This window comes from Apteryx rowi, unplaced genomic scaffold (genome assembly GCF_003343035.1).
Source record: "Apteryx rowi isolate R43461 unplaced genomic scaffold, aptRow1 scaffold_31, whole genome shotgun sequence".
Classification (NCBI taxonomy): Eukaryota; Metazoa; Chordata; class Aves; order Apterygiformes; family Apterygidae; genus Apteryx; species Apteryx rowi.
In genome coordinates, this window is record NW_020449530.1 from 4185346 (window position 1) to 4257434 (window position 72089).

At 39.7% G+C, this 72089-nt stretch overlaps 1 protein-coding gene across 9 annotated transcripts; it reads right to left on the minus strand.

Annotated features, from left to right (window-relative positions):
• Positions 1-5640: 5640 nt before the first annotated feature.
• Positions 5641-48455, minus strand: CAPRIN2 (caprin family member 2). Of its 9 annotated transcripts, none has more exons than XM_026070360.1 (20): positions 48439-48455; positions 46836-47095; positions 44805-44867; positions 40978-41064; positions 38370-38608; positions 36894-36976; positions 34654-34818; positions 34105-34148; positions 31869-32714; positions 26433-26564; positions 26140-26227; positions 25377-25432; positions 24633-24743; positions 22913-23023; positions 22063-22215; positions 16895-17078; positions 14449-14631; positions 13084-13184; positions 8834-8900; positions 5641-7380 (listed from the first exon to the last, which is right to left on the minus strand). In XM_026070360.1, the coding sequence occupies exons 2-20, from the start codon at positions 47079-47081 to the stop codon at positions 6812-6814; spliced, it is 3528 nt and encodes a 1175-aa protein (XP_025926145.1). In that variant the 5' UTR covers positions 47082-47095; positions 48439-48455; the 3' UTR covers positions 5641-6811. The 9 variants fall into 9 exon arrangements, with proteins under 9 accessions (XP_025926145.1, XP_025926147.1, XP_025926144.1 ...); XM_026070362.1 differs by lacking the exon at positions 48439-48455 and adding an exon at positions 48276-48310; XM_026070359.1 differs by lacking the exon at positions 48439-48455 and adding an exon at positions 47844-47952.
• Between the last annotated feature and the right edge of the window lie 23634 nt (positions 48456-72089).

Genomic DNA, 72089 nt, shown 5'->3' on the forward strand with positions numbered 1-72089 from the left:
AGGGAAAAAAAAAAATACAATGAAGAGTTAGTGTAGCAAAAAGAGCTGAGAATAGCTGAGCAGAGACTTGCACAAGAAGTAGAAAAATACAGAGACTGGATAAAAAGACAAGGAAAGTCATGACAGAAAATTGTTGAAAGAGAATCTAATCTTCCAGATATATGTCAGTTTTGAGTAGGGTAACTTTAATTTTGCATTTTTTCCCCATCCTTTAATCCACCATGGTCATTTTCTGATTTCTAGAGTCATTCTGTCTTGTTTTTACCTCATATGACTTGATTCTAAGATCAAGCATATGCATAGCGCACAGTCTCTGTTGAAAWGTTGCCAGAGGAGCAAACACTGGAATCACAAGAAGCTCTGATAATGGTGAAAAGGGCTTTGCCTCAGTAAGCACAGCAAAACTGTGTGTGGAAGGGAACTGGAGTCAYCCAGACCGAAGAACAGAGATGGAAAGAGACCTGTAAACCAGCTTCGGGAAGTACAAATTAGGTTAAAAATAAATGGTTAGCTAGGCAAAGACCCTAGTACTGAGGTGGCCAAGGAGTTAAGGCTAGGACCATCTAGCTGGTCCCAACAACATCCCAACAGATGAGAAGCTAGATGTAAAGCAGCAGTCATCCTAGGACAGGTTGAGAGATAGGAAGCAGAAACTCATAACTTTAATTCTCATTCCAGATCCTACAGAGAAATGAATGAGATACCCAAGTTTCAGCATTCCCCTATTGTCAGCAATTGCATACAACCTCATGAGAAAAAAATCTTTTAGTGCTTGTCCATACAAAAGATCTGCTAACCATCACTATCAGTTCCTCTGTGGCCAAACGATTGCCTCCTGAAGTCACGGAGTGAAAGTACAGGTCACAAAAGTAGGCATCATCAACATGCCAGCAATGGAATGCATTTATGCAGTCCACTTTCTTTAACATCCTAGGAAACTGAACTGCATTGAAGTAGTTAAAGCAATTACAATTCTGGAATTTCCCAAACCTAGAATTTATTACCTCTATGCATATAAATTGATTCAGTGCAATTGCTTGACTGCAGTCGAACACCACCCAACTATGATTGCTTTATTCAAAGCACAGAACTGGCTTTCTCCCAGAACAGGTTAGAATAAGTTCTATAAGGCACAAATATAGCCATGTGGTCCCCTCCTCATATGATGTGGAAGATATGAATGGCAAACAAAGCAAGCAGAAGCAAAAAAGTTTCATGATTAAGCTGAACTTCACCCAAAACATCTGTATTTTTTGCCTGAGCCAGAGAGTTCTAATGCAATGCAAGCCATGACATAAAGCCAAACTGAAGGGAATGTTCCTCATCTTTAGAGATCTTAAATTTATATCACTGCTATCTAGCACTGAGATGCAGAGCTAAAATGTTGAGTATAATTAATAATTCATTCCTTGCCTCTGCCAAAGAGATCCAAAATGCTTTAAGTCAGACTAACAAATCTTTTACCTTGATCTCCCTCTTCCTGTGTTCCTCCTGTACATATAACATTGAAGAATAGGACCATAGTTACAACACCTCTGCTAGGATAATGATTCATAGAAAAAGGCAAGACAAATAATATAGAGATAAGAAGAACATAAAAGTGGCCATACTAGGGCAGATCAAGGGTCTACATAGCTCAGTATCAAGTCTCAGCAACAACCCATCAGGCCTTAGGAGGACTAGACACAGGTCAAGTATGACACCCCCTCTCCCAGTACTCTACCAACCTCCAATTATTTTCAGACAAGTAAGATTTCAGTTTCTTTTCCAAGTACTTTCGCAGTCTCCCCTTGAATCCTGATAGCTTTCTTTTAGGGAGCAAAGTTCCAAGGCCGCACAGTAGACAGTAACAGACGGACACCAACCTCACATCTCACATCCTGACTTTGGAATGTTTAACTCTGCAGTCTTCATCCTGCTTTCGAAGTTAAATATTCTGTAATTGTTCCTGTGTTGGATGCCCTCAGCAAGTTCATTCAGATAATAAGGATACCAATTATGGCTGCATGAGAATAATTGATATACCTCTAGTTTTTGGTTGCTAATGCAAACTACCTGCTTACATTTGGGTATGTTGCACATAATCCATAGAGTTGATTGACTAAGCACCAAAGCCCTTGAGTACTTCAAATACAGGTACTTTCAGAAATTCAAAATACATAGCTACTGTAAGAGTTCTACACTTGCCTCTTAAGAACAGTGACTAGTATTAATATCATGGCATAAAAGAACCRTCACGCTATCCAGCCAACCAAGTTCCTTTAGGTAAAGCATCCCATTGTAAATTGTAGCTAAAAAAAAGATGCTCGTAGAAAAAGTATGAGAAAAGACAAAATTACTGCATTGTAGTGAACAAATCACATAAAGTGATACCATCTGTACTTAGTGCAAAGCCTTCATTCCAAATCAACTAYAGTACTTATTCATGAAAGACCTAGACAGTCCAAAAGCTGTGAACTAGTATTTTCCAGCCAAATCAGTATTTCACAATATATTTTTTTCCAGATACAACAAAACCTGGAGACCTTCAGACAGCAGATAAAAATTTATAAGCTTTTTCTTTTTAATAGGATTGTTTATAGTTGGGAGAAAAGACATACAAAAATAAGTTAATCAGGGACTTGTGAAAAAGTGCTTAAATAGAATTAATTCATTTTTATCTTGTTACAGTACATCACAAGACCATTTCTGTAATTAGAATAGACAACCCTCCATGCAACTCTAGTACTTATTTTCTTCAAAAGACATAGATAAATTTGATACAGAGCTAGCAAGGATGATCTGCAGCAGACACACACCAGGCCTACAGCTGCAAAGCTTTGATCAGAGTCAGAATTCAGAAGTAGTCTTCCCCACTGGTCATACTGTCAGAGCAACTGTAGATGATTTATAGCAGGCAAGGAGAAAAATGTAAACAAACTGAATCAGTACAACAAAACAGTGAAATCCTCTGCAGTCCCAGCTTAGCACACAGGATGGGGGTTTCCTTAGCTGCAGAAAGTTAGTTATGAGAGTTCTGGTAGATCATTCATATCTCACACTTCCATAACCTGGGGAAAAGGAAAAAAAAGAAAAACAAAAAAGGCACAAGTCCATTAGCATGTGGAAAGCCTTAAGAAACCCTTCTATTTCAGGGTGGTTCCAGTATATCACTAAACTCGCAAAAGGAAACATTGTAACAAGGTAAATTTTTACTCAGTCCCAATCAAAGCCTAATATTAGCTCCTTATCTTGAATTCTATAAAATTATCTTCTGCAGGCTATACAACTAAACTGGATAGAATTTAGATAGTATCAGATTTCCATAGCAAAGGTAGCAATAGGAAATTAGCAGTACTGGGATACCCCTTTGCGGGTTTTAATCTGATCTGATTATTGTCCTTCCATAGTTAAGACATATTACTAGCACAACAATTCAAGCAAGCTGACTGAAGAACTACAGAGGAAAAAGTATTGGTAGACAGCATTTACATGAAGTCCACAACACACCCAATGTTACCTTAAGTATTTTCAAATTGGGAAACTCACCTTTTTAAATGCTGTTAAATTCTTCTCCCAGAAGTAGAATATGGATCTAAGCTTTTAGTCTGGAGATACTCAGGTAGACTGAAACCATGGCAGATGAAAAATAACGTACTGGAATATTCTAAAGTACTTTGAGAAGTTTTCAAATAAGTACTTAACCTTGGAATATAAAGAATGAGGATAAATGCATTTCTTCCATTATTCAGAATTACATGAAATCATAAGAAGCCATATTTCTATGCATTTTGGACATCAGAATAGCAATTCTTTATCAGTGGATTTTGGCTAGCTATTGAACTGGAGAACTGAATCGTGCTTTCTTCGGTACTATACAGTATTTTTAACAAAGAAACGTAGCCTTAGCATTTAAGATTCAAGTACTAACCTTTTGAGATGCATCTTGTCTGAAAACATATATATTGAATGTTTTTTTCCTTGTTTTTAACAGGTTAACTAGAGCCACGTTTACTGCTCTGACTAGAAACACAGTAAAGAGCAATAGTTTCAGCTAAGGAAGCATAAAAATTCTGTAGTGTAAAACTGATCTTTTCAGTTATTATATATGAAGACAGATTCATTTGAGTTGTATAGGGGTTTTTTTAGATGGCAAATATAGTGGAAAAACAAGAGTTTTATTTTAAAGTAGCTGGTACTGTAGAGATGATGCTCATTTGGGCTGCTAAAGCCTACAAGCCTGCAAACGTTTTAAAGGCATCCATCACATGATTTATAGTCAAGCTTGCTATCAAGGAATGATATGTTAAATTTGTTTCATATCTTCATGCTTCTTGCTGCTAGAGTGTACTCCTGTTTGGAATTTAAACATCCATCTTATACATACAAATGGACAAGCCAGCTTTTTGAACTTGAGATGTTTCCTTTATCTTAAACATATGCAAACTAGAGATACACAAGAGCTTTGCTAGATCCATCAGTAAGAAATAAGATTAAGTCAAACAGATGATCACTGTAAGGGTCAACAAAGCAGTTATCAAGACTGATTAAACTGGAGCAGTACAAAGCAACATGCAAGTCTCATGAAGTCATAGTAACCATATGTTAAAGGCTGTCAAAGGCCAAGCTTATTAACAAAGCTTAGAGGTACTGGTAGTTGCTCTTAAAAAAAAAAAAAAAACCACACACATCAAGAAATCCATAATACTGACACAGGTATAATAAATGGCATCCTAAATGAAGGTCTGATGCTAAATTAGTTTGCAGTGTAAGGGAGACCCTGCTGTATGTGCAATGGGGTTCATTTACTAAATAGTCCCTATACAGATAGCATGGGAGAGAAATGACCAGGTAGTCATCAGTACTTTAAAGGGCTTTAAAAAAAAAAAAAAAAACCACACACCACACACCCCACAACCAAGTTGCAGGTCTGTTAGAGAAGCAATGGAGATGTATAGCCAATGCAAGCTGAACTTCTTTATGCACTTAGTATGAGACTCTACCACATTCACATATTAATATGCAATGAGAGTTGACTTAAGTTTAGGAAAAGGCTCTAATTAAGCACTTAATATACTCCAACCACTTATTCTTTTGAGAATGTTTTAGAAAAAAATTGAATATTTGAAAACTAGCATCTTTAAAAATAGAGTATAGGGTTAGTATATGATGGTTAAGGCTCAACATTGCTGTCTGGGGTGGCAAAAGTCTAGGTACTAAAAGCTTTATCCCAAGCTTCTCATCTCAGAACTTGCCAAAAGAATCAATATGCTTTTTAGTGTGATCACCCTCCAAGCAAGCATCAGTATGAAAAAAATCTAAGCTTGGAATAAAATCAAGAGCTTTATGCTAGCATCTTTACAAAGTCATGCCAGAAAACCTGCTTTGACATCTATATGGTAGCAAGGGTGAACTGTTTCAAGTTGTGAAACCTGTTACCAAGAAACAGCAGCTTTATTCCATGTCAATTTTTACTTTTGTATAAAGTGGGCAGCTAAACTGCTTTTAACTTTGAGTAGTTCTAGTTCATCGTTGGATGTACCAGTCAGGCTTTTCCACTAGCTATCTTAGTAGTGCACTAAAATTATAGAACACTTCCTACATGGCCATCATACTGCTAAAGTTTCTAAAGGCAGAAAGAACTAGTGATCTACAGTCCCCTTACAAATTCAGACTTTTATTTTAAACATGGAAGAGCTTTATAAAAATGATATGTTGCAGCTTAGACAAGGGCATTCATAGTAACAGCTCTTTGGTCATATGATATGGACCAAAAGGTCATGAGATCACTAAAGACTGATCACACTCTTTATCTGTAAGAAAAGGGTTTCATGAATACAAATGCTAGGAAGCACTTAAGTTGGATTTAGAATTTGAGCAGAAGGTTTCAACTAACTACCAGGTTCCTCAGCAGTTCTGATCAGAAGAAAGGATCAGGTTGTAATGCAAGTTGTATGGCTTCCCCCCACTCCATGAGACTTCATGACATCTGTGATTCACAGATGTCAGTTTTACCTTTGAAATATATTACATCAGAATGAAATCTGCATATTGAACACAATATAAGCAAGCCCTACAGCAATTGTTTGGAAGCTTAAGAATTTCAACCAGTTACATTACTGAAGGGAAGTCAGTGTGACAACCAAGAATTAGATTTCCAAGAGTTAGATTTAAGTTTCACAGGATATGTATTTAAAATCAGTACTCCTAATCAAGTGTACAGTGTTCCACTTCTAATTTCTTGACTAGCAGATAAAAATGAAGTAGGTAACAGTGGAATTCATTTTGATGAAGAAAGGAACACTTAAACTGCAAACAAGTACCAAAAGAGTAGTCTCATTTCAATTATACAATTTACCCTGAAGTACTGAAACCTATGACTAGGTTCTGTAAAGACATGCATGTATGCCCCACAACAGAAGTTAATAAGCTCAGTTTGATATATTTTGAGAATAAAGACAACTAGCAGGATTAATACTAAAATGCATATTAACTTGTTTTATTGAGGCACAACAAGGCATTGTGAATAGCCCATACTTGAGGCAATCAATAGTGTAGTAAGCTGGACATTAATACAGTTTAGGGTAAGTGCAAACAATATACATTCACAGCTTTACTAGCAAGGCTACATCACAACTGATAAAGTGCCAAATTAGTGCTGATTCAGTACCCCAACTCCATGATTTCACCTTGCACAACAGAACCATCATTTCCCCCAATAATGGAACCACATATCTTCTATAAAGTCAGTAGTAAGTGCATAGCTAGTCCCACCCCCCCCCCTCCACCAAGGTGTTTGGAGCAGCTTTTTTTGTAAACATTGCACTGGATTTCAGTCCTGATAAAGGAGGTATCCTGAAAAGGTAGAATATTTCCAGCTACTTCCATAGATGGCTCCCCGATGCAGACGTAACCAGATCTGGTCTCCCTGGAACAACTGCAGGACTGCATGGTTACTAGCTGTTTCATGATCAGGAGCCCCATCGTTTGCATATGCTGACACTAGGACCTCTTCATTCTTCATGAGATTCACATATAGGGGAACATTTACAGCCAGCTTCAGCATGTGGAAGATGAAGACATAAGTACCATTCACTGGACAATTGAACCTACCAAGCTGGATATCAAAAGTTTCTCCAAGGTTGTTCAGCAGCAGATCAAACACAATAGGCTGGTCTAGAGTCCCAGGGGCCAAGTTAGATGTTCTAGCAGCAGAAAAGGCAACTCTCATCTGCTGGGGGAGGGGATAGACGTGCACTGGTAGTATGGTGGCAGCTTGGCTTGTCACTGGCATATCAACAGGGGTGATGCTGCGGGAGTCTCCCTGACCAGAGTCCCCACTGTTAAAGGTTTCATTGTCTCGTTCTGGACTGCTCACCTGAGAAGAATCACTCCACCCTGCTGTTAAAGATCATTAGCAATAGTAAATAATTCTTGTAATAGAAGGATAACCTTAAATCTGCAGGCATATTTTTAAACAGCAACTGTACAGGTATTGCTCTAGCTTAAGAGTCTTGCAACTACAGTAAACTGTCAAAGAACCTTTGAGAACAAAACTTTGAAGTTGATTTACATTCACAGCACTTGCATTCAGCAAGAGGGGCCATAGTTTGACCATGAACAATGACTTCATACTTTTGAGAGGAGAGGACAGTAGCTAGCAACAGTAACTAGCTATGCTAACTTCTGTCATTTCTGACAAACTTTGCAGTACTACCAACAGCCAAGTAGTCAGTCACCTTTAAGACCTGAAGCTGCACTTCAAGTTACTTGAATACTGCCCTTCCAGAGTTATTCTTAACAGGTCATGGCAACTTATGCTAGGACATAAAGTCTGAAAAAACAGAGCTGCTTTTAAGAAGCTTTCTGCACCTCATCACCTACAAAAATGAAGCAGTTTAACTGTTCAAGTGTCAAAGCTAAAAAGATCTAGTTCAGTCTTGGATGAAAACATTAATAGAGCAGAGAAGTTTAAGACAGTCACCCTCATGTTTCAAGCCAGTTATTTCTACTGAAAGGAACCCATTAAGATGCCTGACAAAACTGGAGTTAGGCTTCTAGATACCTTAATGCTAAACAAGTATATGTCTATCAACTATTCACCCACCACAACCTGTTTTTTAGTTCTCTTCCTCTCAAATATACTCTAGTCAGATTCTAACTGAAGTGACTTGCTTTACTTATCTTAAAACAAGACTTCCATGACATGCAATACTAATTTCCCTTAACTCTTCAAATAAATGACCTAGTTATTCCCCCCACTTTTCATCTGTAGCATTATTGGTTTATATCTGTTTACAGCTCTTAAAACAGATACTGTTCATGCTCAGATTGAAACAAATCATCTCACATATTTCCATATCTTTTGTAATCCAGCATGGAATTACAAAGTAAAGCTGTATTTCCAAATAACTTTCTCTATGGAAAATAGCTCATCTTGCAAAGTTTGAGATCCATTTTGATAGCTTACCCAATCAGGAAAGGAGAACCATACAATTAACTACACAACTGGCTTATTAATAAGAAGCCAAATGCAACATTGGTAATACCCTGTAGGTACTTCCTAGTCAACTTATTTTTGAAGAAAATTCAGCAAGGTACCATTTGTCAGAGGACTTTAACCTGTGAAGCACCAGATTGAGAATGGTGAAGTCAAGTTTGCTGCTATGGTATGCTGACATTAAGAACTGTCCTTAAACTTTCATCTAGCTCAGCTAATTCTGTACCAAGCTTGAGCTGTTTGGTAACAGTAATACTACACTGTTTTTATCACTATTCAAAGTAATAGTGAACTTCAGTATCTGCTACACCCAAGCACACACACAAGCTACTGGGAACTTGATGTCAGCCTTACCTCTTGAATTTGCTCGAGGACCACTAGTTATCCCACCTCGTTTATAGCACTGCTGGTAATTAACATCCTAGAACAAAAATATTAGCAGATGGTTATGAGCAAATTGAAAACAAATGGTTACCAAATAAATAGTATGTTCTCATTTCGCACAATTCAAGCTTAAGTCTTGTTCTTTACAACAATGGACACTTACATGATCTGTCTTGTTTCCTACAGAACCTGCCTATCTGGCTACATTAGGTAAGAGATCAAGACATACTCAGGCTTTATGTCAATGATAGATTCAGTACTTTAGACATCAAGATGGCACAGAGTCAGGAATATTCTTGTGCTTCAGGCAAAGATTGATTTAATTAAGGTGATCTTGTCTGCACTGCATTGAAGGGCTTTTCTGAAATACATAAAAACTCAGTGAAATGAGAGCAAGTAAGCTCTTTGTACAGAATGCTGCATCTTTTCAGTAAGAAGGAAGATCACATGTAAAGGAAGATCACATGTAAAGGGAAATACATTGTACAGACAGCCCCCTCACCTATTAGGATCTAGTACATACACCATTTACTTATTAGGTGCTTTTTTAAAAAAAAAAAAAAAAGATGAGCTACAATCAAACTAAAGGCTGGCAGGACAATAACAGTAGCCCTTCATTGCTTGTTACTATTTCCATAGGAAAATTAACTATGAACACTAGTCAACATTAGAAGMACTGCTACATTTTAAGCACAAGTCCAAAAGCACAGATTTCTATCCAAGAATGTGGAATGAATGCTAAAGATACAGTTAGTGGTCAAAATACAGTAAGAAAATCCATCCCATCTGCTCAGATGAAGAAAGAATAGCACATAAGCAGATTTCAATATTTAGAAGACTGAGGATATAGGAGCATATGGTTAAGAAACTTCAGGATATCCTGCAGCCAACCAGGGCTTCTAGAATTTCAGTAGGGTTAGAACCCAGAGCCTGYGGGGCCTAGCATGAAGGTACCTTTTGGATAAATAAGAAATTGCTGGAACAGATGTTCCAGGCTGCCCAGGGGGAAAAAAAAAAAAAAAAACTTCATTCAAGACTTATGTTTACATGTTATGAGTTGTGCATATTACTTCAAAAGGCTATCCTTAAGGAAGGATGTTTAAATAGCCAAGAAGCCATAATTCCAGCATGATTCAGCAATGACAACAGAATCTACACAAGCAGAACAGAAGTTTGACAGTAGTAGTTAGAGGTCAGGAAAACAGCACATTTGTTTTTAGTATACTAAACTTGCTTAAACAGGAGTCAACCTGAACAGTTGAAACTTCAGCACTTTCTAAAAGTGCACTTCACAGGTTCAGATAACATTGCAAGACTAATTCATCCAACAGTGACAGAATTACTTTAAACTGGTTTCCAGTACTCCAGAGATCCCATCTCAAAATAAAGGAAGTCAAAAATCTAAATGTGCCAATGTTTGAAAGGTGGAAGCAAAGTTCCACATCCTCTATGCCAGGTAGCTGGTCTATTCTTAACCAGTAAAAGGGGGTTTGATGGGTAGGACTACAATAAGCTCTCAATTTTTGGTCTTGTGGGAAGTGCCTTGGAAACTCAGGCCTAGTCACGCACATTATCAACACAGCTCTACAGGAGTCCATATGTTACTACCATTTGACATGAAATGCCCATTTATTATTTGTCAGAAACACTAAGTCCCAATATACACTAGCCAACTAATAGYTTGTCACTGATATATGGTGTGCAATACTGATAGTATGACTCTGCAAGAATCCACAAGCCCAGCACCTTCTAAAAACCAATATACAAGACAAGTCAACCAAGCAACTCAAAACATTTTAGAGAACTAGTCTAAGACAGTAACAGAACTAAAGAGACAGGCTGCATCTGTAGAACAGGAGCACAACTAGATATACAACTAGATATAAGGCATTTCCAAAGATCATATCCATCAGGGAAGGGGGCTGAGGTCTCAAATTTATAAACAGTTGTTGGAGCAGTGAACTCTGCCACCTCGAAACAGCCAATTCTACCATTTCAGGCAAGCAAGAGAATTTCTTAATACCTGCAGGAACCTCGTATGTGTTATATGATCAGACAAAATATTGCCAGTCACTTTACTGATGTAAAAATCACGATTTCACTGTTTCCTGAAGGTACTATGGAACCAGCTGGGCCAGTCTCCCACAGGGGTAACAAGCCATATTTGTCAGGAATGAAGAGAAGATTACTGTCCTGAAGAGCTTTGCATCAGCTCTTGAAGTTGAACCCTACAGATTAAAGGACTTAAGATCCTGGAGAAAGTACAGACTCCAGCTTTGTCTTTTGCCGTAAATACTTTCTTAGGATCCCATAAATTCCAAACTATGGAAGACATCCCATGGTGTCACATCCACTCCTTCTAGTTCTTCCCCTCTCCCRCATCCAAACACTCTACACTCCTCCTCCCCCCCCCACCCCAAGAGGGCAGACTACCTCCAAAGCTGAAACATTATCAGGGATTTGCTGGCATAGCCCAAACTCCTATCAGGTGGCTCAGGGTAAGCCAACTAGGCACTATAGGTTTGTTACAACCTCTTATAATTCCTATTGCTGAGRAGTTGCACTTTAACTGACAGGAAACAGCAGCAGTTTAAGCTTCCTAGTTTTAGCTTCTTTTGGAGAAAGATACACACGCTCAAGGGCTAGTAGAGAGGTATAACAAAACTCATTTAAATGTGACACCTCAGATTCAGTCAAGACCTTATGCACAGGGACACATTAAGTCACTGAATTTCACCTTCAAAGTAATCAGGTGTGTTCAAAAGGTAGTTTAGTAGCTAAGGGATAATTTACTCACACAAGAAGCAGCAATCAAGTTCAGGTGGTCTTAGATATGACCAATTTGGAAATTAAGCCATGTCAATCACAATTATTTCTCCACTAAAAGCACACAACTCATTTACCTATTCCAACCAGCTCTTAGACTGCTTGCCTTGCTGTCTTAGCAAGACAAGATTCCTTAATTTGACTTTCAGCATCATACTGCAGCAGAAGTTATTCATCTTCCCACTTGCTTCTGAGTCAGTTGTACAGAAAGCTTTGTCTGATGGTTTAGATATTGACATACTTGTCTCCCTCTGCTCCTTCTTCCCCCCTCATTTTTACAGCTTGGTAACTCTGCATTCTGAGGTAACAAGCAGAAAGCATGGTACAACAGAAAACTGAAGCATCTGCAGAATTCACTGCAGTGACAAGGTATCTTTTCCTTACATTAAAGAAATTCTTCCTCACCCCTCCCACCCCCAAGCTAGTTTAAGGAACACTTCCCCAAAAGCAAGTTTGCTAGTTTGATACCCAAAATGTACACCTCATCTCATATTCCAATGCAAGAATGTAGCAAGAATATAATTCTTATTAGGACCACCTACCCACCTTGATCAAGTAAGACACCACTGACCAAGAGAAAGGCAAGTTGCTAGAACTGATTTAAACCAGGTTAACAGTTGGTTTTTAACTTTACCCCTTTCAGAAACAGAGCAAAGAATGAGATGGGTAAAGCTTCCATTTTGCACTAGCTAACATTTGTCAAAGTCTGTGCATTCAAGAGGAACAAATTCATGTATTCCAGCTATGCTCTACCACCTACTAGTACTACAGATTTAGGTTGCAAAACATGAAAGTCATTCTTGGTTATGATCCACTACATATCTTCAAGATGAGCCAACTCTTAAAGAATCTGCCCTCAAAGTGTCAAGTTTGCTAAAGCAGAACTCTAGGCTTTTTTGTACTCCGCATAAACCTTTAATAGAGATATGAATAACTACTCTTAGTCACAGTGCAAAAAAGTGCTGATAACTAGGGGACTTCATTAAGACGAGGGAAACAAGAATCTTGCCTATTTAACCACATTCTCAGCCAGTCCATTTAAGAGTTCATGTATTTGACACTAAGGAGGAGACACTAATTGAGTCCTAACTTGGAAAACCATAATAAAATGATCTCATTATGCCACATCTTATTTGYCATCTGTTTGCATTTCGGAGATTCACCTTGGACTAAGTTCAACTTATCATGCAACAGAGTTCTGCCTGAACTGATTCCCTATTGCAACTGCTGTCTACTGATCAAAAAAAGTGTTTGTCCAGAAAACAAAGTTAACCTCTAGGCTGTAGGAAGACAATCGTTCACCTGTTGGGTGAATGAAAAGCTATGGTATAAGAAGAGGTATCTTCTGTGCAGTGCTCATTAAGAAGGCTACCAGAAACAAAGTCAATACTTACCCTCTGAGAATATGGCATTCCAGGATAATCTCTACCAGGGAATTGCAGCTGGCCATAGTTGCCATTAGTTATTGAAGGTGAGCCTCTGTAAGCATCAAAACCTGTTCAAATGAAGTGGATTATTCAATATTACTGAATGATCTAGTTTATATTAGAAGCACAGAACACAACTAGAATTCCCTTCTGGGAATTATCTGTGTTAAGTTATTTAACTCCACATCTATTCCTTCTTTCAGAATTCAAAGCAGGGTCCATCACTACTATTAGGAGTGCATTTCAGTAGCTACCCAGAACAACTCACTCTGCATTTATTAGTGTTACATAATTAGAAGTATTAACATCAGACCTTAACAGTTGTCTGTTTGATACTAATGGGATACCCAGAGCAGCTGAAACACTCTCCAGATCCAGAAACACTGATTTTGACAGAATTAATACTTCATTTTGCTATTACAGATGCTTAAGTATAACTTACACATTTAGGTACTATGATATTTAGCCTCTTTATTAGACTAACCACCAAATTGGATCAGAAAGCAACTTAGTACCAGAAACTAAAATCCTTAACTGCTCATAAGTTAGGACTACATAAGCCCATTTTTGGGTACATGTTCCTACAAGATACTAGGCAGTGGCAGCCTAATAGCTGAAGCCACCTCTGCCTCAGTCTGGAAGTGCTCCCCCACTTCAAAGTGGAGTAGGTTGCAGCTACCAACAACTGATGAGAAGTTAGTATCTGTTGAAGTCAACTGAAGCTTTCCAAACTTCTACTAGCAACAGAATGGCAACTGATTTACCAAGACCACACACCTTCTCTTGAAACCCTTCAGTTATTGTTAAACCAGAAAGGCTCTCAACTACTGGGAATCTCTCCCCCCATCCTAGTTTTCTGCTGCTACTATTAAAGCCACTAGTGCTGAGCAAAGAGCATCTTTCTTCAGGCAAAAGCTGACATCTGAAAAGGAAATACCTGCCCAGAATTTAGTGAGTGAAGATAAAGGCCAAGAGAAAGGATAGATGGGGTAAGGAGTTCTGAAGAGTAAACAGACTAGCAAGTAAAACAGTCCATATAACTACGTGATTTACCAGCCTATCAATGAAAATTTCCACTTTCATAATTCAAAAGGCTATGAAGTTGTTTCATCAGTTAACCTCAAACCAAAAGTACAGGGATTATGAATAAAAGTAAGAATGAATTTGCTTAAAGTCCACAAAGGAAAGCCCCATTCTTTGCACATTACTATAAAAATTATTTTAAGGAATCCATGTAGAAAGCCTAAACTCAATACCATGTTGTGTTAAGGCATGTTCTATTGTCACTACATTAGAATTTTCTTTCAAGGTAGTAGTATATAAAGCACATACCTTTGTATCCACCAGGGGAACGATATGAATTGGCCAGTGATCTTCCGCCTCTGGTGGATCCTCTGACAGACCCACGACTGTTAAGGTAAGGCTGAGGCGGTCTGGGAATAACATTAGTCTGTGCTGGATAAAAGGCAAGGCTACCATTGCTAACAGGAACAGCTCCATCAGGTTGATAACTAACTGCTCAAAACAAAAAAGCACAAATTCAGAGTTTAGAGCTGTAATATATTACCACACCTATAAGCTAGGGCAGCATCAGGAATTTAAGAACTGGATAAAGCTGCTCTGTATTTCCARTTCTCATGCCTTTCATACTCTAAGTAAGATCCCTCCCCTTTGCTTGGTATAGTTGTGAATGATTTTTGTTACAAAGTGCACTATAGAGGCAAAACAGCTGAAGCTATCAGTATAAGCCCTTAATGTATTCAACAAGATTTAGTTGCATAGTTCAAAACCACCTTGTGAACAGTATTGAGAAAATAACCAAGATAGAATAAAGTTAAGCAAGAGCTGATTAGGAATTCACTTAGAACCAGTACTGTTCTACCAGCAAGATTTGAATGGTCTATTTCATGAAGTAGATCAGTGTCAATATCCTTCAGCATGAGGAAACAAACTCAATCTTGTTAAGACAAGAGCAATGATAGAACAACTATAGAAAGCTAGGTATAAGTTCAGTCTACTCTGAGGACACATTCCTCCCACGTGTTATTAGACTGTTCAATCCCAAGTAAGGGGTACAGCAGCATTCAGAAATGCTTTCCACTCACAAGGTGGTTATTATGTGGTTAGGTTTAACTATAAACATTGTAACCATAAATGCTTCCACAGAGCCATGCTTTATACCAATCCAAAAGCTTAAAACAGATCCAAAGTGACAGCCTAAACTCTTTCTGAAGTCCGTGCAGAACCATTGCACAAAATGATTAATAAAATCATGGAGTTCCTCATTTAGAAGCTGTAGAAGGCTACTGATCACCTCCTGCAGTCTGATGAAAAGGAGCATTAAGCTAAACAAGTTTCACTGATCTGCTATAGTTGTCTTGTTTTCTGGCACTCTTAACCTTGGAATGTCTCATTGACTTCATACAATATCAATTAATCTCTATAGCAATTGCTATAAAGAGTCCTTTGGTAGAAAAACTGAGTAYATTAGATGACCTTGAGGCAGATATGTCTTAGCTTTGACTAGATGTCTTTATACATCCAGATTCCTACTTGTCAGCTTCTTTTCATCCTGGAACCTGTTTCAGGCAGATTTAGGGGCTAGTTTCATTCAAATTCTTAGAAATCACTGTCAGCTACATAAATTCACCCAGTATCAGTATCTGAATGTCAAGCAGGTCCATTTTGTGTGTTGAATAAGGCAGTTCAGGACCCTACTTATCAGAAGTATTCTTCAGATATACACACAGACTCAATCAGCTAATAAAATAAGTCTCTGTAAGAAGTCCCTAAGCTGTACCTGCTTCGGGTAGGAGTGTATGCACAGTTACTGCAGCTTAGCTGATTCACAGAACCAGAATTACAATAACTTGTGACAGAAGCCTCCTAGTTCAGCAGGTAACAGAAGCAGCAAATGGTATGAGTTTAGGGCTAGATCTCTGCTACAGAGAGCTAGAACTTCAGCATAGTAAGATTCAGTTGTAGTGAAAAGTATTTGTTTTCATGATGGGGTGGCAGATATGATCTGTCTAAGAAAGCTTTAGTAAGGTATGCAATATCCACGTGAAGACTTTAGCAAGTACTAGAGTACAATCCAGATAGCTAGATGCTTTAAGATAATTATATTGCAAACTTATTTTAAGATAATTACATTGTGAATATATTGTGTATTGAGTTCAAAGGAATGAAGATAGCAGCCCATTCTTAAAACGAGAAAATTCTAAATCCTAATCTGCTCTCAAATGGCAAATTTTAGTCTTGCACCAGTAGCACAAACTGCTTATCGCTTTGGGTAATTCACCTAAGCACTGACAGCCTATCACATAACCTTTTCCTGTTCACCATCCACCACTTCTTAGCATCAGAAGCAGCATTAGTGTTTGTTACCAGACACTAAATTAACAGTTCCAAATGAAATATTTCATCACTGCTTCAGTTATCCAAGCCAAACAAGTTTGCTTGGAAAAGTGTCACTGCATGCCTGAATTTCCCTCCTGCTGGGGAATTATCTATATTGGGCTCACAGGCAATACTGTCCATGCAACTAGTATAGAAACTAGCAGTTTTTAAAATTAAGTTCACATACCATACTGTCAACTAGGTTATGAGATGATGTAACCCTAATGTTACCACTGAAGTTATGCTGTGTCTGTTAAGAATTTCACTGAATTAGAGGAACCTCCATATACTCATAGCATAGGTCAATGAATTAATACTACTATAAGCTGAAGGACCTTATTTAAATGCTGTTTGAAATACAGACAAGAACAGTTCTCACCTGAAGACAGAGATTCTTGTGAAAGAGATGTTTGTTCTGCAACATGAGAAGACTGCAACTGGCACTGAGGAGGAGTCTGTGTACTTGCTGTAGAGAAACTCTGATTATATCCTGCAGAATATGAAGAATCCTCTTTAATTTCCTGGTCTTTACGTGGAGGCAGCGGTGCATTCACCTTAAATACCTACAACATATGAGACAAATGCTTAACACACCACCAGCTAAAGTCTCCACCTAATGCCATCACTCTGCTATGCCCTGGTTTAAGTGCATATGCCTMGAGCAGTTTCTAGAAGACCAACTGTTTCTTAGGATGAACTGAGAACTAGATGCAGTAGAAACCATCCTCCTCCCTTTCTATAAGCTTATAAGAGCTTATTCTTGTGTACTTAGCTAATAACCAAGAGACATAGCTCGACTGACCATAGCTATTGTGTTCAATCAACAGAACAGTTACCTTATAGTAAGCAATTTTGTTTCCATGTTAAAGCCACTTAAACCCTCAATGACTACCTGTCCTACAGCTTTTTATCTAAAGCTAGGACAGCTTGTGCCAAGATAAGATATTCAGGTTTGGGAAGAATTTGTTTCCATACACATATTGGATGCTAACCTAACTCTGCCATCCACTGAGATAATTACCAAGACAGCTTTCACCCCCTTGATAAGCTGAGCCTCAACTTTCCTTCTCTTGTTAGCTGAGGTATCTAAAACACGCCAAGTAAGAGGCAGAATCCAGCAATTTAGATGTTAACCTTATAGCCTGGGCAGTAAGTTGGTGTGCAGATATTACTGCTAGCTAAATCTGTGACCTAGAGTTCAATCACTCCAGTGTCTGTATTGCTTTATGGCCAAGTTACCAGAATTGATGCAGTCAGAGGTAACAGCTAGTATCAAGATCAAATAGGAAAGAAGTCTTCCATTTTACGTAAGAGGATCTAAGTTTCAAGTAAAGAGTTGTCAGCAGTATTGATACCAAGTCTAGAGGTAGGCTAGACCATTTTCCAAGACCTCTGCCTGAAGATAGATCAGGGAAAGATTAACTACAGCTAGATACACAGAGCAACTTAGCAGCTTGACAGTGCTTGTTGTGTTCAAGAGTATCTATAATTACAACTGGGAAATGAAGATCTTTCCCACAGTCAAGGAACCAAGTATTGCTTCTAACAGAGATGAAGCACAGAAATCCCTCATGATATTGAAATAAGGAGTACAAGTTTGAACCATTACGAAATACCATAAATTCTGGGTTTGGACTTGGCCAGATGAAGTAATCTGTGATCCCAAAGCTTAACTGACAGTTGTCATGTTTTAGATACCTGGAATTATAACAGATCTTGAAGAATCTGAAACTGGAGTGTTGTCCTTGAATATTCTATGTGGTATCTATCTGTTCAGTCTCAAGGATGCGTAGCAAGACTTCTGTCAATCCAGAAGTCTAGCTGGTCTATAATCCTTTTCAAATAAAGGGGATCCCATAATGGGATAAGATACCCGTGCCTGTCTTACAGCCAAGATTATCAAAGCTGGCACATTATGTGTTCTCAGTAGCACTCAAACTTCTTGTTGAATGCAAGAGTCAGCATTGGATCCTTCATGCTATCAAACAAAGCATGACACATTGACTTAATTCCCACTGTATCAGTGGGTAAAGGCATACCTACATGAAAAGGAGCATAAGACCTTACACAATCAGAAAAGACACCATGCATAGGGAAGTCTGGCTCATAAGCATACAGCAGTACTCACTMCTTTGAATATCACTATTTTGTGCCTCAATTCCTGGTCCAAAAAGTTCTGTACATGCTTCTATGAATCTGTCTAGAGATACTACACTTGCAAGGGTCCAAAAAGTAATATCCACAATATTCTCTGGCAAGAAACTCTACATTTCAACCACATGTCAAGTATGTTCAGAACAAAGAAGGATATATGCGAGACAAGCAGGTGGATGCCCCTTCTCTTAAAGCCTCTGTATGTGCTTTGGGCAATTAAGGCAGAGCTTTCAAGCTTTGAGACTGCTTAGAGCATGAAATACAGAATCAGAARTTCCAGGTTCTTCCACATGCCTCCCCCATCTCTAGACATACTTGATACTTCATAGAGGGAAAATCTGCATGGTGGCAGTCTTGCAGAAACAGAAAAATAGCTTAAAGGAAGTCTTACTAGTGATCAAGAGACCCAAGCAAGGGGAAGTTATTACAGTTTACTGCCACAAATGGATTAAGGTAAAGCCATACTAACAGTTCCCTTATCAAGAAGATATTACCATAATGGAATTTTAAGATGTGTGGCACTGAGATACACCAGGAGAAAAAGCAGTGCAGACTAACTTTTCAGTGATCACTTATTCCTCTCCAGTTGAGCATCAAGCCATTCTTCTAGCCACACTAAAAGACTATAAAAATGAAGTACTATCAAATTCAGTCAAAAATTCCTGTTGTCAAAGCAAATCCACTCAGGAACAGTGCTTTGCTACTACTGTAGCAATCCTCACTAGCAATTGCAGAAGTTAACATTTAGTTTGTTTAGAAAGAATCACTTTGCAGTAAAACTGAAGAATGCAGTAGAGTCAGGCTGGTAATACCCACATCATGGACTATTTGTAGCAAGTGGCCTACTTTTTCCTATCGGTGAAGGTTATAGGTGAAATTCTAATGGAGTTAGGCTACAGGTAGCATCTGCCTTTAAGATTCTGTAAACACAATAGCAGCAACAAGGCAGTCAAGACTTCTGAGGACAAAAAGTAACCRAGACTTCCATTACTGTCATCGCAGTGTCATTGGTATTTGGCAAGGAAGCACCTGACTTCTATCTCCTGAAATCTGATGGTTGTGCTTTCCTGGCAGCAGTGAAAATCTAAACAGTGGAGGTAGGAAGTAAGCCCTACATTGCAAGGTCTGCAAGACTCAAAGCCATCACTTCAAGAGGAATTATCATAGTGATTTAGTTAGATATCCGTTTTATCAGCCTGACCCAACATTCCAGTTGGTGTGCTGTTTTCCAGGAGCCCTGAAACCTTGAACATTTAACATTAACATTTAATAATACAGCATTAATTCAAGTAAACTTACAATGGTACCAATTTGATCCAAAGCACTCTGAGAATAAACATTAGGTTCAGATAGTGATCTGAATGACTGAGACCAAAACCCATATTTAGATCATGACAAATGCTCATCTTATAGACTTGGTCCCCAGAAAGACTCTGGATTCCTTGATCATAGGATGCTGCTCTAGAAACATTACGGAGAAATCCACTTAAGAAAAAAAAAATTTTCACCTGACTTGGTAAGTTAATCAGTACTCCAGGCTTAAGAAGTATATTTTACTTAAGTGCTCTGTATTATCCTAGATAAGAACTGAGGTGTAATGCTAGTCTTTCTCTGTTAAGAGATTTGAACATAATGGTCTTTGGTGTATGCATGCTTGAATAACACTAGGAAGAAGGAACACAAACCTCAAGATGTTTTGCATGACCCACAGTGACTTAATTTGCATAGCATTTAATCAGTTATTCCAGTAATAGCATTATTTAAATGGATCTAACTTAGAACAATCTCCCCACCACCACTAGCCTGAATAAGGTGTATCAAAATCACATGCCTCTGAGGAGGGTTCTACTGGAACTATTTCTACAAATACAGAAAGGCAGGAGTAGGGGCATCATGGTAGTGATTTACTACCAACTACTAGACTAGATGAAGCTTTATGCACACCTAATAGCCTTTCAAAGCATAGGAATTTTAGCTACCTACTGCCACCAAATCCTACTATATGTCTCAATACAGCAAGATGCAGGCTGTCCAGCAAGCTGTGGAACTGCATTAGTACAGTTGTTGAAGTGAAGAGTGCCTTCAGAGAGTCTCAGATGACCTGTTCCTAGCTTTGCTTTCGAGCAGTAGAGAATATGCTACCATATGGTGAGAGTTTGCTGCCCTCAAGGGAAAGAACAAACAAAGATCATTTACTTCACAAAGTCAAACCGGCAACATCACATGGAAGGATACCTATGAAGGGGGTTTACAAGAAAAACCAGCACAATTTTTCAATAATTAAGGATAAAATTGCTAATTATCCCAAATGTAGACAGTGTTAGAAACAGCTACCAGTTGGCCCTGAGAATTTGTGCTTGAGTCAGTGAAGGGCTCATAACTAGAAAACAAACTGCAAAACTCATTGAATTACATTTGTCTTAAAGAAGGACATCCACAAGATTCAACACTCAAAATGGGAAACACATAGCAACTTCAGAAGATATTAATGAAGGTAGTTTTAGACACATTAAATAATCTTTTACTATTTGAAGAACTGATACGGAAATTTTTTCAGCTTTATCTTGTGTACTGTGTCTCAAGGTTATGTAGACAGAAGTGAAACAAAGTTAGTTTCAGCTTTTTAGCTTCTTCTAAAAAAGGGAGCACATAAGCCCAAGGACAGGGAAGGGAGCATAAATAGCTACTACATGGAGACCCTTCCTCTGGGTCCTTCTAGGAAGGGCCTGCACCTCAGATTGCTGGATGGCAGAAGAATGTTAGTAACAATGAACACCCTGAAGACACACTGATATGTGCAAGAGATTGTAGACTTTGTAAACTCTTCCCTAGAGATCTACTACTGACTACTTGTTAGACAGGATAATGAGTTAGATTCTTGCTTATAAAGGACATGTTTTCCATGATTCCAGTAGGCTGAGTTTGAGCCTGTCAATACAAGTGATTTAAACTGCAGCAAGTCAAGGTCAGGCTACAGAAAGCTTTACAGCACTAGTGATAGGGAAGAACTTAAGGATTCCACATTTCTCTGCAGTCTATTACTTGCTATCTATGCATAAGTACAGTCAACTCCACCTTGTGGCATACATATAAATTGGTTGATTTCAGATCTGACTTCTCCCTGTTAGTTCCTTGAGGATACTAAAATTATCTCAGTATTCGGTATTGGAACTAGACAGGGACCAAAGCAGGATCTCTGTTCTTAGAGATGAGCTGTTCTAAGCTCTGAAGGCAATGGAGAAGCAGAGTACTAAATTAGTTTTTTGATATTAAAACATTAAAACATTAAAATTACTTGAAGTTCTGTACTATATTATGGAGAGCCAAGTTCCAAGTATTAGGACTAAGTTACGGACATGCTTATCAATTATTTGTGTCAAGTCACATACTTACAGTCTGCATAGCCTGAAAGGGAGCTGCTGTTATTGTGACAGAACTGCTACTTGCAGGAGGAGACTGAAAGGTTTGTCCTGGTGGTACTGGTGACATGGAGGTGCTTGAAGTAGGCAATGGTGACTGTGGCTCACTTGAGAGGGGAATAGTTGCCTGAGGGAAGAACAAAAATATGTAATGAAAGGTCACCTGATAATTATCAGGCAGTAACAGAAGCAGTTAATTTGCTTTAAAGCCTGGACTGTCAGAAGTCAGCAGTTTCTACAGGATGACATTTGGACATAGCAGAGCCACAAAATAGCTTTTGCTTACAGTTTCAAATCTTGCTGTGCATCCTCAGCAATCAGTACTTCTATTGCAGTCTCTGCTGATTAAGTGAAATGTGCCTATGCACTACTATACATACCACTCATTGTAATAATTTCACCATAGAGACATTAGGATATTTTCCCCACCACTAAGGAAATATGGAGTGCTTTGTCCAATTTATTGGAAGGTAATTCCTTCTGGATAACATTAAGTGACTTCTGCCTCTTTCCAAAGGAACTCAGAAAAGCTTTTCAGGGTTTAATTTTTTTTTTCCTCCTTCCTCCAACTTAGTAAGTTACAGCTCAGATTAGAAACAGGGCTGAGCTGTCCAAACAAAATATTAACCAGCATTAAGACTCATCTATGCAAGTGGCAAAATGAAATGTTTATTTCAGATACAAGTATACTGTAGGAACCGCAGTTCAAAAGGACTAGTAGGGATCTCTACACATTTTAGCAACCAATATATTTACCTTACCTGTATTACTCTATCCCACAGTATCATTAATAACTGGACTGCAAGTTACTTGTGATGGCTCACCTGGGCAATTTCAATCTTTTTGGGCATCAGTGGCTCAGAAATATGTGAGCTTGTCTGATACAGTGGCTGGGAAGTATATTTCTCAGCCTCTTGAGAAAGCGATGCTGATGCCTGAAAGAAGCCGTACATATGCTAGCTATTATAAGAAGCATTGCAGAAAGCACAAGGTTCTGGTAAAGCTATAACATTACCAATGTATGACTTTAAACAGGTGGATTTTGAGAGACCAAAGCAAACAGTAGGTCTAAAGTGAACCAAGCAGTCAGCTTAGCCAAACGCTTCAAGTAATTGGCTTTAGATTACCCTTCCTACACAACAGGTTGTACAACTGGCCTTCTGAAATCAGATAATTCTAAGAACTTTAGATCGCTCCAAACAGTTTAGTGAAGTCTGACAGACCTACCTCACCGAATTAAAATCAAAACATACGTCTGATATTAAGCTTCTGGCAAGTTTTGTTTAACAAGGCTTCAGAGCTAAACTTAGGCAGGCAACCCCTGCAAAACCTACATGTTATGTTGTTTAACTCACACCTGTAATGCTAGGTTTTGAAGAGTTGCTTATACTTAGATACTCAGTCTAGGGCTGAAGACTACCAGTATTATTCTTACCATGTATACCATCACAGGTACTTCAGCCAGACCTGCACTTACATACTAGGGGAGTGCAGTGTCAGTATGGAGTGCATTTCCTGATTGTGCAGGGATCAAGCTATCCTTTTAGTGCTGTCCACAATCCTCCTGCTGTTTGTGGAAGAGAAAGCTATCACCTCAAAGCTAAGGTACCAGAGATGAGCCAGGCACAAGCAACCTGAATTCCAAACACTAAACTAGAAAAAAAATGACATGCTATTAAATCAAGAGTCCTACATTATAGCACAACAGATCTGGATACATATTAAAACAGCAGGTTTAATCCCTGTCAACACAAGAAATCTGATGTCACTGAAAGTGATAGAAACTGTCAAGAATGAGGCCAAAATGCTGATCCAAAGGTAGCAACATAGCAGTCTTGACAGGTGTAGAGTTGAATACATGTAGTATTTACCCCTGTTCCTTTATATAATGTACAGTATACTGGAATGTGTGTATCAACAAGAAACACCAGAAAAATGCATGAACACTTCCCCATTATAACCTACATCCTACACAGTATTAGAGAGTCCAGTGGGAAAGACCACACTGCTTTCCTGAACACAACATACTTCAGCAAGAGTTCTTCAGTAAGACTTTGTTCTGCACAAGCATGAATTGAAACAGTGTTTTCAACCATAATATACCTGAACGCTAACTGCAGTATTTCTTCAACTACTGCTTGAGAGAACAGTCTTATACAGGAGTGTCATTTTATGACACTATCTAAAATATGCAGTCTCTATGTTGTCATTAGAAGGGATATTTTGTGCTAACCAAATCAAGTATGTTGCTCACATGTTCCCACAAGAACACATACACCACTTTCTAGCCTGCATCTTTCATCCCACACCCTTCCCATTTCACAGGGCAAACTGTTCACTTCAGAACATTCATGCACTATCAGGAAGGAAACTTTTCAAACCCATCCTGAAGTATTACAGGACAGAGGACATGCTGTCACTGTTACTTGTGCTCTGTTCCTGTGCATTGTCCAAGTATGGTCATTTAGGAGAAGCCCCACCACAACTTTCAGTGAGGGATGGCTATCTGAAATCTGAGTGCCAGTGAACCCCAAGAAATATTACCTGTGCTGTCTGTGGTGTCACCAAATCTTCAGTTTCAGAGCCGGAGAGTGTCTGATCAGCAGATGCTAGGGAAGTATTTGAACCATGCAATGTCATGGGAGAAGCAGCAGCCTTGCAAGAAGAGRAATCTGAGATAAGGTTTTGAAAGGCTGTCTGGAATATTTCCTTGAGACTCACACTTTGGGAATAAGTGAACAAAGTCTACACCTCAGAATGAAGCAGGAGCCAACACACCTACATGCTTTGGCCAGTTACAGTCTTTACATTTCTTAGGAATTCTTACTAGTGGCAAGTAAACCTATTTAAAACCAGTGTAGCGTGACATGAGCACAATACTTAAGGTTAACTTTCAACTATGGCTGTTGAAGTTTGAGACCTTGTATCTTTGGTACAAGTGAGACATGAACAAAACTGAAGTGGATGTGCATTATCTGGAAAAGCAGCACACCACTATTAGCTATGACTTGAATCTATGGGTTAAATATTAAAACTATTCCAGCACATCTCCTCCAAAGCGTTTTGCTTCAAGAAATTTCAAATATTCACTTCTGCTACAAGAAAATGAAATCAATTCTGTCAGCATTTGAATGATCTTAGACTTGCAAGCTACTAAAATTCAAATTATACAGAATGTTAAAAAACATTGATAATACAAAAAACAATTGAGATATAGAAGTTACTGGTAACAGATGTAGTATTATTTTCTGGCTAACACTTTGCCTTTTCAGAGCAGCCTTAACTTACTTGGAGTGGCTGTTGAAGAAAATCACTTTGACTTGGCAGTTTTTGTTCTTTTGAAGCTATAAAAGAGTAATGAATTAGTCAAGCAATATTTGCTTTTAAGTTCAAAAACACTAAATATAGTTTCAACATGAACTTTGAGAGCAGTGTGTATGAAGATATGTACTATTTTTAGTCTATGCACTGCAGGTGTTTGGACTTTATTCAGCACCACCAAAATACACACATTTGAAAACCAGTTTTTCAAAAAACAGCAGGTATTCAGTGATAGAAGTATTTCTGTTAAGATAGATAACCACTGTCTAGATAAAACAGGAGCAATTAAACATTTAATAAGCTATAAAACAGACTTAACCAGCTTAAGTCCCATATAAGCAGTTTCTTATCATGGCCCATCATAGAAAACTTCAGCTAGATAACTGCTCTTTATCCTGAGCTCATTCATGGCTTGCATCTATTTATGCCACGTCTAGACAGATTTGGCACACAAGTATAGCATGCCCATTCTGCAGCTGGGTACATCAGATGTATATGCCAGTGATTATACAAGAACTACATTTCCAGACAAATGAATCAATTTAAGCCATCTCCAGCAGCACTTTAAACAGGTGAGAGTGTCTCAAGCTGCTCTTTTGTTATGTCAGACACTGGTATTGCTAATTAGACAAGCTGTTTTCCCCCTTTGGCCTACTGATCCACAGTCCAAGCAAAACTTGTTGGTATTCTCAAAAGCTTACATACAGTTTGCACTTATGTTATTACCTACCTACAGGACTACTTGCTGGAGTAACTGAAGTTTGTTGGGATGAACCAATGGCACTTGGTGAAGCTTTATCAAAATCCAGAATGGATTCCTTAAAAAGAAAAGAATCCTCAGCTAGGAAAAACACTAAATTCCAGATATAGATGAAACAGTATCTTGTCAAATGAGGATGTTAACTAAGTACAGGTAGATCCATTTATTCAGTGCACACATGCATTCTCAGCACTATATTTTTCCTGATCTAGTAGGTATCAGAGCTTTGTGCTACAACAGCAGCAGTGGGGGACAACACATACTTGCATGAAGTTATAAGTCCCTTGTATCTGAGTCATCAGATCTTGAAGTTTTTCCCTTCTTAGTACTGGATCTTTTGGAAGAGTTGAAGTAGAGCAAAATTCTGCAGCTGGCTGATGTACAGGTTTAGGCACCTAATAAAGAAAAAGAGGATATTAAAAATACTGGAAGACAGACAAGCTGCCTTATCCAACATAGTTCCAGACCAAGTTAGATATGTCTGACACCACAGACCAAGGAGCTCTGCGCTGTTATTGACATTTCCTGAATCAAGCTTTCGCTTCATAACAACCAGCTTACTATTGCCACAATTAGTTAAAGCCACAGAATTAATTCATTTGTTTTCTGATAGCCAAATAGCATAAGGCAATAAGTTATCTGCATTTAATGTTAGATTAAGCACCTCCATTTAAAGAAACACATTTAAGTTGAGGGCCAGGACAAATTAAAAAACAAACTGCACTACAAGGTTTAACACATACTTCTTCCCAGTAGAGCCTGTGCCAGTAAGTACAGATCTTTTATTGGGATAGCATTTCCAGAGATTCTGAAGAAGCTGCACCTAAGAGATACATTGCAAGCAAGTTACTTGGCATTAGATCCAAGTGCTTGCATTTAGGAGCCAGATACTCTCAATGCACCAGCTCCTGCAAGAAATTACATTAAACTTTTTGAAATTTGGCATGAAACCTACACCTGTGCCCCCTCATGGGAGCCTAACATGGTTGCTAAGCACAGGCTTCTGCTTAAGTGTTTCAGATGGTCCTTAAGAGCTCATCCCAACTGATTCTCACTTCACCTTATTTAAAGGGGGAACATTTCATTAGAGAACAGATGAGTCTAAGGTACCAGAAAGTCAAAACAGACTCCTTAAAAAGAAGCCCTGTTATTTGCAGTGACAATCATGCAAGACTGCTTTCTAGATAGTCTAACATGTATTTTGAGAGTAGCTTGGGGGAAAAGTAGGTTTGTTATTATTTTAAAACTACAAATTAATGATTCTGTAAAGACTCATTGCTTTTCTGTTTGTCTCTGCAGCTAGATGCAAATCAGAAGACAAAGAATAGTTGCATTATTTCAACTGGTCCAAATGCTGATGCACACAAGAACAGGTGTTTGCACTGTATGGAAAGCAAAGGCACATTTGTCTTTCTAATAGGAGGCTGCTACTTTAATACAGTGTATAACAGTATTAAAGTATTTGTACTAAGTCATTACAAAAAATATGGCAGAAGGGTATACATGTCATGCCATTCTGATTATCAAGCTGGATTCAAAACAAGTTGAAATGCTCTACTTTGTCCAGTTTTAGGCTAACTAGCTCAGAAATGCATCACCCCTGCATTTCCTCTTCAACAGTTATCTGAAGCTAATTGCTAGCATTTGCAGAAATTCCTGTAACATGCACAAGAGGCTTGCAGGGTTTAGTGAGCTTCACAAAGCATAATCTACGTACATGCAGCACTGCATTAACTCTGAATGAGTCCAGTTCCAATATCTATGTGGCACACATGATAACTATGTGTTGAGCTGTCAGAAATTTGGCTATTTTATTCTAGAGCTAGAAGCGTAATACAAAGATGCACTCTTCCAAGTATGCTATTTTAATTAGGATTTCTGATCCATAAAAAATAACTTTTACTACTGACTGTACACAAGTTTATATTGCTGCAAAGTTTCCTATAGCAACAAACAGGAACTAAAGCCATTATGGATCCAAGTCCAGGACAAAAGTTATGATTAAATAAGAATATAACTTAACAAGCTATCAGTTAATTATGAGGAATGTGAATATTCCTGTCCATCACTTTACTAGCCCTCACTTATAAGCACAAATAATCTTAAGATACTTGCTGTCATAAGCCCATTATGCAAACTGCTTGATAAATGCTTCTCTTGTCCTCACTACCCTTTAAGATGCAAATTACCAAACACATTCTATGTTTGCAACTGGTAACAGAAGAAGCTTTTCACCTTTAAGTCACCTAACCARGTTAAGTCTGGCAGTGTCTAAAGCTATTAAGATTGTCCACTAGCTACCTAAGTTGGGCTTAGCACATTAAACACATCAAGTAAGACCAACAGCCTCAAGGGGATGGAAGCAGAAAGAGACTGTATCTTTGACAATGATAAATGAGCCACTGTAAGCTTCTGCATGCTTGTGCTACTTGTTATAGTCATCTCCCTCCCCAGATACTCTTGACATCATGCTGTATGCCATTATGCTCACAGCTTTATTTCAACTGGAAGAACCATACAGTGTTACATACACAATGTTAGGGCATTAAGCCAGCACTGAAACAGACACCTCCCCCCCCACAAAGTTGCTTTGTTTCCTTCATATATTAAAATATACCAACCAGAAACAGCTGTAGTGCCCTTACCCAATATGAATTTGTTGTTTTGCTACTGCTCCAACTAAAATATTTAAGGTAAGTGCAATATAGAATATATATGAAAAAGCACTAGGAAGTTAATGGAGTACTTCAGGTTTTGTGCCTTCATGAAGGAAGATGCTTTGAAAAAGAGCAAGTACATAAGATTCTTCAGAGGTTTCTAAACTGAAGTTTTTCTAGCCTAGGATTAGATGCTTCTGGAAGTAATTGCAGGCTGGCAGCAGATTCTTTCATAGAGTTCAGCAGCCTAGTAGTCCAGCTTACATATAAATTTATGTTTGCTGACATTACGTGTTTAACATTAGTGCTTCAAGAAGCATTCAGGTTAGAGTTTTACACAGCACTGATACAAGTTCAGGTTTCAGAGACTTACTATTATGACAAATTAGACCTTAACTTCAACACTATGCATTCAGCAAAAGTTATTTTTACTTACAGCAGTTGTATAACACTTGGGAATCTCCAGAGAACTAAGAAAAGCAGTTGAAATACCTACAATTTGTTTTTAGATCTGCTAAACCAATGCAAATAGACAAGGCTGGCCAATGTGCCTTGACCAGCTTTGGAATTTTATTAATTAAAATGCCCAAGTGTTAGGTATTTGTTAAAGTTTGATATTTTTCAGATACTAAAGGTCTATTCATACATACCAATACTATTCTAATATACATTCCAGCTACCTCACATATTAGTAAAACTCCATTCTAAGACACATGCCCTCCTTCCTCATTAGGACAGTCAGCTGTAGAATACCAGATCAGCTAGAGTGGTGACACCTGAGCTGAATCACAACAATGATCAGCACTGCCATGTAGATAAAACAGTCAGCCTTCACTTCCTACCTAGAGCAGCATTCACAGCAGGTATGAGTAACTTTACTGGGTAACAGCACAAAGTTTCTCAGTTTTGCTTTCACAGAGAAGGCTACAAATTCAGCCATAACCATATTTGCTTGTCCACAGGTTGCACAAATATTTACATACAATAACAATTTAATAGATCTGTGCATCAACTCACTGTTTTCATAGGCCCAGCTTAACTACTAGGTGTTACAGTACATTTAGTTAAATGAGCATCTTTTGAGACATATTGAAACCTGGAAGTTCATTAAGAGATGTCTCAGAACTAACAGATTTATTCCAGGGAGTAAAGAAAGGCTCAGTGACAGCTCCAGAGTACAGAAGTGACATGAGCCTTTATCTACCATACCTAGACCTCTGCCCAAGGTCATTTCATAGGTTCTCCCAGGGAGTAAAATGAAGCCAGCTATAGAACTCCACTGCCTCCTCTTGCCTTTGCTCATGTGAGGGAAAAGCTTCATTATCCAAAAAAGTTTAAAACATTGACTACTAATTATATTCTCTCTCACCATGTATATATACACATATACACACACACAGAGCTCATAGGTAATGCTAGGGTACTTAGTTTGACTTAAGACACTTACTTTTTAAGAAAACTGGTTGTAGGAACTAATGAGGTTGACAAATACACTACATTCTTTTAATCATTCAGCATGCTTTTGATGCTACAATTTCTCAAAAGCCACTAAGCAAAAATAAAGCCAGCCGATGCCTTCTGTTCAAGTACACTATAGTAAAACAACTCCCACGTAGGTCAAAGTTTTGGAGTACTTAGAAAATATGCTGCATTTACTTCATTCAGCAAGTCAACTTTTAAGCAACTTTACATTCCAACATTTGATTGTTTGATTTGGCTGACTTGCACACCTGCACATTACTATGAAGATTCCTAGGCAGCTTGCAAGTTTCTCCAACTGACTGCAGCCCCTCCTTTTTCCTTACTGCAAAGCTTTGTCCACCACTCAAGCCATCCATCTTTCCATCCTATACAAAAATAAGAGGCCCATCTCATTAGGAAATATCTTGCATTTAAGCTTTAAGTTAATCTGAACACCAGAAACTCAAACCATCTTAAAATGCTTAGGGAAAATAGTTCCAATTACAGTAGGGCCATGCATAGTTAGGCACCCAACACCTACTTGTGCTCAGAGCTGCTTAGTGTGGAAGAACCAGGTTTTGCACCAGTATCACCTCCACCAGTGGACACATGATTCTAGTCAGCTTCAGGGAGAGATCAGTCAAGCTGAAACACCTTACACCCATTTTGTTACCCAGTGCTGCATGTTACCCACTCTTTTTATTTCCTGTTCAACCTTCTGTTTGCGCTCCCGCCTCTAGATACAAGAACATCCATTTTTCAGTTATGCCAAGTTTACTGACAAGGATTAAGCTTAATCATTTGCTATGAATAATACGAGAGAATTGATTTCTGTTTTCTTGCAGAAACAAGGCAGTAGTGCTGACAGCTCTCATTGTATGAGAGTTTAATTCCCCTAACTCTAGATTAAATGCTGCTCTTGATGACATAACTGAACTCTGCTTTGCTTATCATCTTCATGGCATCAATTGTAGCTACCTGAGTACAGATAGCTCCTCTTTACATTACCTTTGCTTTCCTAACAGTCTGTCACATTTTACATTTTTAAAACTATGCAATTGTTAGAATCTCCAGGACAGCACTATGGCTTATGCAACCATCTGGAAATACATATTTAAGCTCCTGTACAGTTGATGTTGCTTGATCTAGATGTTAGACATCTCTAGAATTAGCAGCTATTTCAATCAAAAGCCTAAAAATTACTGAAGTGCTATTTGTATGCAGTCACAGACAAAGTATTTGATCCCTGGATGAGTCATACTGCTTTGTAGTAGTAACACTGGACAGAACCAATAGTTGGGAATGAACTAAGTTCATTCTTCTCTGCCTTATGCATAAAGCAGTTATTCAAGGCTCAAAAGCAGCAATACTGCATGATGTAAGTGGCAGAGGGGACWGTCTTGCTGTTCAAACAATTCAATTCTGGCAGTTAAGCTTTATTTCCCCAAAGCAAGAATGAAATGGAGGTCTAAGTATAGGCCTACAAAATACACCTTATAAAGCCTTTGCTAATATGCAGCTTTAGTCCAATACACTAGTGCCAAAAGCTTATGACAGTTAATACTACATATGCCAACTCACTTCTTTGGGTTCCATATCAAACTTCTTTGGCCCCATCTGCTCCTTTGGCCCAACACTTGCAGCTCCCCAGGACTTCGGAGGATTCTGTAACTGCTGGGATGACACTTGCTGCTGCCTGTCAGCTGCTTCCCAAGCCTCTTGAGTCTCCTGCTTCTTTTGTTCTGGCTCCTCCCTAACATGGGCAGCCCAAGCCTTCACAGGCTCCTGCCTCTTTTGCTCTGGCTCTTCCCTAACATGCATGTTCCATGATTTCACAGGCTCTTGCTTCTTTTGTTCTGGTTCCTCTCTAGTTTGGCTTACCCAAAGTTTTGGAGATTCCTGCTTTTGTTCTGGCTCTTCCTTAACTTTGGTTACCCAAGGTTTTGGAGATTCCTGCTTTTTCTGTTCCTGCTCTTCCTTAACTTTTGCTACCCATGGCTTAGGCGACTCCCGTTTCTTCTGCTCCTGCTCTTCCCTAACCTTAGCTACCCAAGGTCTGGGTGATTCCTGGTCCTCTCGAACACGTGCTACCCAGGCCTTTGGAGTTTCTTGCTTCTTCTGTTCTTCCTCTTCAACACGAGCCTCCCAGGGCTTTGTAGACTCATGCTTCTGTTCCTCCCCTTTAACACGGGTTTCCCAAGGCTTTGGAGATTCTGGTCTTTTTGGTTCCTGCTGCCTAACACGAGATTCCCAAGGCTTTAAGGTCTCCTGTTTCTGCTTCAGTTCCTGCTCTTCAATATCAACAAGCATTTCCCAGGACTTTGGAGGTTCTTGCTTTCTAGCACACTCAGCTTCCCAAGATTTGGGTTCTTCCGGCTTCTTCTTGACAGAATACTCTGCTTCAGGCAAATAACGCCTGTTGAGAAACTATATAGACCAAAGAAACTTAATGGCTCCCAAAAAACATTTTGCTGCTACAATTCAGGTCAGTTAAGTTAGGTCACCCAGCTACTGAAAGTTTCTGGCCAAAAGCAGAACCTAGACAGTTTAAGCACTAGCCATAGAAACTGTGCAGACAGCTGTAGCTTTGTTTTACAACACTGCAGTCACTGACTAGTTTTTCTTGGCATGCCAGAAGTATGAAAGAGTCCTGAACAGCAAAAGGGAAACATGCCAGAGCTGAGTGAACCTATGATCCTTATTCTCTGTCCTAACTGATGTTCATAGGCAATGCCATATCAAGTTCAGTTGCAATTTTTGTGAAGGTAATTCTCATCCTAAATAACATCTAAAGTGCTGTAGTACTTTATTAGTAGCTGTTCTTCTGATAAAATAGCAGCACCACCTCTCCCAAAATCTTTGGCCCTTTGGAACTCCAGTAACCAAGTATAGCCAGCCCTCCTTGTTCTTAATAGGAGTTTAAAAACAGGTCGCCAGACCTCAGAGTTAGTACAACTGGATTGAACTCCAGTCTGTGCTTATTCTCAGCAAATTTGGCAGCTCAGTTATAAGATGTCCTCAAGTTTTCTTGAGTTTCTACTTTGTCATAAACAGGAAGTAAATATCTAAAGTGTAGGCTTTACAAGACTTAGTGGCTGTGATTTTTCTGACAAGTCACCAGAAAAAAAAACTCGAATCAGATAATGTTACAGTAGATTACAAAAGCTTGTTCTAAAGTACTCCCTCTAGTGGGATATCTGGGAAATAGGGATTCAGCATTAAGCATCAGCATATCTGCTTCCCAAAGGACACCCATCCTCCCTTCTGCTCTAAGCCTAATAGCTTTCATGATATTGTGAGTTGAAGCTTGAGTACCTCGAGTTTGAAGGGCTGTTTAAACAAGTCTATACACCCTTGTGCACACAAGATTCTGTCTAGGGAACCCTACTTTTCTGACAAATCAGTAAGGTCTACATCATTCTCAACCCTACCAACATTGAGTCTATTGCAGTAAGTTCAGCTTTTAGAGACAGCTCTAGTAAATGTGTATTTTCTCTATACTGTAATACATAGGAAAAAAAAAAATCAGTGTTTCCACTTCAAGGCTGATGCTTTGGTTTCTTCCGTGACATGTTCCTGCACAGTAAAGTATTACACTGTTCACATGATCCCTCCCAATTTACCCCCAAGTACCTCAGAGAAACCATAAATTTGGTGTTAGAAACAGAAATGCAGCTAAGTCTTTAATGCTTCCTATGTGAGGCAAGACATAAGCTGTTGTTCAGACTCCCTTTTGAAGTTTAAGAAAAGGACTGCAGAAGTGCAGTTAAGTTTGATAAGTAACAATACTAAAGTAAAGCAGTTAGTGGATTCTTACCTCTTGTGGCTGTATTTCAGACTTCATAAGCTCCATAAGGGATTCTAGAGAAAGGATGTTAATTTGTTTCAACTGATCAAGTGTAAAGAGGCAAATTAAACACAGTAGCAAGTCTCTAATTCAATTAGAATAGTAATACCAGTTGCTAAATGAGATATTCGGAAAGCTCAGCTTGTCATTCAAAATGAGATGATTAGACAAGCTTTGTTAAATTAGGTTTTTACACTTGAATTTTAGAGTTGGAGACATTTTGAAGTATCCACAATTTGATTATTGTAATATATAATACTCCTTACACCTGTCATTTCTCACAGCTTCAACAGAGGTTTATTCAAAAGGCACAAACCCATCCTATTATTACCATCAGTAAGATTGTTTTCTATTATATTAATCAGAATAGGGTTGCAAGCCTTTCAGGCTCAGTTTTAGTTACTGTATTGCAAGTGAGCTATAGCAGAGGATTAGATTTAGCATGAAGCTATGCAAAGTCAATGCTCAGTTCAAGCTTATCCCAACATTAAACAGAAATTAACCCCTAAAATATTCCACCTGATTCTTTGACAGACTCTTCTTTTGACATCTGCCTTGTCCTCTCAGATTTTCTATTTACTTCTTCTTCCAATTCTTTTACTGACACAGTGGTGCGAGGAGTCGGAATACTTTCAAAGTAACCAGAGTCTAGTAGTTTGGATAACAGGTCCTTCATGTGTTTATCTGAAGAGTAAAAAAATCCATTAAGATATGAACATTTCAGATTAAGTGTTCAGATTACAGGTCTGACTCCTTACTTCCTCACTTTGGATAAATTGCAACTTCAAGATCTCAGGTCTTGTTGAGTTACAGCAGTCAAACATTTTAGTAAAAGAAAGGATTTGTTAGACTGCTTCATATATTAAAGCAGAAGGCATCTTTGCAATGCAGAGGTAAGACTGCAGCTTGTGCTTAAAAGCACACACTAGGTCAGTATTAGCAACACAGGGCCATGTGGTATCCCACTTACTTAGAAAGGGATTTGTTTACCATCTATAAACTAACCAGTGTTGATACTAAAAGCATATTGTACAGACTAATGTGGGTAAAGCTAGCCAAAGACACTATGGAACTGCCCCACAGATCTCTTAATGGTAGGATGGTGTGTTTAGGGAGGAAATTAATAAAAATTGAGAAGCACAAAAATGAACAGGGGAAAAGCAGGGTTATGTCCCAGGCTGAGTTTGATCCGCTGAAGCTGGGGGAGGGGGGGAAAATCAAGTAGAGTTCACATGTACAAAAAGAAACTTCACTGTATCCCTGCAGATGATTATGTAGTTTTCCTCTTTATGCAAAAAGGCAGACAGCAGCTTTGAGTACAGAGTAAGACCTCAAAAGTAGCAGTAATACTAGATATTGTGTCAGAGGGGCTAGAGGCAGGGCAGCCTTGAGAACAGGATGAATATTCACCAGTGAAAGATCAATCCATCAACAGCAACAACCCAATGAACAAGAAGAGTAGCTAGAATTTGAGAGTTATATAGAAAGTTGTCTTCCAAGACAATAAAAGCTAATAAGAAACCATAATGGTTTTACCCAAAGAAAGTTCAGCTGGCTTACAACAGGAAGCAAGACAGTCACTAGAAGGAGGATAGAGATACTGGCAAAATAGTTACAGAAGCAGTTTAGATGATAGCCAGAAAAAACAAGAACATGGAGCCCAAGATATCCAGGCAACTGTTTGTTCACGCTAACAGAAATGAGACAAAAGCCACCAGCTTGTAGCTTTACAAGGCCAGCTTGCACTTTGTCTATAGCTGTATGAAAAGAGCAATGTTAACATTTAGTTGTCAGTTTGACTATCCATATGTGGGTGTTAGATAGGGTACATTAGTGCTCTGGTTTAACAGTTTCAACAATGTTATTGTCAGTGACAAATGAAAGATTACTGCCACACAGCCATTACAAGACTAGAATAAACAGCACAAGCAAAGTCTGCTTGCAATGGGAAAGACAACACAACTTGCAGTTTCTGAGTAAGCAGTTTCCTCACAGACAAGATCTAAGCAGGAAGGAAAAGCTCATGAAACCAGAATGGAAATACATTCTGTGTATGTCAGTTTACAAGCAGGGTTTTTAAAACTAAAGAAATCAGATGGAAGAAAATACGTAAAGAGTCCTACAGATTTGAGTGCTTGAGAAATGAAGACATTTCCAACAGGTCAAAGTGAGACTGCACTGTGGATGATTACAGATCACAGCAAGTGCCATTAATGCCTCTACCCTCACTGTGGTGTCTTAGCACCGTAGTCAGACAACAGGTATGAACCTGGAATTCCTACAAGATAAGAAAATCTTCAATGCTAGGGACCTTTAGTTCTGGGGCCACTGAAGCTTTGTACTGCACAGAAGTGTACTGAACTACTAAGCATTTCATGGCTGAGAACAGTGTTACAAACTTAACTCATTTGCACAGAGCTACCCAAAAAGCTTCCCTCTCCTGGTTCTGTAAGGTATTCATGCATCAGCTTTTGAATTACTACCATCATTAGTCCTAGAAGGATCTAGGCACATGCACCAGAGATGCTAGCACATCAGTACCCACAAAAGAAAGTGGATCCCTTTCCCAGGGGAAGACTGTTACTGCAGAATAGTTACTGTATCTGTACTTAATAAAGTAGAATTTAGAACAAAGAGCACTTGAAAGTGCTCAATCTAGTAGACTTCTATGTCCATGTTAATTTGTTTTAGTATGTTAAAATAGCACTCAAACTTCAAGTTTTAGAACCAAGTTATTTTTTTCTAGATGAGACACTTACATGTAGTTCCAACCACAGGTTTCTCACTGCCTTCTAGAAGGTCCCAGAAGTAAAGAGATGATTGTTCCATCTGGTCTTCAACACTTTAAATCAAATGACAATTTTACCAGATAGAATCATAGCTGAAATTTCTAGTCTTGTAGTATCCCACCACCACCCTTCATTTTTAGATACTGACTAATATTTAGCCTTCCAGATTAAAGCAGTATACTTGCAGAGTGAATCCCAAGTCCATTATCCTCTATGGAAAAGGATTCGTCTAGATTTCTACATAATTTGTGCATGATTTCATCTGGCAAGCGTAAGTTCTTCTGTTGGTAATTAAGACAGATTGAGCCTAGTACTATTCCAAATCATGCCATAAGGCTGGACTTCATTCCAAGCCAGGGTTCCCAGACAGGGAGACAATTGCTGTTTTAGCAACTAACGACTTTTAGCGGATGCACACATGCGGGGGCTACCATCAGCAGTTCCTGCTGTTCTGCTACTTGTTGAGAAACTTTGACACAGGCCCATTACCACCCATGTACACTACGAGTTAAGTGCATCATGATGAAACTTAGTGTCCTAAAGGGCATTGTGTATTACACTTTCACAAAAAGTGTAATCAGAATTCTAAGCTAGAACTAGTTATTTCACTGAGATGAGAAACACCTATTCTGTGGCTCTTTACAAGTAGCTCTCCTTTAAGAGTTAATTTTAAGAGCAAAGATTAGGCAAATTGAGCATATGACAAAAATTTAGGAACATAAATCATGTTTGAGTATGGAAATACACTTGTCCATAAGATGTTTTAGCTTACAACCTAATGACAGCCTTTTCCTTTTTTAAAAATGGAATTCTTACTGTACTGTTATAAAACAGCCAAGTGGTCATGCTAAATATTAAAAGGGGTCACATAGTGGGCATGATGCCAAATTAGTACTGGCACATATTACATCTGTTGAGACAACCTGTTACCTTTAAACAAAGGACATTTAATGCTAAGGTATCACAAGCCTCTTCAGTCAAATTCTTTGAACTGCTTTGAAGATGAGAGTAAGAACCTCTGGACTAATACTTCATGTTTCTTCAGAAACAAGGAATAGAACTGTATCATCAGGTATATGGAACAGTTCTGTATTTACTGCAGTTCATTTCACAAACAGTGGAGGCCTCAGTGAAACAGCATGCCAGCCTTCCTGCCTCATGGTGGCACTGGAGTGGTTCTTTTCATAGAAAGACATAACATACCAGGGTTTGTATCTGTAACTTGTACAGCTAGGGTCATAATTACCACAGATTTCCTTTAAGGCTCAGAGTATGAGGTATTCCTGCTACACTCCCAATCTCAGACAGCTGTTAGAGTAAGTATACTGGAACAGAATTTTAATTAGTGTCCCAAAACTTAATATTTCAAGACACAGCAGTGTCAAATAGAGGACACTTACTGTATTGAGTGTAGCATACCAATTAGACAAAAAAACTTGAACTTACCTCAGGTTCTCATTTCTTTCTGGACATGTCAGTTTTGCAAATCTTATGAGGTAGTCTAGTTCTTTAGAAGGCAAGTATATTGCACCATTCACACCACCTTTGAAATCTTTCTGAACATGCTCTTGTGTGAAGTTTTGCAGCACATACTGGACTTGAAGTATTGTACGCAGCTTTTTCTTCTCTGCTTCAAGCTTCAATAGACTCTCTCTTCGCTGAGCCTTTCTCTGGGCTTTCAGCAGCTATTTGAATACATTAATTCAACAATTAAACACAATGGCTGAGTAATAGGATTCTACAATATAAAGAACACTGAGTTCTAGTATTGATCATCCTACATTGATAAAAATAACTATTCACCTTGGCAAAATTACAGAAGTTGCTAATTCTTTCTTCAGATACCCAAGACCTTTGAAGTTCTTCCTCTGGCTGAGCTCCTGTACCTCCACTCAACTCTAAACATATAGCTTTAGTCAAACTGGAAACCGGTGGTTTCACTCTCACTTGTACTATGCCTTTAAGGTATTTAGATCTTGATTATGGCATAATACTGATTGCTAGTTGCTTTATTCTAGCTACTTTCACAACTGAACATAAGGAATTGATAAGTGCACAAATCAATAATGCACAAGTAAATGATCACCTAGGCTTTGAAAATTTGTCACATGCTGTTAGTGATGCAGAAGTTACTTCAACTACCTATTCATTTCGATTCAAAGGATGCAGCAGAATCCTAGAGTTACTCCCTTATTTCTGTTGGCACAAGACTGAACCACTTCATTAAATAAGTGACAACAGAAGTCACACAGATAACATACACAGCTCCCACAGATTTGGCAAGAAGTTTTGTATCACATATTAATAGAATCATGCTGCAGAAGCTACTCAAATAACTGCAGAACTTAGAATGCCTCAGTATGAGGCATTAAGTTTCATTGCAAGATCTGTGAAAATTCACAGCTTTCTAGAACATACTGAAAGGAACATAAGGATGCTGTTGCAAGAACTGCCCCTAATTTTCCAGTAATGAGTACTGGCTATAGAATCCATATTGGTAAAAGTGGATGCAAAATAGTTTAGCCTTAATTTATAACACAAGTTCAAGAACAAATATGAACTGGTAGAAGTTAATGCTAGATTTGTTCAGTAAACACCTAAAGAAAAAAAACAAGGTCACAATCCTGCATTTGATATTTCACAGGCAGCTCCATATGAAAGCAATATGAAGTAATCCAGTATTTTTTAAACATTCAAACAATATACACAATAGTTCATGCTTCACATACAGTAACTGAGAGAACCCAAAGCTGCAACACTGCTGAAAGGACTCTGCTTACATGGTACAATAAACCTTGAAGCAGTACCTGGAATTAGCATATATACACAAGAGAGGCCTCTAGCAAAATTGTTTGGGTCTCAGCCAACACTGAAGAGCCATTTACCAGCCCTTCAGAATTCTAGAAGTGGGAGAGACAATGCCAGAGCAGTGACTAATCATGTTTAGGATCCCCAGCACTACCTCAGATCAGATCTTTTCATAAGGATAGCATTTGCTTGAGAACTAAGAGACCAGAGCAGTTTCTTCAGCAATAAATAAAATGTTGCTTTCATAAAAATACTGTACATAGTGCTTTAAACCCTGAATAAAGTCCTAAACAAAGCTGTAAATCTATAACTTGCCATAATTGGAGACAGCTACTGCAAAGTAAGAAGCAGCAAACTCCTCACATTTTGGTAAAATGTTAGAAACATGTATTCCTTACAGAAGCTAAAGTGACTTACTGTTAACCCCAGCACTTCCCCTTGCTGAAAAGGGATCAAAGAAATTGAGTCTGGAAGGGACCTTGGCAGGTCATCTAGCACAGCCTCCAGACCAAAGCAGGGCTGCACTGAATCCAGACCAGATGGCTTAAGCTTTGTGTAGTCAGGTCTTGAAAGCATCCAAGAACAGATTCCACAGCTTCTCTAGGCAGCCTGTCCCAGTGCTTAATTATCCTCAAAGTAACAATTTTCCTATTTAGTCTGAACCACCAATTTCAATTTGTAACTATCCATTCTCCTGTCATGTACCTTGGTGAAAAGTCTGGCTCCATCCCCTCAGTAATCTTTGGTATTTGAAGGCTAATATTATATCTTCTACCAAGCCTTTGCTTATCCAGACTTAAGAAGCCAAGTTCCTCCAGGCTCTCCTTGAATCTCATGGCAGAAGAAAACCATCCAGAAGCCCACCACTGGGCTAACTGAAGTTTATCCACATCCTTCTTATACTGGGGGACCAAAACTAGGCTAAACTGGAGTCGCCTAGCAAGCACAGTCAAGTTCCAATGACTTGATTTACTGAGTACAAGTTCTTATGGGGGTACACAGTGAATAAATATTATAGAGGCCAGTGATACACAAAGCTGTCAATATTCACTCTGCTGTAATCACTACCCCAAACAGTTTAAGTATATTGAGATCTGAGATAAAAACTTCCAACTATTTTGCATACTAGTATATGAACATAACCATTAGAAGAGCAGCACAATCCTTTCTAAAGGGGATAAGCTTATAGCACACAAATGTCACAGTCACCTTTTAACAACACAGGGAACAGCATTTTTATACTTACATCCTGGCTAAGACCTGAAAAAGTCTTCTGAAGCTCCTTGGCAAATTCTAAGTTGTGTACCACTTCATCATATTTCTCCACTGCCTCCTACAAAGGAATAGGTAAAAATAAAACACATCCTATCGTAAAGCCATGCTACTTAAAAATTCTTACTGAGAGCTAGTTATTTAGTGGGTACTTCCATTTGAAGTTTACTTTAAGATATGTTCCATTCTAGGTTTAAAGTACCAGTTACAGACAGTTTAGAATATCATTCTTCCATGGCTACTCAAGATTCAGCTGCACAAATACCCTAATATTTTGCCTGTATTAGACTCTCCAGGCAATATCTTGTACAATACTTAGTATACTACTGTCAAAACAGGAAAGCCTACATATCAGTTATTTCGTTTTCTGTTTTTCCTTTTGTTCCCATAGGCCTCAGCAATAACAATAAAACAGCTATTTAAAGTCAGACACTGATATGGAAGCTTGGAAGGAATACAGGAAAAAGGCAATTTCAGTACAGAACATTTACTCTGATACTTAGCTGAAAGCATTTGCAGGTAACTAATTTGTATGAACTTTAGAAATCAGACCAGTCATACTTTCAGAAATTGGTCCTTCAAATTTCACTTCCACAAATGAAGCAGTCTACCTCCATTAACAGCTTTAACATTTTACTCTCCAGTCTTCAAAAAGACTAAAGTAAGTTCTTAAAAGCATTTTGATACACAATCTTGAGTTCCTCCCTTTCCCCACTAAGTCTGTTCATTTTATAAGTCTCCCTGATAGCTCAAGATAGCAAAACGCTGTATTTCAGATATGATGTGAAGATACATGCAGCATAAGGCATGCCTGAGAAGTAACAGTTTCAGATGTTCACATGTTCTTTCCACTCAAAGTATAGTTCATAATACTTCAGAGGTTGTTCTAGAATGGGTCTGACAGTCTAACAAAGCTGTTTCAACAAATAAGGTAATATTAATGTTGATACATGTGTTTAGTTACTGTAGTGCAAGCTTAATTTACTGTCCCAATAAGATCAGGGACATGCAAATTCACCATCTATGTGTTCTTAAGCAACTGGAAAACAAGTTACAGGTTCATTTGCTCTGCAGTCTCAGTTTGATTGTTCAGTGACTTGTGTTTGCTAATTTGTAGTACACTACACATCACTAAACATGAATGCTACTTAACACAATGAAGTCTATTAGTTACTGTAAAGCACTCAGTTCTAAGTCATCCTTACACTACTTATCATGTAATTTTAAAGAACTAATTAGCAAGTTCACTTAGTACTTAGAGAATTTGGCTTTTAAGATCCTAGTGTCCACACATTTGACACACAAGACCCATCAAGAATTAACAATAACTTATTAGGCAGATTGCAGTAATTGTATCCTTGGCCATGTACACTCCAGAGTAAAGCTCAATGCCTTAAAACATCAAGAACCAAGAATACAGTTACCACTGCTCAGATAAGCTATAACTCAGTCCACAGGAACACAATGGCTTTCTTTTGTTATATACTCAATATTAACATTTAGTAATAGAATGATTGAGTGACAATACTGAAAGTCTGCTCAGCCTGCAAAACAGTTAAAATATGGACAGGGAGAGAACATTTAACTTACTGGAAGTTACTCATCTTTGAAATAATTTTTTTCCTCCCTAAACCAAGGCTAGCATACCCAGTAAATCTGGCCAGCATTCATCATGAGTAATTAGTTTAGTTCAAGATCCTGGTGAAACAAGTGGATCAGATGTATACTTCTACCTCTGTGTGAGAAGCAATGAAAAAAGATTACATGAAGTTACATTAGAGACATAACTTTGTAGCACTGCATTATATGCAGTTAAACTTTGCATTAGGCAAGTGTAGGTTATTAAATTCTGCTCTAGCTTCAAATACTAGAGCCCAGTATTTGTATATAAGTTAGGAAACTGCATCTGAAAAAAGTATGAATGCAGTATTTCCATATCTTAACTGCTGAAAGGGGAAGTTAGAGTATTAGTTGACTGCTGAGTGTTGTCTTTGATATGCACTTCTGCAATAGTCATCTGAACAGTTAGACTATCATTGGTCACTTCACCAGCAAGACTGAATCTTGTTCTTCATTTTAGAAGTTTGAGATATTCCAGAAACTTAATTTAAAAATACCTTAAAAGTTAACCTCAGCTTGCAAGACTGAAAACCAGTAACTGCGATCTTTGTCTACACAATTTCCAAAGTTGTTTGCAAATACATGCAGCAGCATTAAGAACATCTACAGAATCCTTCACTCCCTCTTTAGTCTCCCACTTATCTTTCACTTTCACTGGATAACTTTCCATAGTCCAAAGGGTCTACTAAAGATAATGAATTTGGAGTGGCTTTAAAAACATGCTTGAGACTAATCAAACTTCTGCAGGAAGAACACTGTTCAATACTGTCACTTCATTAGTGACAGAAAACTGATTGTTTTCAATACCTAGGATCTAATCCCAACAGCAGACTCTAGCCCACACATTTCCACATTTAGTTAGAATCCTTTAGTGGAACTTAGAGGTCATCATTCTGCTTCAAACCATCAAATTCATTCTACTTCTGCACTTACAAGGGCAAGAGGCTACATCAGATTTAGTAGTAAAGTGCTAAATGATCATTCACTCCAATAGGTCTACTCTGCTTTTAAGTTACAATTTCCCCTCTTATCCCATTTATGACTAGTTTTCATTTACAAGCAACTCAGCAAGAGAACAATATTTGTTCTCTCAAACTGCCACACACTGAAATAAAGCTAACAGTCAATGAAATATTTGGAGTTCATCAGCAGGATGAGCACTCTCATTAAAGTGTCAATGCCCTTTATCACATGATTGAACTTTAAGTTGTCTATGAAGTACATTAAAAGACATGACTTCTCAGATGACCAAAGTGATAACCAAGAGCCTCATTTAAACTCTTTGGATTATGCAAAATTAAGCCACCCAGATGTGCTGAAGAAATGCTAGCTTTCATAATGTAGAACAAACTAATTTTCTATAATCCATTTTAGTCCAAGACGGTGGGGACAGACTACTGTTTTAGTATCTGCTTAGTACCATTTCTGAAGCAAGTTTAAGCTAGCTTCATGAAGCCTATCATATCTGATGAGTAGTGTTCTTACATTTTGGCATTCCAAATTATAGCTATCGTAGGTACAAAATGAGCATATTATTCTGGCAGCATGTAAGAGTAATAGTGACTCTCAGCCATGTAAAGGCAGTGCTGGAAGGACATGAGAATAATTCCAACGACACCTCATAGCTGAACTCCTGCTGTATTAGGGAAGCCTTTAGATCCTGTACAGATTAGGGCAGAGTCTTCCTCTTCACCAACAGGAACTGTTGATGGATCATACTTTAACAGCTACCCATAACTGACAGAACTGCACAGCTAGCAGGCCATTTGAAATAATACCTCTTGATGAAGTCAGGAGGATTAGCTACCTCAGAAGTCTTGAGGTTTGTGTTTGAATACTGCAATGCCATGCAGATAAACTGCATATGGACACCTCCATCAAGAAATATAGGTGCAGGAGCACTGAAGCTGAAAGTCTACAGAGCAAAGATAAACAAGACCTTTTATTACTTCATTAAACAACATGAAGGTTAAAGCAGGAGACAAGGCTTGTGGGCTCACCATTCAGCTCAACTACCAATAATTTATCCATTTGTTTTGTGAAAAAACTGCTGAAAGTCTGCAGGCATGGCTTCTGTGAAGTTACACCAGTATCCTCTTCAGCAACCTATCCTTCTGACATGCCTGAAGATCTGAAGTCCATCCCCTCCCCAACAAAGTTAAAACTGGTTATCAAGCTTACCAACTGGTCTTGATTGAGGGCTTCCCCCTTCTTTAGGCGATCTTTGTAGTCTTCCAATTTGAGCTGGAAAAAAAAACCCAAATCAATTTGTTACACCAATTTCTGTCTAATGTGGAAAATTGCACACAGTGAGTGAAGTTAAATACTCCTTTCTTTATTTTGGGATAAGTTTGCATACTGCAGCAGAACTGGAATTTTATTGTTTCCTCTTATTTTCAGGAGAAAGGAACATTGCCAAGTCAAAGGCATAGCAATACTTTGTCTACCTCAGACTCGAGGCAGCCTACTTCCCTTTCATACCTTTGATCTTTCATTTCTTACTTTCTGCCTTTGTCTCATTTGAAGAAATACTAATACATTAACCCTGGATCTTTAAGAGCTCCAAAGACTTCCAGCACTATTCTTGAATAATCCTACTTAACTTTTCACAGCATCCCTTGCTAAAATCTGGCTTCAGTTATGTCAAAATTTTATAATACTATTTCCTAGGAAAATGGACTAATGTCTTCTGGGAAGAAAGATTTCTAATATACTGAAACAGTCTTTAAAAGCTAAAGCAAACTATGCTAAACTAAGTTGTTAAATATTACAAGTTTCTTTATACACACAGGAAAAAGAACAGTGAGTTCACTGCCATGAAGTTATATACTACTTTGTATCTACCCATATAGAGTTACTGACATAGTACCAATATAAGGCTAGGACTAGGAATACTTTCCACATATTCCAGTAAGCCCTGCCAGTTTTCATTTGTGAGGCCATACTGCCATACACACAAGACAAAGATACTAGAGAAATTCACAAGGATAAGCTTCCTTGGATAGCATTAGCACACAACACAAAGTTGCTTCATCACATGAAAACAAATTTATCTGACATTATTCAAAAGTACAGGCATGCATTAGCATGACACAGTCCATGTCTGCCATTTAGATGGGACCCAGCAGTCATACAGCCTTTCCTACATGAGGATTAAGCCCCCCCAATAAACACGCAGAAGTTGGATCTAGTCTCTCCTCTTGCCCTAAAAGCGATCATGCATAAACCTTTTTAGACATTTGCTAGAATCCACAATATATTGAACCAATTGCTTTTTTAAAATGCTTATCCAGTACTGAAAGTAACAGCACCATAATTTCCTTAATTTTACAGAAAATAATGTTATTAAAAAGCATGCATAGTCCTAACTTTCAGTCACCTGGGAATCTGCTGAAAAGTCTTCAGAATGCAAATGCCTTACCAGCTAGATCCACAATATTTTAAGTGCATAGTTATCTTAGTACCTTTTCCTACTAATACTATCCCCTCCCCCCAAGAAAACAGTTGAAACCAAATCAGGATAAGAGCTTTTATACTGAAGGCCTCCAAAGCCTTTCTAGTAAGATTTGTCTCTACTTAAAAAGGACAAGCCAAAGATTCTATGTGAAGTGAAGGGCAATACATATTTAATATAATTTGGCATTTCCATGAGTCAGAGTAAACAGTGTTCCTAATTTGGAGTTTTACATACATCTCTACATCCTAGTATTAGATGCATGTAATCAATAAAAATATGAAGGTTTCTGCAAGACTATAAGCCATCTCCAAATCAGGTCTAAGTTAGCTCTGATGTAATACAGTCCAAAGAAGTATCTCTGATCCTGATGAAAATTCAGTCAGCTTTGTTAACTATTGGAGGTGCATTGCAAAACCAGCAGAGAACTGGTGTACAGTTAAATAGTTTAGTATATTCCCAGTTCTCTGAAGCCATAACACTATTCTCGCAGTGTCAAGTGCAAATAGTCTGTTTTTCAGAAGTTTACAGAACACTGTTCTTTGCTATACACTGGTTCTAAAAGATAACCTAGACAGCACAAAAAGCCACCAGTAAGCCTGAACTGCAGCCCATGCCCATGTCTTTTTATATTATTTTATAATATATTATTTTTAAGAAGCTCACTATGTATACATATTGTAATAGAGTATTTTCATTAAACATTAATTTTACAATGGACAATTTAAATGTGCCATAGCAAAGAAAAATTAAGTTACCTTCTTTTTCTCAATGTTCCTGATCTTGTGTTTGAGGCAGATAAGCCCATTATCAATGTAAGTCTCATATGCCTGRGAAGGAGAGGCTGCCGAGTTTAGAGCAGACTGCAGGGGACTAGAGGGAGGCTGGCTCTCCCCAGACAGGTTCATCTGCTGCTTGGCCGCCTTCATGCTCTTATCCTCCCCCTCCTCTGACCGGCCTGAAGGCGATGGGCRACGGTAAGGGGCTTGGGAAAGCTGCACCATTGAAATGGATAGAGCTGCAAAGAAACTGCTTTCATTCAGTTTTCAGGTTTGGTTTTTGTTTTTTAAAGTTACTCCTTTTCTTACCACATACCTACAACAACAGAATATGGAGCCACAGAACAGAGCCTCAGGAAGAATTCATCACAATCTTTTACTCTTTCACCCTCCCCCTTTCAAAATATCCATAGCAAGAATTTTGAAGCAGGTCAAACTTTGTATTGTTTAAGTGTCCCCACCCATCCAGACACCAGAAATCCTTTACATAGGCAGAATTAGGCAGTATAGGGGATGATTCCAGAAACCCAAGTGTCAATATAAAACTAGGCTCATTTCCTGCACACATCACCCACAGGGGAAAAAACTGCAAGCAAGCAATTGCAGATTCTGCTACCAGTCTCACACCCAGGCTCCAGCCTTAAAGATTTAGAAACAGTATGGCCAAATTTACAACTCTTCTCACTCCCATTAGATTAGTTTTATCCCTTCATGACCTTAGCAGCAACCTGAGCAAGCATTTAAGCTAAAAAGAATTCGCTTAAAGAGTGGAGACAGGAAAAATGCTTATTAAAGCAAGCTACAGCTGTAGACTCAGTTCCAACAGCATTATCCTTGAGGAATCAGTCTCCATCTACACTCTCAGTCCAGAAAATGTGCTTAAACCGCGACAAGACACAAGCCTTAGAGGCAGGGTAAAAGCTTTAACCTTGAACAGAGAATTTTTGGTAAGAGATGCCCTGCCACAGCAATCTTCCAACTACTTACAACGACTTTTTTTTCCCCCCAAGCAATGACATTACATTTCTGCCTGCCCTCTAGCCACACAGGCCTGCAACGGGGCTGCAGCACGCAGGAGACATTAGCTAAAGAGGAGGGGAGGAAAAAAAAAGAAAAAAAAAAGGGAAAAACAATCTGCATTTTCCCAGGATGCCCGCTCAACTTCTGCCTTCGGGGCTCACCGGCGGGCAGGGAGGAGGCGCGCTGCCACCCTCCCCCGCGCAGCCCCGGCCCCTGCCCCCGGGCCGGGGACGCGAGGCGCCCGGACCAGCCCCTCACCCCGCCGGCCGACCTTGCCGCCCCGCGAGGGCGCGGCGCCCCCGGCCCCGCCGCCCCGCTCCTCCCCTGCGCACGGCGGGGAGGGGGGAGGGGGGAGGAGGAGGAGGAGGAGGAGGGCGGCGGCGGCATCGGGGCATTCACCTCCGCCTCCTCCCCGCCGCCGCTGCTCCTTCCTGCTCCTCCCGGCGCTGCCGCTCCCGCTGCGGTCGCCGCCGGCGCTGTCGCTGTCGCAGCTGATGCGGCGGCGGCGCTGCGGGCGGCCCTATAACGCCTCGGCGGGCTCGCAGCCCGCCTCCCCGCTCACCTCAGTGCCCGCACACGCTCGGGCCCGCCCTGCCGCCCGCCCCCCGCCTTATATAGCGGCCGCGGGCCGCCGGCCACAGGGAGAGGGGCGGGGCCTGCCGCTGAGGTCACCGCCTGCCAACCAATCGCCGGCGCCGCCTCGCCTGTCTGTTTGCCTTCCGCGCCCTGGCCCCACCCCGCCGCCACGCGCCCCCCCCTCGGCTCACGTGACGCGGGGGGAGGGGACGGTGGGGGTCCGTTATTCGGGGCGGGGGGACCGTTACCCGTCGGTGCGTGCGAGGGGTTGGGGCGCGCGCGTGCTGCGTCTCTCTGTCAAGGTCACTGGGGGCCTCCACGTTGGGACTGCCTTTGGGAAAGGGCAGTTTGGATTTAGGAGTTGTGAGGGCCCCGGGGTTTCCATGCTATAGGCATGGAGCTCTGGGGGAATCAGAGTCTCTTGGAGTCTTGCATGGGCGAGAGCCCAAAGTGACAGCCCTGGCAGGAGGCAGGGAGCGGGGTGTCCTCCCAGTGATGGGTGCCACGCCATGGAGGAGGGGGGTGCCCTGGGATGCAGGGTTTTATCCAGGAGATTGATGACTTCCTTAGAGCCCCAAGGAGCTGTTTCTGGAAGAACACAGCCTGCCTCCTGCTCCATGGGAAAGGGACATATGGCATGACATGACCCCATGCCCTGCTCTGTTCATAAGGGAGAGGTGCGTGCACGTCCCTGCTGAAACTATGATCCTCTTTCTAGTAGCATGTATCACTGCATCCTCTCAAAGCAGTAGGCCCAGCAGAGGCTGACTTCCCTCTCCAGGCCACACCAAGAACATGTCACCTCAGTGAAAGTCGATCCAGGGCTCCACCTATCCACAATGCAGGAGCCAGCTGAGCTGCTTCTCTAGCATCTTTTGGGTGGCCATAGGAAACGAAGAAATTTTGTTTCGTGCCTGTTTAAGCCTAGAGAACCTAGAGGGTTCTTCCACGCCACTACAGAGCCCCTTGAGGAGATTTACAAGACTGGATCTTTTTATATAACAAAAGATGTGTATGTCCTCTATAAATGCAACCCTGTCATGTAAACACTTAATAGCTAGTAAAGTGTTTAAATCCACTGAATATAGACAATTAAATAACCACAAGGTTAATGCATTTTTGTTAACCTCTAATAATGCAGTCAGTGCTGTATAAAAGCCTGAAAGAATAGAGAAATCAGACCTTTCCAAAGACCAGAGGATTAAGCTGGAATATCTGAGTTTCTCTTTTTTTTTAGCCATTACCTCAAAAAGCAATAAGTAATACAGCAAGTTCAGAAAAATTAAGAGTTTTATAAAAGTAGAGACATTTAAAAAGAGATCAAAGTAAGGAAAGATTGTAAAGCAAGGTTTTATAGGGATTATAAAAGGTGCTCATGTAGCACACTGCATGGATGAAATGACTGTATAGGAAGTGATCATACAAAAGAAAGACTGTTTAAAAGCAAAAACAAGCAAATGCTAAATGCTAATATGATGAGGAGTATTCATAGAATAACTCAGAATAACTCAGAACTTGAAATCAGATTTGGCCATATAGAACCAGTTGCAGCATCCACAATCTTACCACTTCTGACTTTATCACAAGTCTTGAAATACTTTCTTTTGCTTAAATTCCTAGCTCTTAGAATCAAATGACTTCATGAGTCTAGTTTTCATGATTGTGAAGAAATGCTAGTGAATAGGACACAGCTTGTAAAACGATCTCAAAATACACAGTAAAATTATTTTATTATTCAGGAGGATGCTAAATCAAAAATTCTGAAATTCAGAGATGGCAAAACTTGAATCCGAGATTTACTCACCTTCTCATGGTGCTACCCACAGCAGCAAATGTTACAGAATATTTTTGTTCTTACAGAAATTTACATGCATGCTTGACTTCTTGCCCTTGACTTCAACAGGACCAGTCATAGTACTGGACAAAGTAAGGCTCACTTATCTTTCTAGGATCAACAACTTATACTGAAAGTCTTTCAAATAGATCTCTGTTCTTTGTGTGTTTTTGTACAAAGCTAGCACTGATGGGCTAGATCCTTTCAAAGTAATTATAAAATGAATGATCAATTAATGCATATGTTAATAATAAGTCATAATTAATGTGCAGACACCTGGGACTATTCTAGAAATCATAATTACAGCTGGCAAACTACATTATGGTGCACTTTCACAATTAGGAAATTGTATAAAAGAGGGGAAAAAATGAAAGGACTCATACAAACCCAATCCATATTTAAAATCAAAGGATAACTGCATTTCATTATGAAACAAATAGAGAACACCTATTTGAGACTGAGACTATTTGTACATTTAGAGTGTATATGTGTAGTCTCTACACTACTTTAAGCAGCATTATTAATGTTGCAAGGTGAAGCACTTCAAAGTTAGGAAATGCCGGAATAAAGAGCAGCCTAAATGAATTTGTTTAGTTCCATTTTGCAGATCCATTATGACATCATCTTTGAGTAGATGATCATAGGTTATTTTTGCCACACAGTCCTAAACTCTTTCAGTATTCCCAGCTCAGGAATTTGTGGATTTTACTCCAGGATCTGAAGAGGGTTGCACTCTAATCATAGAAAAAAACATTGTTCACTTTTTTTCATGTTTTACCAATTCTGCTCATCCCCTCCAACCTGGCCTGCCCTCATTCTGTCCCTGTCTCAGCTGTTTATCCCATTCTCATTTTCCTTGCCTTCCTGTTTCCACTCCTGAATCTCGGGCTCCTTCTTTCCACCCAAGTACGCATGGTGTCCCAAGTCACAGACCGTTCTAAGGAGTTGTATCTCCTTTACACGCAGTTCCAACTCTTTGCCCAAACAGTGCCAGTCTTCTGCATCTGACTCTTCATCCAGCCTCCAAATTCAGTATCAGTCTGGCATTCAGTGTCAGTCCGCCTCCCTCCAGTTACAGCGGGCCAACCTCCAGTTAGCCATGGTGAAGACTGAAACCAGGTTCCCCCTTTCATTCCCTGCCATCCCTTTTGTTATTGTTATGGAGCCCCAGAAAGTAAATGGATGTATAGAATAAGATCAGCTGCTTGTTGACTTTAGCAGAGAGACATACCTTAAATGTGTTGCAAAAATTTTACAGTGATGGGCTAGAGAAGTCTGTTTCAATCATCTTTAGAAAAGAAAGGCTGAAGAATTCTGGAACCAACAAGGGATAAATGAATTAGATCTCAGAAAGAGGAATATTAGTCTGAGTTACACCCAGTTTATTGGAAGAACCTGGAGGGAGCTCGGAAGCATGTTGCTGCAAGACTATGCTATGCTGCAAGGATTTTTTCACGTACACACCATGGCTCTCTGTCTGCTGTTCAGAAACGGAAGCCAAGGAGTCTGGTTAAAGGATGTTTCACTCAGTACCCAGTATTGCATGAGGTGCACCACAACACAATGATTTCTAACCAACTTTTGCAAATGCTTCTTAAAGATACAGTTCCCTAGTCTCAGTGTCTTTTCTCAGCCTGCTCCGGTTCTTCTTTTGCCCTCCAACTCCTTGTTTTCTGTGTCCTCCTCAGGACCTTCTTCCTCTTCTCCCTTTCTACCTCCACATTCAATCCTGCCTACCAAACTGGTTCACATTCCTGCTTTGCTTGTGCAGCCAGTGTCAGGCACTTATTCCAATTCCCAGCCAGTTTCCTTTCCTCATTCAGTCCTAAGCTCACCAGAATTCTTGATTCTATTGACTCCTTTCCATTCCCCTCACTTTGTATTTTTTTACCTTCTGCATTTGAATCAGATGTTTTTTTCTTCAATAACGTTCAAGGAAAAGAGGAAAGGGAGCCATGACGGTAAGCAGAAATAGTTACTGTGCCTGAGAGCAGCCATTACAAACTTAGTCCAATTTCACCTATGTAGCTTCAGGCCAAAGGGAGTATATTTAATTAAAACCCATGTTAACACATACAAGATCTGCAAGGGAATGGAGTTATGCTCACTGGCAGAAGCATCTTTGGAGAATTTACAAGCTCAGCTGAAAGAACTCCGTGTTGAATATGTGCCAATTGACTACCTAAAAGCTGATTTTCAGGAAGACACTAGAAGGCATATTGTACAAAAGCTGCTCCTTGACAGAGCTGAAATTCCTGTTCCCAGGATGTGGGTTTCTGGAATTTCAGTGAAAGTGCGGAAAGGACCCAATGAACTGTTTTTTTCCTCAGCCTGATTCTTGAAAATGACTAACCTGGTGGGACTCAATTCACTTGGAGGCAAACACCTAGAATGGAAGATTTCATCTTGAACCGAAAAATCTGTTAAAGTAAAGGCAAATAAAAAAATAAACTGGGAAGTTCGGGCAACCTTAGAGGGACCAGCTGAGAAGAAGAAAAAAGTTGTTGTGGTCCAAGCAGTACAAACAGCAACACCTGTTACTCTTAGTTTCTCTGTGGTTACTCAGAACTTAATCAAGCCTCAGCTGCAAAAGATGAAGCATTCCAGAATAGGCATTCATATTGGATTTCTTTTTTGTGTGTGTGAAAAAAAAGAAACAAAACACTCATTTCCAAGGGTGAGATTAAAGAGAACATTTGCCCATAAATGCTTTGCAATAGGGACTGGTAAATGAAAGTGGATTTATCATTTGTGTCTGAAGCATTTGTTTTATTGACCCTATGAAAAAAGTTTATGTACTCATAAGCCTTTGAAAGTCGCAACTCGCATGTGTGTGTGTTAGTTCCTTGGTAGCTAAACTCTCTTCAGAGTTTATGTGTGAAGAACATGCAGACTGTAAGGTTTTGAATGACCTTCGCATTCTGGTGTAAGGTCCACCTTCCTTTTCAGAATATGGATCATACTCCTATGTTTTCTGTGTTTCTGCTGCTGGGCACATGAGCAAGAAGATGCTTAACTCAGATGCAGAAGAGATAAGAATTAGAGGACACTGGGGAATCATTGGAAATTTGATGCAAAAATACTGTTAAAATATTAGCAACCTTGCAAAATTAGATACTGAAAAGCTAGAAAGTAGTAAAGTAACATTTCCTGTACAACCAATATTAATTCAGTTCACTTTATGTCTATCCATTGGCATTTTGATAAATCACTTAAACATATTCAAAATGTTATTTTCTCCATAAATCCCTCCCTTCCCCCTCTTTTGTTCTTTTGTTCTGTGCCCAGGATGGATGTGGCCTTAGAACAAAACTGGATCGTGCATTAAAACAGTTGCTGTGTGCGGGGCTCGTACCTAATTTTTGCAGAATTTAGACTTACAGTGAATGAGCAAGATAACTGCAGGAAAAGCCAAAGTGATTTTATGGATAATGCAAGCAAGCACTGACCTTTAAGCTAGATTTATTCCTATCTCAGCTACAAACTTCCTACATAATGTATAGGCAAATCACTGCCTTGGAACTTCACRTGGATATGATCTTCATCTTCTAGATGGCCTAGGATCTGGTTGCAGATTTACTGAACATTCACGGCTGCAACTAACATAAACAGGAGAGATGCTCTAAGCATAATATAGTCCTTTGTATACAAGGTATTCTGGAGAATGAGGCATTAAGTGTCTCATATTATGCACTAAGAGTTAGTAGCATCTGTGACAATTTCTCAGTGTCTCAACTTCTGCCTGTAGAAAAGGGGGATAATCCCCTCTCCACCTTTCACAGATATGCTGGTTTAAAAAAAAAGATAACTTTGTGAAGTAAATATGAGATATTGTAGAGCTAAATAGCATGTGAAAAGATGGAAGGGATGCAGGGATGGAACAGTATGCTGTAAATAAGAGGAGGGTCATACCATAGGCAGTAAACACTAAAATATTTAATAGCATCTCATTTGTGCACTATCCAGCCTATGTATTGTACAAGTCCTATGGAAATATACCATGTTATTAACATTGTAATAAGACTTCTTCATTTCTACAGATAGCCACATTTAGGAGCTGAATTAAGAGAGCAACCTTAATTCTGGCATTGTCTAATTTCTGAATGCTTCACTTGGCGGTCATAATGTTCCAGTAAAATAAAGACAGGAAGTTAAAAGTGTGAGTAAAYGGCTCAGTTTATTTCCTCATGCAAAACCAACTCATTTGTTTCCAAAACATACCTTTATTGTTTAGTTTTGGTAGTCTATGAAAAATATTTTCTTCTTCCTAAACATAGTGGAGAGTTCTGTGACTGAAAGAGTTTAATATGAATACTAACTTTAAAACTGCACATATTCACATTTCTGCACAGAGATTAAGTAAATGATCCTCACAGCAATCCTGTGAGATAGGTCTGCTGTCTTCATCTATTCCTCTGCTAGAGTCCAGATAGTCCATTGCTTCTTTGCTTCCCAAGAAGTAGCCATAAATTGCTAAGTGACCCTGCCCTTCTCTAAGCAGTCTTCCCTTCTTCCACACAACTTTTCTCTGCATTCTTTTAAAAAAGAAAAATAGAGTTTTACAAATGTGAAAGACAAAACTGAAGGACCCAAGAGTAAGAGGTGAAGAAGTGTGCCCCGTTTGTGCCATCTCTCTTCAGTCTCTTATAACAGCATCAAATCTACATTGCTGGTGCCCTGTTCTGAAATTGCTCCTCTGCTGACTAGGGAAAGCCCCATCTGGCAGATCCTCTTTCCCTGTAATTTCTTCCTTGTCATGCCCCTTTACAATGGCAAGGTCCTGCAGCCATTACACTTCAGAATTTCCCCTGTCCTTCTCTGTTCTTACCTGAGCCTCACCAAAGTTATTGTTTCCTTAATTTCCCACTGGTTTTCTTGACTTTGTCAACCTCTAGAGTCTCTCTGTTCTCCTTGCTCCTCCAATATCCTTTCTCGGATCCCTCTGCCTTACATTGCCTTCCTCCCATGTTGTCCTTTCTGTTTTTCTCTCACTTCTGGAACTCTACAGCAGAGCTTTACTGAAAGCTAGTTCAATTTTTCAGTATTACTTTCTCCTTTCCAGATTCCTCTGAGGTCACCTTCCCTACATGTGGCTCCTCATTCTTCCATCACAGCCCCAAAGAGCTCTTCTTTGCTGCAGGCCTCCATTAAAATACTAATCCATTATGTCTAACTTCCTCTGTTACAGCACTTGTTTGCTATGGTCTTCACCTCCATTGAAGTAGCTTCCCAGTTGTTTTTTAAACCTTTCTCAAACATCTGGTTTCCTTCTTAATTCAGACTCCTCTGTTCTTATTCAAACATCTTTTCTTCTTATAGAATTGGACTTGCTCACACGTCCACAGAGTCAGTTTCAGGAACCTTAATCGCTAATGGCTCCAGTCTCTGTGTTGTAGAGGATCTCCTGGCATCTCACAAGCATGAATCTCTGACTGGCTGTACCCTTATGACCATGGGTGCATGGCCCAAAAATGTTTAAGTCAAAAAGGTCTTCCAATATAACAGCCTTACTTAGATTGTTTTTATTTTCTAGTTGGTCATCTTAGATATGATTTAAATTGCAGTGATTTAGACAGCTTAGAAGCTTTCATACCTTTCATTCTATGACCAGTAACCCCGTCTCTTCCAGAGAAGCTAATGGATTTTTATTACTCCCAGGGAAATATGAATGACACATTTATTTCCTCCTTATTGCCACCTAAACACCTCTGATCTCAGGCTTTTCAGGTGGACCTGTAGTGACTATCTTCACTTGTATTTCCCCTTGAATCTAACTGATGTCACAGCTGCATCTGGGACTCAGCTAAACATCATTTCAAAGTTTGATTTCAGACCACTGCACATCATCTCTGCAATCTGGTACCTGTGTCTGTATCATTACCCAATGTACTGTTAGGAAAGAAAAAATTGGCCCTCCTTCCTGAGCCTCTCTCATTAGGAAGAAAGGATGAATGGCAGACAACTTGACATCCCTAAAATCTGTTTGTCACCCAAACTCAAGACTCCATTACTGTAGCTTAATTTTTTTTCTGTAAGTTCTGAGTAATTATTATATTCAAAATGTTATGCACCCTGTATGTAACTGAATAAAAACAGGGGCAGAATTTGGCAGCCTCGCAAAGTGCTAATATGGGATTCAGTTGGGCATGGGAGGACAGAATGATTAATAAAAAAAGCTTGAAGAATGTAGAGATTTTTACTATCAGTCAGCCTATTTCATGAATCTGTGTCCCTGTAAAAACTTGTTATTTACAGGAAATAACACAATACTTATGTGGGGAAGATGTTAACACGTTAAAAATCTAGAAATGGTAAGTAGAGAATGATAGACAAAATAATAAAAGAGAGTCCCCAAACAGCCCTCTGATAAATGGAGAACTTGTTTCTAAAAACTTACATGTATGTGCTTAATTTTATGCTGACCATTTTCCCAGAAAATAAAACAATATTGTTCACATGAATGCAACTAAAGACAAGTATAAATATCTATAGGATAGAGACTTGTTCTTTGAGGACCTCCAGTGATTCCTTGTAGAATTCAAAGTATGAAAACCAACTTTGATCATAGTCCTTAATTTTCCTACATTTTAATAAAATCAAGACAGTCTATTAATTTGTAGTCTAAGAATATCTTACATTTCTATTGTAACTTTGACTTTGTTAGACTAACCAGTAAAGAAACTGTTCATAAATCTATCAGCATATTTTAAGAAATAGATATAGATTTTATCAGAAATAGAAATAATGTTGACAGTTTATAACAGGGCTGTAACCATTCCAACAATTTCATAAAACTGTTATCAGAGGAAGAGCAGGATGTGTTTATCCGGGGAACCTGAGAACTTGTGTCTTGATGTTTTTCTCTGCTGTTAAAATCAATTAAATGTTGGACATTGTTTTAATCACCTGCCTCACCTAACTCCCATTTTCATCTCCTCACAATATTTATTACGAATAGTAGTTCAAATGCTCCCTCTTAAAATACCTGCATAGAAACTAATCTGTTTTTTTTTCCCTTAGCTTATTAATCATCAGTTTTGCCACAAGAAACAAGCTTTCATGGGAACAGTTTGATTAAGTACTTTGCATTTTTAAGTTGGCCATGGTGATAGAGTGCAGCCAGTCACACAGGTACTGGAACRTGGCAGTTGGCACCACAGGGAGCATAAACTGTGCTTGATCCTGCAGATTATTGTTCAGGACCCTAATTAAACATGCCTATAAATCCATGCTTAACTGCAAGCTTTTGAGTAATTCCACTGACTTCATTAAGACAATCTATGTACTCTGTGAATTTAGTTTTTATTATAAATTCTTATAGAAAAACATGGTTATTTGAAGTTGTTGTTTTTCCTGCTCACAAGAAATGTGATTTTAATGGGACTGCTCATCTTATGAGAAGCAATAAGTGTTTTGTTGAGATAAGAATCTTGACAGTTTCCCAGCGTAGTATTTGTATGCTAATGGCAAAGGGACATGAAAGAACTTTCCTTAAAGTGTTTAGGAATAATTGTTTACTCTTTTTATTCATATAATTCAGATATATATGTATTATTATGTCTTAAAAGTTATGAACACTGMTCAATGCAGAGATCCTGATAAAAAAAGGAAAACAGAAAGCCCTGGTGTTTCTGCAGTGCTTTGAACATGCAGAGATGTACTGTTACAAAAAAAAMCACAATGAATAATGTTGTCAAAACCATACTGTTATTATACCTCCTACAGGCAATGGAATATGAGAAACATTTTCTGGTTAAAAAATCCTAGAACCATCACTGAAGCTTGCCAGAACATAGAACTGTTTCTCTAAATTGTTCACAATTTTTCTATTTTTCAACCAACTGTACATCAATATAACAGAAGACCAAAAATCCAGTGAAATAAAAAGAATCCTCAGCCTCCAGTCAAGTTAATGGCAGCAGGCAGTTTTCAGATCCTCAGAAAAGCAGACCGATATTATACTATACTATAATATTATATCTTGTCCATTCATGCCTACTTGGCTTCTCATGTATTCAGAGTATGCCTAAACTTGACTTGTGTGCATTGCTACAATTGGTCCTAAATTCTCACAAACTCCCCCTGAAAAGCTGGATATATTTTATGACACTTCCACATTACCTATTATATTGCTGTTATATTGCCTATCCATGATACTGTTTCTCTTGTTCTTAGTTTTACACTGCCAAAGGTTTACTAGTTGCAACTATACATTTTTGTTTGCTCATGCCAAAGTTTATTTTCCTGTATAGTTCAAGTATATTGTGCCATTACAGGAAGTTCTCTAAAACTGAGGTACACTAAGTTAGGTAGACATTTCTGCTCTCTGCAGAGAAACAGAATATAGAAACTGCACTATCGACTTTGATTTTATAAAGAAGATACTCGTGGCCATACGAAACGCCAGTATAATTTATAACTTTTTGTTTGTTTGTTTGTCTTACTTCATTGGCTTATGAGCTATGTCTCAGCCTGTCTTACTTAATAGCTGCTTTTCTTTTCAAGTGACATAGAGTGTCCATAGACCTGGCATATCCCCAAGCACAAAAGGGTTCCACTGAGGGCAATAAGATGCTGCTCAGCTCCTCTTCTGCTCTTTCACCTGTGTGGTGCRATGTAGCAGAGACCACAACATGCCAGACCTTGACAATTACAAGTGCTCCTTCAGGTGGAACCTAAATTAGCAGCCTAATTTGCCTCCTTTTTTTTTCAACAGAACTTAAAGAAAATGTTTTTCTAAGGCTTTCCTTCCCCCCACAAATGAGCTTTTCTCACTGCTAATCGAGATATAATTATTTACTCTGAAATTCTATATACAGACTTCATCTTCTCATTGAAAAATTAATGGGCTACAAAACATTTTTAACTTTATTTTTCAGATTTAGCTGATGTTATTGTTATAATTAGGAACACCATTCAAGCCTACAGGCTCAGYTGAGCCGAACTTTTCATGGGAACATCCCTTGAAAATTGGTCTTAAGGACAAAAACTTATGCAAAGTAGCATATTTAACTTGAGCAAACTGACTAGATGCCTTCTCAGCCATCCAAGCAGCCTGCCCCTCTGAGAAGAAGGAACAGTGCAGAGAATTATGTCTGTTGATGTTGCAGAAAACTGCGGAATCCAACTGTCAAATTGCTGTAAGCATTGACATGTTTGAATCATAGCAGTATGCTTAAAGTGCTAACAGTGTTATTACATCAGAACCATAGCCTGTTTCCTCTCATCTTGAGAACCAGCCCAGAGCTGCCACAGGAGATATTAAAAGAGTAGAAACCCCAATATTGAAGCCAGATTCTGATAATGTTTTCTATAATTGCATTTAAACCCTCATGTTATATTCACCACAATTATCTGAAACCAAGTTGCTGCTATTTTACATTGCAATTATTAGAAGATAAACATATGCTTCAGTGTGTGGCACAGGGTATTCGCATTTGCTTGGTAGACTGAGAAGTATCCCAGAGTTTCTTCCTAAATGTGTTTGATGTGATTACTCTGTTGCCAATCCAGCAAAGCACACACTTTAAGTATACAAKAAATTCAGCTGACTTGGATCTAATTATAACATGCTTAGGTACCTTTCTAGTTAATTTCTAGGTTTCTTTAGACATTTTAAAAGTATACTGGATAACTAGTAAGTGGTTTGTTAAGCTCAGTTTAATCTTTATTCCAGCAGCTCCTGTAAGTACAGGATTCCATAGACAGAGTTTAGTTAATTTTATCCAGCACCTTTTGCGGGAATCTGATGGCTGTCAAGAAGTTTCCCAAACTGGGAGAGAATACTGGTGGTGACGTGTAGCATCTTGATGAGGGAGGGCAGCTGAACTGTTTGTTTGTTTGTTTTTTTCTAAATCATCTGTTGATTAGTTTCATTGTTTCCTCTTCTTGTCATCCTCTGAGTAGTCCATTGTCCTTAGGGGATAACTCCTGGTTTTTTTCATTGAYGCTACTTTGTTTTAATACCTCGGGCCAAGTGCTTCCCTTCCTCATCAGACAGTTGCACACCAGGAAGTGCAGCACAGAGGTGAAGTGTTGCAAAGGGAAGGGTGGCTTGAACTCATTAGCTAGAGAGCTAGGTAACAATGAACTGTTTGCGATGCTGATGGAATAACATAAGAAATAAATTAAGCGGAACTGACTTTGTCATTTTGCATATGATAATAGAGAGTTCAAAAGCAACGTTTTAAAAAATTATGAAGTTGATTGAAATTATTATACATTTATTTTCTACCTCATACATTAATAAGAGTTGTGACAGTGATTTCTAAACAGATAATACAGAACAGTGAACTACCACACATGCCTAAGAATTGTGATTTGAAAATTTCTTACTTTGTTGCATAGTCATGAGGCATATTACTTGCCCATTTAATTTCCTTTAAACACTTTTAGCCCAGTGAATTATTATAATTACTAAATGAATATACTGAAGATTGAATCATTTTTTATTCCTATCTAGATATTAAGGCAGGTATAAATGATGATGAATGTGTTTTTTAAAAAGCCAAACCTGTTTTACTAATTCTGTTGGGCTTCAACTAATTTGAAAATTTTAATAAATTTACAGCTTACAACAGATGACAGAAAGACAGTCCTGAAAACAGAAATCTCACTTCTCCTTGTGTTGTGTTTAGAAAAAGACTATGATTGAAAGAATGCGGCAGTGGTCAGCTAATAACTACAGTCAATATTATATGCTTTTTATTTAAAAAACCAAATCTTTAGAAAAAACAAGGATAAGAAATTTTGAAATTAAGTAGATGTTCTAGAGAATCTCCAGTATTGCATCATCCTTTACTATTTAATCTCACACTACTGACAATAGCCCTTACTAACAAGCCATTTTACTTGTGCTGATTTTAAGACATTTCCGTAAATATTTTTTAAAGATCCATGATAGATACAGCTCTAATTCTGCAAATATTTACTACTGGGTATATGGCCTGATCCATCTCCCAAATGGTTACACAGCTCTGATGTGTTTCGTGATTCAAGTCCTAAATTTGGTATCTTTAAAGTTTTTTGTTATAACAAACAAAATATTGGGGAAGATGGAGCAGAAGTCATAATACAGTTTCAGTCCCTAGGACTGCCAAGCCAGAGTGAGGATTAGACCTTCCAAGTGTGCTGCCACTGCCATGTTTCCCCACGCAGCCCTTTCCCTCAGCAGCCTGACCCCCAGCAGAGAAACACTGACAGTAGCTTGTAACAAGCCTGTAATGATTTATTAGTCAGTAGCATCTCAAATGATTCATATGTTTGTCAACGCACACATATCTAAGCCCAGCAAACTTGGAAACATAAAACTATATAGTGTGCCACCCTGCTAAGTAGGTACTTTCTGTGTTACAGTGGGCTTTGTTTGCATGTGTGCTGTTTACAGAAGCAGTTAAGACAAACTGAAGTAACTCATTCTTGTGACACAGTAAGGATAACCTTTCAGTAGGACATGTGATATTGTTATCACAAAAAATCACAGAATAGTTGAGATTAGAAGGCACCTCTGGAAATCATCCAGTCCAACCCTGCTCAAAGCAGCATCACCTAGAGCAGGTTGCCCAGGACCATGTCCAGGTGGATTTTGAGCATCTCCAAGAATGGAGACTACACAACCTTGCTGGGCAACCTGTAATAGTGTCCAGTTACCCTCACAGTACAAACGTTTTTGTTATGTTCAGACAGAAATTCCTGTTTCAGTTTGTGCCATTGCTTCTTGGTCCTTCACTGGCACCACTGAGAAAAGTCTGGCTCTGTTTTCTTTGCAACCTCCCATCAGATAATTATACAGATTGATGAGATCCCCCCGAGCCTTCTCTTCTCTAGGCTAAACAGTTCCAGCTCTCTCAGCCTCTCCTTTTATGACAGGCACTCTGGTCCCTTAGTCATCTTACTGGCCTCTGCAGGACTCACTCCAGTATGTCCATGCGTCTCTTGTATTGGGGAGCCCAGCACTGGACCCAGCACTCCAGGTGTGGCCTCACCAGTGCTGAGCAGAGGGGAAGGATCACCTCCCTCAACCTGCTGGCAAGGCTCTTCCTACACAGCCCAGGAGGCCATTGGCCTTTTTTGCCATGAGGGTGCACTGCTGGCTCATGGTCAACTTTGTGTCCATCAGGATCCCCAGGTCCTTTTCTGCAAAGCTGCTCTCCAGCCAGTTGGCTACTAGTGCATGGGATTAATCCTTCCCAGCTGCAGGACTCTGCACTTCCCTTTGCTGAGCTCTATGAGCTCGACATAATACATTATATGTCAGCCCATTTCTCCAGCCCATGGAGGTCTCTCTGAATAGCAGCACAACCATCTGGTGTGTCAGGCACTTCTCACTGTTTTGTATCGTCTGCAAGCTTGCCAAGGGTGCGCTCTGCCCCATTATCCAAGTCAGTAATGAAGATGTTCAACAGTATTGGACCCAGTATCAACTCCTGAGGGACACCACTAGTGACCAGCCTCCAGCTGGACTTTGTGCTACTGATCACAACCCTCTGAGCCCAGCAGTTCAGCCAGTTTTCAATACACCTTACTGTCCACTTATCTAGCCAATACTTTGTCAGCTTGTCTATGAGGATGTTATGGGAGACCATGTCAAAAGCCTTGCTAAAGTCAAAATAATAACATCCACTGCTCTCTCCTCATCCACTAAGCCAGTCATCTCACTGTAGAAGGCTGGCAGGTCTGTCAAGCATGCTTTCCCCTTTGTAAATTTGCACTGGCTACTCCTGATGGCCTTCTTGTCCTTCATATGTCTGGAAATGGTTTTCAGGATTATTTACTCCACCTCCCAGGGACTGAGGTGAGGCTGACCAATCTGTAGTTACCCAGATCCTCCTTTTTGCCCTTCTTGAAGATAGGAGTGACATTTGATTTCCTCCAGTCCTCAGGAATCTCTCCCAGTTGCCATGACCTTTCAAAGATAATTGAGTGTGGCCTCGCAATAGCATCAGCCAACTCCCTCAGCACTTACGGGTGAATCCTGTCAAGTCTCATGAACTTGTCCATGTCCAGTTTGTTTAAACGTTCCCTAACTCTATTACATTTTTTTTTTTAATATATTATCCTAACCCTTGAATAACCCATACTCTCAGATAACTTGCATAGACCCAAAAGCAGATGCAATCAAGGGAAGGAAAAGGCAGTTTGAAGTCAGGAGGAAGGGGGTGAAGCCGCTCAGAAGTTAGTAGGGACCCTGGGTAAACTCCCCTTCAATGTAGGCGTGTGTATAACTTGCACTATTGCTGTTTGCAACAGTGAGCCTTACAGATAGTAAATCAGTATTTATGAATGTAAGTTTTACATGTACATTTACAGCCACTTTAAAGCCCATTTATGTTGTCAATACAGGGTATTGTGATGTTAGTGTAAACAGAAATCAGATCATTGTGTCTTTCTAAAATTTTCAAATAGCTACATATGTTCAAACACTCTAAAGTGATAGGAAAATTTGAAAAAGAAATGAGCAATTTTCACTTTGTTCCAGTTTAGACAAAAGCAGAGGTGAGAGCATACATTTTGAACTCTTTCAGCAAACTTTGACCAATAACTTGGCAGTAACTGGATAAACCACTTTAAACAAGGAGGCAGGCAATAAATTAGGCAGTTTAAAATCACATCTCTATTCTCATTTCAGAATATAGGGCTGGGAGGGAATTTCTGGGTCACTGAGTTGGGTCCCCTGCTGTCACAGGCATCCAGAATGCATAATCCCATATATAAACACTGACCTTTTATTTTGGCCAACTCACGCATACATAATCTCCAAGTTACAAAATAAAGAGAAAACTACCTTATAGCTCTCATTGCAGATATCACTGCTTTAACCTAACTCTTACCCAAGGGATACAGGAAGGGGGCAGACCTGACTTTCATGATTTTATATTTGAAAATTAAACCTAATCTAACTATATAACAGACTACCAGAATCATCTTCCCCACCTTCCAGACTCCACTGCAGAAATTTCATCTCCATAACTTCTTTGCCCCTCAAAGCCTGCAAAAGTCTGAATCATACTTTTGTGCACAGATATTAAATCATTCTTGTTTGGTTTTCTTTGGAGTTTTTCCCTTCAGGGATTCTACATAGGACACTGCTGTCAGAAATTCTCTACAGGAAGAAAATATGGGAGGTTGGAGACCTCCACAATGTTACTCCAGCTGATCTCAACTTGGCTGCGTAACTTCTCCAGAAGCCCATGCTGTTGCCGCACAGCCGTTCTGCTGCTCACAAGCTTCCCATCTAAGCCTCAGAGCCATACATAATGTAGCACAGAGCAATATCCACATAGGCACAAACAATACCCGTGGGTTAGTTTATATAAAAGATCAGAGGCTATGTGGTGGGGATGGGCTCTTTACTCATCCGCCTTCAAAACAGGAGAAAGTGCCTGCCTAGCAAACAGCCTGTGTCACACAGAAAGCCCATAATACCAGTGAGGCCAAACTCCTACTTCCTGTCTGCTGACAGAGAAATCTTTTGCCTTCCAAAAGCAAAAATGACAACTGATGGTGACTGTATGTTAATGCTATTGAAAATCCGTTAAATTCCATGTATTTCTCAGCTCTCCTTTTATTCCCCAATCCCATTTATCTCCATACTCTCTCAGACCTTTCCTAAAAGGCACATTTTTCTGCATCTGCAGCAGTAAACTGCATTATATTAGTGCCATCTCTTACATTTAGAAAACTCATCTTCTTCACATCCAGAAACCCTTCTCTCCTTCACTTCTCCCCTAAGAGCCACTTCTGCTCAGTCTTCCTTTATTGAAACCCATTTGGATACTGTCAGTTCTTCTTTTTCTATTTGATCTTTATCTTGCACATCCAGCTTATATCAGGACTCTCCTCTATTCCCAAAGGTGTAAAGCACAGCAACGACATTATGATTAGTTATCGCTCCTACGTCAAAAGCATTCCTGAATCAGAGCCATTGAGATAGGCACAAGTGACAGAAACGTTACTAGAGACAGAGAAAAATCAAGAAGATTGAAAAAGACAAAAGAAGCAAGGATTAGACTAAGGTGACGATGTTGATGGAGCTAGTATACAACATGATTAGATTTTATTCAGTTTCTCTTTCTAGGGTACTTGACCTCTGTTTATGACTACTTTAAAATTGAAATATTAGAAATTATGTAATTTTTGAACATTAAAAATTACAGAAAAAGCAACAAAGAGGTTCCTAAATTCCTGATTTATTTCATTCCAGCATAAAGGAGAACAATAAATGTGATGCCCCTTCAGGATGTAAAACTGCATGTTAACTACAGTAGCTCTCCACGCTACAGCAGCTTCAGGAACAATTGTATGCTATACGGTACCTGCACCACTTCTGCCCCTATAGCTACAACAGCATGAGCCCATGGACTGACTGTGCAACAGTCTGGACATGTATGGCATCACTTCCCCTGCACCCTGCTAGGCAGGCTGAAGCAGGCACACTTCCAACAAGCTCCACTGGATATGGCCTGTCGACGCTGATACATTTGTTCTCTGCATGGCAGGCAACACTGTTTCGCGCTGTGTAGCAATACCTCCTGATTCCCTCCCATGCAGTTCTTTGGCACAAGGATTTCGATCATTCTGAAATAAAAAAGGAGGCTGTATTCACCACTAATTATTTACATTGAACTAACCAGCTCCCCATGAACTAGACCTCTGCCACCTTCACGAGGTAGCCTTTCTATAAAGGAGTCTGTCAGCAGTTTGCTTTCTGATTCCCCTCAAAGTGGTCTTGTCATTAAAGCAATCCCTGCTAGAAGGCATTAATAACAGATCTGTGATGTTTCACCTGGACTCAGTCCACTCCATTTTTCTAATTATTTTAATGGGGTTTCTGAAGTATGTGGAAGACGCACTCATTCTGTATCAAAACACTGTAATTACTACCATGTTACCACTGTTCAAGTGTAACCCATGACCTAATTAAGGTGATACTAATAAGCAGCAGCACATAGCTGTGAAATCTCATTGGAGTGGAACAAAAGTTGGTGATTCTTCTAGTTATGGCATGTCCGAGAACTAGCTGCAAAATTCACAGCCATCTAGTTGCATCTCTTCCCAGATGAGAGAATGGGGCTTCTTTTGACTCTATTGAAATGGTCTGCATCCTTGAGCGGGATTTGGCCCTTGATACTTAGTGGCCTCTATGAGAGATACATGCCATGCATGCCTCTTCCATGTCCAACATTTTTGCTTTGTGAAGATAAAAAACCACAGAAGGTATCAGTTGCTTAGAGGAAATCTGCATCTACCAGCTTGCAGTGGTGCTGGGATCATGGCCTATTTTACTGTGGAGGGCAGCCAAATGGGATCCTGCTCTTGCAGACCTGCAGGGCAGCCACATACTGGGCAAGTATTACCATGAACACAGCTATAGCTCTAACATCACTGCAGAGCACTCCAGCAGCAATGGGAAAAGGCAGGTATGAACATCAGCCTCTTCCCTTGCTAGAAGATCCTACTGGCAGTAGTTCCTCTCCACCTCTTTATAGTCTCCAACTACTTTTAGCGGCCAAATCTTCAGTTAGTGCCACCTGGCTCGGAATCAATCAATAACACTGACTGACAATAAAATCCTTTTGTAGTTTTCAAGTAGGACTCCCTGTGGCCTGGGTGTTCTCTCACTGATCCTCAGATAGGACACTGGGGCATTTCCAATTTGGCCATAAGATTGGACCATAAGCGCATATTGAAATGACCACATGAGGGGTCCTTTAGCCAGCTCCACCTTGCAGCACAATTTAGACACTTTCAAAGTACTCTCTGCTGAGGAGGCAGGCATGGGGATTTTTCAAGATGGCTCTGACTGATGCCATATAGATGTTTTTCAAAACGTACCTGACGGTTGGATTTCAGGTTCTCAAAATGTTCCCAAGACAGGATTTTGGGAATATTTCCTAAAACGGCCTCTTTCAGATAACTGTGCCTAAACTGAGATGGCTATAAATGAAGCCAAGCTTTACATGGAGACATGCATGCTATAGGTCTCTACTTTTAGAGGAACTAATATCATCCTTAGTTCCTTTGCAACCTAAACAACCTAAAGATGTTAATCATAATCCCTGTTCTTTTAGGATATTGCAAGTACTCACTATATGAGTTTTTGAGGGAGGCAAATAGAAGAACTTGCCCCAAAACTTTGAGCTCTAGCTATGAATGTGTGTGTAAACCCCACCTTGGCAATGGATTTTCACCTAGCTGCAGACACTCTCCTCTTATTAGCGCACTTGTTTCATGGCTGCTCAATGGCTTCTTTGTGCTAGCTCTGTACTGCTGGCTATCCCACCTTCACATTCTTTCCCTACTAAAGAGGCTTTCCTACCATCTTCAAAACAAGGAGAGGCTGTGTGTACTCCACACTCATCAGGTGTGCTCAGCACCCTTCTTTAAGGAAAGAAAATTTTAAGCTATTGAATCAAATACACTAGCTGTTTCATGTGCATTTAGTTTGGAAACCTATAGAATGTGCACATTACAAATAATTTCACTCAGAACCACTCTGTATTTTAAAGCACAGACACCATAAAAAATGCAAATTCAAATCAGAATATGTGGGAGGATTTTCAGGACTCTGCTTTAACCAGAAATTTGACTGACTGAAGTGCTGATAGTCTGAGACCTTAAGTACCTAGTATCAGCAAGGAGGTGAATTTTATGGCTGTTTTACAATCTGAAAATAAGAGTTTATGTGAAAACACTTGAAAGGTCCTTAATGAAGGTGTTGCTACCAGGCACTGCTATAATAATACTAATGCTTCTGTGTTCTTAGTTTTGACCTCCTTTCCTAGTTAGATTAAAGATGCCAAGGGAGGTTTGCTACAGTACAGAAATTTTGGATGATAACTCTCAAAAATAATGGAGTTATTTTATAATAATGCCTCTGGTCCCTCCAATTTCAGAAAAATAAAAGTCTTTTGTATTTCTGCCTTTTATCTAGGATATTGTACACATTGATTTTGATTGCAGCTAGGGGAGAAGGAGTGCTAGAGTGCCCCCAGCCTCTTGAACAGCTTGCTTACAGGCAAGTGGCAATCAGTGAACTGTTCGGGGAAGGAAGAGGCTGCTCCAACTCGTGTCCTGTAAAGGGTAACAGCCTGGCAAAGGTACCAGCCCTAGAACAATCATGCAGGTGTCTGGGGGTACAAAAATGAGGTGAGAACTTCGGTCAAAAGGAGAGGTACTCATTGTGCCTGGCAGGGTACCACAGGGCAGGGTGGGCATGAGAAATATTGCTTAGAGAGTTTCATCACTGCTCGAGTCACTTAATTCCCTGCCACATAATTCCCTGATTRTCACCAAACTTTACACAACCTGTTCTACAGACTGGGAGCRCTGCTGCTTTTTTTCCCCCTTATTATTTTCCAGCTCTTAATGTGTATGGGAGAGCTGAAGGACAGCATGCAATGCCAGGACAGCCAGAGCATGCTCTGGAAGGCACTGCAGCTCTCAGGTCTGCTCAACACTACATCAAACACCTCTACACAGATTAGTCAGCAGATACAACACTGAGCCTGACTGAACAGTGTCTTGCAGTGTCCAGATTCATGCTGGCTAAGTGGGATCATTCCCTGACCTGCGTGGGGCACTGTCCAAAATCAAAATGTTTTCTGCTCCCTCTTCACCTCCTCGCTGGAGGCGTGGAGCCATGATGATGCCCACAAGAAAAGCCACTTAAGGAACAAGGGACCATCATTAAGACAGAATACAAACAAACAATTAAACTAAAACCTGAACAGTCACTTTATTCTGCCAACAGGGGGTAAAATCTCTGAGGCAACAAAGAAGCATTGCCCATAGCCCTGAAGCTGTTGTCAGACCTTCTTAATAGCAGCAGCTATTGGTATGTAGCAGTGCTAATGGTATGTATTGCCACAGTCAAGTCATCTCAGCTGGGCTCCCCAAGCTCTCACATTTGGTTATACAAGTACTCTTAAACTCCACTGTGGCCAAAGAGGCTCCAAATGCTGCCTCTGTCTTTGCGTCCTGGCCTCACTCCTTGTGTACCCAGAACCCCTTCTGGCCTGCCCTTTTCTGAAACAGAGCCTCACTTTCCATAGGCCCCACAGCCAGCGCCCCCCCAAACTCTCCAGAGTTTAAGCACACCAAGTGGCTGTTTGCCACAGGCAAGAAACAACTGAAGCAGGTTAAGTGCTTTGCTGAGACTTGTCGATCCAAGCAAAGTAAGAGCTGCCTGTACCTACATGATGTTCTACTTCTGTTTCTGCATCTCTCTTCTTCAGGGTTTGGCACATTACCTTTCCAGCACGCACTCTAGCATACTTTTCTTAATTTGGTCAGCAAGAAGGAGCTACTAACAGCAAAGGTTGGCTTTCTATAACTCCCAGCCCCATCTGTCAGGTGATTTTCCTGGTTGTCTTCAAACCACCATCAGGTGSTCAAAGCCTCACAATCATATGATACTACTTGGTTACAAGCCCAGGTTTTGCCCAGGCAAAAGTATGTTAATTTCTTTGTTCAGCAGCACTTCACTGAGATGGAAAGTAATTAAATAGTCAAATCCAAAAACATATTTCAACACCCAAACCAAGAAGATCACGAAGATACTCACAGCTGAGACCATAAGCTGAACACGACTTCCAGTGGTCAGAGGTGGTCAGTCCAGCAGGCCCCTCAGCAGCACACGTTGTCCTACAGGCACACTCTGCCTGCCACGACCTTGGGGCCCCTTTGCCACCATGGTGAAGCTCTCCAGTCTCCATGTGTTTTTAGTCCTCCACGATGCTGCTGCGGCCAAGAGGAGCATTGGCAGCTGGTGCGCRTGCCCAGGCAGCACCCAGCGGGACGGCCACCCACTGGTGTTTCTCCTAAGGGTAACAGGACTGATTTGCAAATGCAGGTCATTTATAACTCCTGCTCTCTCACACCACATTGCTCATTCTGCGTCTTTGGGAGGAGAAAAGGCAGAGATAAGAAGGGGGTGGTTTATTCTCATTTTTTATGAGTCAGAAGTGGAGCCTGCTGGCCATGTAAGTGGAATGTAAAGTACTGAATATTAATAGGTGACTCAGCTTTTACCAAAGCCTGAAGAGCAAGTGAGTCATAACCTAGAAAGAACAATTAAAAGGTTGTTCCTGCCTATGTATTTAGCAGGATATTTTCCAAATATGCCATCACTGTCACTTAGAAAAGGAGGATTATGCATAAAAACTAGATGCATGCCCCCGTTTTCACCAGGTCACCTGCATCAGTTCACGCAGGAGCGGTTTTGCAAAAGTTTAGAACAACCRATTTCCTCCTTTCAAGAAAAGCTCGCCGGGCCTGGCTGCAAGGCGCCGGCGCGGGAGGGAGGGGGGAGGCGGTGGAACAGAGGCGGCAGCGTCCCCTGGCGGCCGCAGGGCGGCACCGCGGGGGGCGGGGCCTCTCCGTGAGGGGCGGGGCCGAGGCCGGGCCGGGGCCGAGGCCGGGCCGGGGCCCACGCCGTTTCCATGGCAGCGCCCGGCTCCCGGCGGCCGCCGCTGAGCCTGGCTCGGGCCGCCCGGGCCCCCGCGCTGAACCCTCCCGCGGGGGAAACGCGTCTCGGGGTGCGTTTGAATGGTCCAAACCCACACGCAGGCACGAGTATGAGTCAGGCCTTTCCCATGCTCAGAACTGAAGGCATAAGAGACCTGGGCCAGTCCACTGCTTTCCAGCAAGCTTGTACTGGGCAGGAGGTTAGCACAACAACGGTGTCAGTCTGCTATAACAATAGCATCCTTCTGATACATTAGAAAGTCTTCCAAACAATTCTCACTAATACATACCTTAAAAAGAGAAACAAACCCAAAATTCTTCAGGATAAACAGCAATTTTCAGCATCACATTCCCTTTGTATATATTCAGCATTTGGAACACTAGTGTTTTTACACACCAGTTTATTTCTCAGAATATTTTACTTCCTCTTTAGGCCCACAATAGTGTAATTTCTCCTTGCAGCACCAGCGCAATTCTGAGTCACTGTAAATCAACACAAATGTGTACTTTTCAACAGGAAAACCAACTGCACTCTTCTCCAAACAGGAAAATGTTATTTGCTGTAGAGAAAAGGCTAATTTGATACCTGATGCCAGTTGAAACCAGGGGAGAAACAGCTACCTTAACACCTTCACAAACCCAATATAGAGATAGGTTAACCCACAAGGGCGCATGTTTTGTTTGCTTACTGTAGACTATGTTCATACTGAGGAAGACAAAAAGCATGTCCCAGGTGTCCGTTCCAGGTGTGCATCAGCTGTTTCTGACAAAGGAGACATGGACACATACCATCTTCCCCCTTGTGTCCTGATTTCTACAGGAAGGAAACAGGAAACAAGCCAAAATGGAGTTGTGTCTCTGATACTGGCAACCATAGGACCAGGTCTGCAGAATACACTGTGGACTGCTCTTACCTCCAGTCTAGATAGCCTAAATAATAACATTAACATGCTATGAGAACCATTTAGAAGGAGCTTCCCTTTTTTCTAAATGGCATTGAAACAAAGTGTTTATACTACCTCAGATTAGAAGAGCTGCAAGTGTTTAGTCACTGGTGCAGGATAGCACCCAACCATCTACTCAGAAACCACACTACAGTCTCAGTGTTGTAGAAGTCACATAAAAAGAAATCTCCACAGCATACAAATCAGAATAAAATTAGCTGCCATACAGCACAATACAAAAGACCAACTATGCTGTCAGTAAAGCCAACTTGTTTAAGTACTGAACTCAGGCTTTGGAAATCTGCAATCTATTCCTGGTCTATTGGTGACCTCCAGAAAAATCACCTTTGAAGACAAGAAAAAGGAGGCATGTACTGCTAAAGTTGATATAAG